At 42.7% G+C, this 67,087-nt stretch overlaps 1 protein-coding gene across 1 annotated transcript; it reads right to left on the reverse strand.

Moving 5' to 3' along the window:
* Positions 1 to 11,190: 11,190 nt before the first annotated feature.
* On the reverse strand, positions 11,191 to 60,310 carry LOC117547980 (SH3 and cysteine-rich domain-containing protein-like). Its single transcript, XM_034218894.1, has 12 exons — positions 60,264 to 60,310; positions 60,003 to 60,027; positions 59,845 to 59,877; positions 57,953 to 58,302; positions 53,555 to 53,687; positions 39,785 to 39,937; positions 38,918 to 38,999; positions 38,073 to 38,140; positions 36,640 to 36,737; positions 18,162 to 18,213; positions 17,478 to 17,615; positions 11,191 to 12,407 (listed from the first exon to the last, which is right to left on the reverse strand). Exons 1-12 carry the CDS (start codon positions 60,308 to 60,310, stop codon positions 12,309 to 12,311), a joined length of 1,278 nt encoding a protein of 425 aa, XP_034074785.1. The 3' UTR covers positions 11,191 to 12,308.
* Positions 60,311 to 67,087: the final 6,777 nt, after the last annotated feature.

Raw genomic sequence — 67,087 nt, forward strand, 5'->3', positions numbered from 1 at the left:
TTTTGGAGTTACATTTTCTAAATGAATGGCCAGTGAATGAATATATATATATATATATATATATATATGTGTTTACTTATTTATTTGGTGTAATATTATTCATTTATAGTCCAATATTATCCTTTTTATATATTACTTTTGTGTTTGGTGGAACTGCATCACAGTGTTAGCTTAGCCAACAGGAATGATTAGCCAAAATGCTAAATAGTGTTACTTGTCTTTTTGGAGTTACATTTTCTAAATGAATGGCCAGTGAATGAATATATGTGTTTACTTATTTATTTGGTGTAATATTATTCATTTATAGTCCAATATTATCCTTTTTATATATTACTTTTGTGTTTGGTGGAACTGCATCACAGTGGAGAGACAGCAAGCGCATTTTCGTGGCAAGTCTTTCCGGCATATGCCACAGAGGTCGCTACTCTGTGGTAGCTGTGGCAAGTTCTTCCGGCATATGCCACAGATGCCACAACTTGCCGAGGCATCTGCCGCTGCTCAACAGGAGTTGCCACAAGATGCCAGAGTAAGAGAAGGTTTACGGTAGCTGCCACTCGCCTTTCGTGGCAAATGCTGCTATTTAAACCCGTATTTATCGTGTAAAATGTTGCTGTTTTGGCATGACTTTATCGAACTGATCTGTACACAGGACTGATGATCTTTACACAGGACTGATGGTCCGATCTCTATTTTTTTAAACATTATAATTTCTATTCAATTTTACTTGGAGCATGGTTTGCTAAAATAAACAAACGTGCTATATTTATGATGAAATATTGGCGAGTCAGGGTTGCAACGCCCTTGGCAATTTTCGCTTCTTGAGGGGAGTTTCCACTGCTTGCTACGATAAACCAGGTGTATGACTAGTAAAGACAAATAATTAACAAATACATATCTGTATTGACACAGCAACGTGTACACTGGTGTTATTAGACTTGGCTACAGACTTAGGGCAGCTGTAACTGATTGCAGTTGCCACTGCTAGTGAGATGCTAAGGTTTACTTTATAAATTAGGCAAAGGACTTATATTTGCCCCATGCCTTCAGCAGCAGCAGGCCATTCACTTTGATTTGATCCAGTTATGAAATGTCGTCATTTCGACAATAAAGAAATGCTACATAAATGTTATCTTGCACGTTTTATCGAACCATCTCCGTTTCTAACTTTCAATATATTTAAAAAGAGATCTCTCTCTCTCATCTGCGTGCGGGGGCGGGGCCTCACAGACATGCTGCTGCGCTGTGCACACAGTTCTGCCGGTAATGAATATTAGGATACATTTTGTGAGGAAACTTTTCCACCAATAATTCCAATAAGTATTCCAAAATGTATTCACTTCAGGTTTACGAAAGTAACTATTCGGATTAGTTGTTTTTCAAATGTAACGCGAGCTGAATACAGTTAGGCTACTTGGTTTTTGTATTCTGATTACGTAACGCCGTTACATGTATTCAGTTACAACCCAACCCTGTGCACAGATCATCAGTCCTGTGTACAGATCAGTTCGATAAAGTCATGCCAAAACAGCGACATTTTACACGATAAATACGGGTTTAAATAGCTGCGAGTGGCAGCTACCGTAAACGTTCTCTTACTCTGGCATCTTGTGGCCACTCCCGTTGAGCAGCGGCAGATGCCTCGGCAAGTTGTGGCATATGCCGGAAGTACTTGCCACAGCTACCACAGAGTAGCGGCCTCTGTGGCATATGCCGGAAGTACTTGCCACTGCCTGCAGATGCCACGAAGTGAGCCAGGCCCTACTGTCACAGTCAGGGCCGCCCCTGGCCGACTTGGGGCGACATTGTGAGATGAGGCCCCCCCCCCCCCCCCCCAACCGACAGGAGTGAAAAATGTTTTTTTGAAAACAAAGTAGGCTACTTTGCAAATATAATTCCTGTTTATTATTATTATCACAGTTACTTTTTTATACAGTGAGGTAAATGGTAAATGTGCATGTATGTCGTTCAGTATGTGTTTACAGGTGAATACGTCTGCATTTCCTGCCAAATACTAGCCTCAAAAAGATTAAAATATAATTAATGCAAATAAACTACTTCTACTAATAATCATAATCAATTCAATAATATAAATACTATATTATTTTTATTATAATATAGCTGTGATATAGTCAAGACAAAACATGCTTATGACATGCTCAAAAACTGATATTTCTTAAATCTGTATTCTAGTTAGGGATGGGTATCGTTTGAAATGTATCGATTCCGATTCCGGTTCTGCTTATCGATTCCGGTTCTTATCGATTCCCCGTTTCGATTCCAAAATTGTAAAATAAAGAGGTCAAACGTTTAGATAACAAAAATATATTTATTCTTAAAAGCTTTAACTGAAATTGTTACTAAAAAATATACATGCAATACAAATGTATTGCACAATAGCTGTGCTTTATTTTAACTGAGCTATGCCTGTGGCAAGCTATTAACAGGCATTACACTTTGCCTTTTCTTTTTTAGTGTAGTGGAGCCTCACTTCAGAGTGTTTACCGCGACCTATCTTTGGTGTTATGAAGTGACTGAGCTCGTGAAATGTCTACGGGAGGGCGGGGGAGCATCGCTGCGGGGCAACTGTGGACCTCTGTCGCCTGTCAGCGCAATTTATATGATGCCGTTTAAAAAAATGAAGGGCGGTGCCGGCCGTCAGCGTACCGAGCCGGCCGTCAACGGCCCGCTGACGACCGGCCGTTCTGTGATTCTCCAGGTCCGCCCTGTATTCCACCGGGTCACCGCAGCACCGCGGTGCAGACGGACCCGCTGGAATACAGGGTCTACCGCGTTTAGGAACCGTTAAGCAGAACCGAAATTGTGTATTTTGTATGGGTACCCGGTACCCGGCATTTTCTTATCGGTTCTCATCTGGAACCGAGTTTCGGTTCCCAACCCTAATTCTAGTTCCCTCTGTCAGCAATGTATCAACAACTACACACACATTGCTATCAGTATTTCTCTGTGTTGTGGTTGACATGATGATGACTGTTAGGAGTTAAGGGGAGAGGCTGAGCATCACCATGAAATGTGCAAATTGACATAAAAAATGAATAAAAGGGGGAAAAATGCTCCATGTTTTTTAGGCTGTAAACTTTAACTAAGCCAACTAGACAGACAGTGTATTACTCTTCCTCCTGTACATTAGCAGATCAAAGGCATAACATACTTGAATGAATGGTAAATAAAGAATGCTGGAAATAACTGCATCTCCATTAGCCTGTATGCTCTGCAGAGACATGCCTTCTTCATGTCGTGAATTGCAGCTGATGTTTTAATATGGCAATTGGCAAAAGTTTAGCATTTGACTTATACAACATTCGCAAGTTGTACATTTGACTCATACAATAACCCACCTTCGAGTGATGCTCTAGTTTCTTCATGTTTTGGTTTTTCCCTCTTGCTTGTGCCGGACTGAAACTGTATTTTCACCGACATCTCTTCACCTGCACTAGTGGCCGTATCAAAGCCGTGATTGGTCAGATGTCGATTCATTGCAACGGTGTCGGGTTACAGACGTGCTCCCCTTGTCACCTCTCACTCTCGCGGGGGGTGCGCACAGCAGCTGAGGCCCTCTGGGCGGGGCCCCCTGCGCAAGGCGGGGCCCCATGCAGCCTGCGTGATTGGCCTGTAGGGAGGGGCGGCCCTGGTCACAGTGTTGGCTTAGCCAAGAAGCTACAGGAATGATTAGGCAAAATGCTAAATAGTGTTACTTGTCTTTTTAGAGTTACATTTTCTAAATGAATGGCCAGTGAATGAATATACATGTGTTTACTTATTTATTTGGTGTAATATTATTCATTTATAGTCTAATATTAACCTATAAGTATAAACCAGTGAATTAATCTAATCTCTTTGTTTTTCCACATTTGTTAGATGAGGAATGACCCCAGCAGGACAAAGCCACACACCCAGAAGACTTTCAGGGAGCAGCTTGCTGCAGAATTGTTGGAGTTTGCTGAAGGCCCTGCTGAAGGCCCTGCTGAAGGCCCTGCTGAAGGCCATGCTGAAGGCCATGCTGAAGGCCATGCTGAAGGCCATGCTGAAGGCCATGCTGAAGGCCCTGCTGAAGGCCCTGCTGAAGGCCCTGCTGAAGGCCCTGCTGAAGGCCCTGCTGAAGGCCCTGCACCTCCACCAACCCCTCCTCCACCACTCACATGCATGCCCGAGTATTATGGGGAAGATGCCACCAAGGTCAGGAAGAACTGCAGGAGGTGCCTAGATGCTGGACTCAAAAGGGTGAAGACACCTGTGTACTGCAGGAAGTGCCAGGTCCCTCTGTGCTTCACTGTCAAAAAGAACTGTTTCAGGGAGTGGCACGATCTAAATACTGGAACATTCAGGTAGGTATAAAGTTCAGGTAGGTATAACGTTTTGCGAGTATTTATTTAAAAAAAATATATACTTGTTTTTATATACCTAGTGTGATTTTATTGTATAGTGTGTTGGTAAAATATTTGTTGTTTTTACAAACCTACACAGTGTGGTTTTATTGTATAGTACGTTGGTAAAAATGTTTGTTTTTACATGCCTATAGTGTGTTGGTAAAATGTTTGAAATAAATCTGCCCCAATTGGAGTCAAATGTTACCTATGTTTCCGTTTTTTTTTATTGTGCAAGTACACCTACACACAATGACCTACAGTGTAGTTTTATTGTATAGCGCATTGGTACAGTTACATACACACACAGCTACACTTATGCTACGTTCACACCGGACGCGATGCAACATTTGGGGGCGGCGCGATTACATGTAAAGTCAATGCAGAGACACGATCAGACGCGAATTCGCTCCGACGGCGCGCATGAAGCGGTGGACGCGGCGCGAATCATGCGATTGAAGGGGGCCGCGTCAAACGCGAGAGTTCAATGTTTTCAACTCGGGCGTCAAATTCACGTGACGCGTTCTCGCGGAAGCCAATCAGCGGTGAGGATCTCAGCCTGCCGTCACTGACGTTCAACCAGAAAACATCAGCCATTAGCTGTTAGCAGTTAGCACACAGAGATCACAACTCCTCATATCTGTTCAGAAACTGTACAAAAGTTAAACAAGAACAAACCACAGACTGTCTGTGTCATGGCGAATACAGTCGCTGGTTTATTTATGTCTGTAGGCCGTTGTTATGAGTGTGGCGTGAGCATATACAACGTTAGCTTAGCCTGGTCGACCCAATCTCCATTCAGAAAACAAACATTTTAAAAGGTTTTTCGCCTGCCGTCTTGTCTGCAGACTTGTCAAGCATTAATTCATGGTTTTTACTAACCGGTATCAGTATGTTATGTCGGCATCATTTAGAAACGTGTATTACAATTTAATCACGGTAAAATATGTTCATTTTGTTGTAGTTGTAGCTCCCGAGCTAGCGCATCTTGTTTGAATGATGAGAGTAAACACAGCTGGCAGCCGCGGTGAAACTCGAGCGTTTAGAGCGAAGCGAATATTCGCATCGCGTCCGGTCTGAACGCAGCATTACACATACACACCTACACATACCAACACAGCTACACAAATGTTTATTTTTAAAAATTCTTATTTTTTTAAATATTTTATGTTTTGGGTGGAATGAATACCTATAGTGATGATTCAATGTAATACAATGATTTTTATAGTCTGGTACCTGAAAAAGGTCAAATGGCACTGATGGAACCAAATGTGCCCAAAGCTTATTCCGCCTGGACTTTATTTTCATAAACCTCTAACAAGGTCAAATGTCACTTGTTTTGCCTCAATCTTGATACAGTGTACTTATTATGTTATACTTTGGATTCCTAAAGCTTTTAGGCTACTAACCCATCATTCAAGGTTGGTGTTACGTTCCCTTCTAAATCTAGGGGGTACAAAGGGAAGTAACAACACACCAGGATGACCAAGCACGACAAAAAGGAGAGAAAACCGATCTCTGAGTAACAAACCAGTCGTTTAATGAACAAAACATGAACACGGCTCACCAGCCAACTTGCAAAACAACTCTAGCAACAAAACTATATACTGGAGACATGGACACCACGCTGCACACATCCAGCCCGGGGAGAGAGAGACAGCAACCTTCCTCCTGTCCTATATGGAGGCCCTGATTGAGGATTGGGAGCACCTGGGGAGAGGCTGCACCTGGGGACAATCAGGCTGCACCTGGGGAGTCAGAGGGAGAGAGAGAAAAACACACACACGACCACACAAACACTACGGCACGTAACAGTTGGTCTTCACTATAAGTAATGGGTTTTCTTTAGGCGGAGACAAGAATTTACATTTTTTTGCTATGTTCCATCTGAATTTACTCTGACACAGACAAATCTATATTGATTTTGACACTTCTACATCCAACTCACAGATGTAACCTTGCTTTGATAACAACAATTATTCATATAAACCTTTTAGAAGTGAAGTTATAGTCATTTGTTCTGGGAATGTCATTTTTGAGCCTGAAACCTGAAAAACAGGCTCGGGGTTTAACAGGTTAAAAGAGGACTTTTTTTATTCCAGCCCATTTTCAGGTTCATATTTGTATTTTGTGTCTCTACTGTGACATGTCTCCATGCTTTATTGTTCAAAAAGGTCTAGTTTTCTCATGCTGCCTGTGCTGCCTCTTTTCACCCTCTGTCTGAAACCAGAGCCCAGTCTGCTCTGATTGGTTAGCTGGCTCTGTTGTGAGTGGTCAACCGCTTAGAGATGTCCCGCCCCTTAGCCTATCACATACAAGGTGTTGGAGCACTAGCACTATTACTTAATGCTCTAAATGTTGTTCATTTTTGTAAAACACTATGAATTGCCTTGTGTTGAAAGGAGCTGTATAAATAAACTCTCCTTGCCTAGCCAATAGAGCAAGCGTTACATAGTGATGTCATTATGATACTGAACTATACAAAGACATCCAATTGAGGCGTTTCAGGCAGGGGTGTGGGATAGAAACTCCAGCTGGAGGGAATTTGGTGGTTTTAAACTTTGCTGACCATTTACATGCACTAAAACCTATAACACACAACAAGAAAGGAGAAACACCAAAAAGCCTAATAGGGCCTCTTTAAACGTGTGACCACCTGGTGACCACCTGGTGACCACCCAATGGACTGTAGATGGAAATTCCTTCCAAGCTAAATGCTACATTACAATAAATGGTAACATTTAAGTTTAATATGTTACATGGTCTCTTACAAATAAAATAAAAGAGAGGTGTGTTACTTATTACCAAATAAGATAGATAACAGTCAGTAAAACAATGGCATGGTAATACAGTGTTTCTAATTGTGTGTGTGTGTGTGTGTGTGTGTCAGCTTCTCACCTCCTCTGTATGGTCAGTGCTCCGCCTCAACTCTTATTTGAACTAGAATGGAAATCCTCCTCCTCAGTCTGGAGGTCCAGAAACGTACACAAGTTAAACAACCGCTGAAATGAAATGTGTCTCGTAAATATTTAAAACAAAAAGGGAAAATGTATCTGGAATTCTTACGAGCATGAGATGCACATTGCTGATTGCTGATGAGTCATTGATGTATCATCAGCTTCACCTTCTGTGGCTTTTTATAATTTGCATGCCTCTCAAACGCACATATTAGCACCGCACGTGGCATTTCCCCTGCTAAAGTCAGACACTGAATTTAAAAAGAATGTCTTACAAACACGTGAAAGTATTTCAAATGTACTTCTTAAAAGAAACAAGCGCAGATGTGTTTTATTTTACTACACAATAAATCAGTTAACCTACAGACAAACATGTATTAACTTAATGTATTTAGTTTAGTCCTAATATGTATGTAATTGCTGCAGGGGCCTGGCAGCTTTTTTAGGGATATGTAGACAACAAGTTTATAGAAAGTGACCTCTTGTCCATTTATTTATTTACCATTTAATATATCGATAAATTCATCAAGTTATATTTGTTTCAAATATATTGTTTTTATTGTTCCCCTTTTAGAGAGATTTAAAAAAGATTGAAGATACTGAAGATTTATTGCATAATGAACATGCAATGGGCTTCAACTTTAATGACTCAATATTTATTTTCCCCTTCTTGTTTTCACATATTAGTAGTTGTTTTTTCCTTGACATAAAGACTTCCCTTACTGGCAAGTGTGTCATAGTGTTAAAAGCAGCCTTATGGAAAACACTATGACACTTATTTGAGAAAAAAAACGACATTCATCAAATTCCAATGTAGCTGTGTTTGGTTATTATTGAAAAACCCAAGAAGCTGCAATATAAAGAACACAATGTTGAATGAGTGTTAATCCTTCCAATAATACGTGACCTGTTTTTACACCTTTCTTATTATGAGACTGAATCGAGCACTATCCCCTTCCTGCTTCAACTACTGAGACCATATTTAACACCCGCAGTTCATCTTCCAACTCCTTTGCACGCACAACATGAAAAATGTAAAAAAAGAAAGTAGGACCTAATTGTTTGAATAGGTAGATAGATAGTCTTTTTTACCTATGGGAATGTAACCCATGTACCTTAAAAACGTATAAACCCCCAAAGTTCCTTCATCATGTTACTTAATTTGGCATTTATTGATTTTTGATGTGCTTTAATGTAAATTGAGTTGTGCATCCAGGGCAACATTGGACTCTTGCTCTGGTCTCTCCTACTCCTGAAGGTACCAGCTAGTTGTTAACTGTGTCTTTCTGGTGTGTGGTGATGAGCAGGTATTGTAGGCTACAGGTTTTTTTTTTTTTTACTGAAATCTGTTCTTTGCTGCATCTCAAAATGACACAAGAGTTGAGAAAGTGAACCAAAGGTAGCAAAAAAACAAAACAAAGTGATGCCATAAAGCTCTGTAGAGCCGAGCGAAACTGCGTTGTGTGATAATAATCAATTTTTAACAAACAATCATAATGTTCTTACACTCAAACATATTAATTTAAACCATTGCTCAAAACATTAACATAGTACAGCTTTAAGTTGAGCATTTTCTGATTAGTTTTTTGTAAGAGAGCTTAATATGAATGGTGGACCAAGGTAAAAGTGTGCCACTCATTTGAGACACAGTGTGAATACAGCTCAGTCAGTTCAACCCAGTTGGTGGATGTTGCTGCTACTCTAACAAACCAACAGGTGGAGCTAGAGTCTCGTCGGTATCCTGCAGTGACGCTGGTTGTGTGTCATCACACAGACACACTACAGGAACATGGGCAGTCATTAAGTGTCTGTGAGTGTCTCCACTTCTATACTTAGGCTTCCAGAGACAATTTAAACATGCAGGCAGATGCTAAATGTAGCTGCTGAAGCCTCTGAGGTCTGAAGCAGTCCCTCATGGTGGACTGTGCAGATGGTCTGGTCAGATGGTCCGGCACATCAAATGGGGATGAATCATGATCAAATGAAACATCAGTTTACAGTTAAGGTTTGTTAGTAATACATATTTTACTTAATGAAGTAAAAAAACTAAGCCAAATACTCTGTTTTCACTGCATAGCCCACTGTGACACTCTTACAATGAGCTGCAACTACACAGTACATTTCTCTGAGTAAAATTGACTCAAATGTTACTCTAAAAATATTACATTTGGTCCCAACCTATATAGAGTAAAATGTACTCTTTGTTCAGAGTTGTATTTTTAGAGTTCATTTTACTCTATTATGTGCTTAGATTTGACTCTGCTTAATGGTTATTTACTCTATGTAGCGTATATTAAAAACAACTCTACTGCCATTTTACTCATAATAGAAGGTAATTTTACTCCCAATCGAACGTCATTTCACTCCAACTAGAAGGTAATTTTACTCCAAATAGAAGGTAATTTTACTCCAACTAGAAGGTAATTTTACTCCAAATAGAAGGTCATTTTACTCCAAATAGAAGGTAATTTTACTCCCAATAGAAGGTAATTTTACTCCCAATAGAAGGTAATTTTACTCCCAATAGAAGGTAATTTTACTCAGAATAGAATAAATGAACCATAATGATCTTTATAATAAAAAAGGTCAATAAACCAAAGTGCTTAAGTAACACGAGTGGGCGTGTATGAAGCTGACCATTGAGCGGCCCGACCAAGCAAGCAGGCAGAGAGTTAAAATACAACCCGGTGTGGGCATTTATTCATCGCTGTGGTTCATGATACACAGCCTCAATATGACTGTCTCACATGAACAGTTACCAGCAACAAGGACCTCACACACACTAACAGGAAAACAGAACCTACATACACACAGGACTAATCAAACCAACAAGACACAGGTGAGGAGGGAGGAGAAACACAGGGCACCAGGTGAACACAATCACCAGCAATAGACAAGACGGGAGGGGGAACACTTTTCAAACTACAACAGGAAACAGAGACAGACAAACTAAAACATAGACAGATCGTGACAAATAGATGCATAAATGACATAGATTCACATGCTTCCTGTGCAATGTTTTAGCGTGGAACAAAGTAATATACTTCGCCAAAAATTAAGCTATATAATATAAGACACCGAGATCTACGCCCCCAGAGATCACCTCCGTTACAGCGTGGTCATGGTTTGACTCCAATAGAATTGACTCTGCATTTTTGATCGCACTCTAGAAGCTATGAGTAATAAATACACTCCAAAATGATTAAATATCACTATTTCAGAGCAAAATAGTAATTACTCTGGAAAAAATACTCACCAATATTTCCTGTGTATACAGCTTAAATATAGTGGCCAAACAATCTCTAATTATCTACTTCTTTTTGTATCACTTGTAGCCTTATCACACTATTTAGCAGCGGAGGGAATTAGAATTGTTATACAATTTTTTTTCTTTGAAATGTGGACTCACAATTGAACTTAACCAATACAAATATAGAAAAATATAAATATAAAAATATAAAACATATTACTATGACTAACACGGTTGACTTTTCATCAATGTTGGCATGAAAGTTATTAGTTAGAATTAAACGATTTTTAATAATCTAGTCTACTGCTTCTCGCGCTGTGAAAATGAATTTGGTTCTTTGCACTCTGTGAATAACTGAGTCACAATCCAGTTGTTTTCACTGACAAAGATCACATCATAAAATACATATTTGCATGCTGCATAATTTCTTTGGGCCCACTTGAGCAAATTAGCCTTTTACCGATTCTTATTCATAGACAAGAGAGATATTTGAAGCATGACGGACATTTTTTAAATATTAGGCTTATGTTATTATAGGGAATTCAATGTAACAACTCTTGGGTACAGAAATAAGTCATACGTGTAAGACACCACAATATTATCAGGTTTGTTGTGATAAAGAATATTTTTTTATTTTGTATGTACAGTATTTACAGGACATTCAATAAAGCCACGTTTTAGTGCAGAACAACCTTTAAGAGATATACTATATCTACTATGATGTAAAACCTCTCAGAATCACCAAAAAGAGAAATAATTTAATTAAAGACAAACCTTAAAAGATCAGTCAAATGGATCCCAAAGCATGGAAACAATTTAAAAGGTAAACATTTGTAAATAACAAGTTTGTTTTCTAGTGGAACACAGATTTTAAATAAGGGTTCTGATTTTAACGATAAAGAAAAATGCATATTACCGTCACCATTGAGTAATTCAGGAAATGCAATGAGTCAGATTTGAAATCTGGGGAAAATGAGGGCGATATTTTGAAAAGACCACTGAGCATTTCTGAAGTCTTTGATTGTGACAAATTCCTCTGAAAATACTCCCTCAAATCTCTTTGTTGTGAATGACCTTCTACCTTAGGACTGTCACTGTAGTTTGGAAGTTATGGCAAGTTTAAAAAAATGTTTTAAGTAGAAAGTAGGTTTACTGTGATACAATTTTCCATTGCCTTCTGAGATCTGGCATTTTGTCATCCAAAATAATCACCCATTTATTACAAACTTCAAATCCTTGGATTAAAAGCTACACTTTTGCCGGCAACATGATGTCAAAGCATGAGAAACTAAACTATTTGTAAGAGGAATGGCATTGGATGTGCTTTGTGTTTGTTTCCTTTTCTTTAGTTTAAACAGCCAGACGGGAGTTTCCATTTTTAAAAACAAACAGTTTGTGGCAAAATCAAACTAAGGGGAACAGAAACACTTAGATCAGCTTTATAAATTAAATCAAATCCAGTGAAACAGAGGGCTTCTGTTTAGCAAACACACTATAATGTCTACTTTAGCATTTAGCCCTGTGTTAGAGGGAAGAAGGTACGGAGACTCGGACCCACAACAAAGCAGAGTCTTCATTCACAAAACCAGTATCACTTTAACATCAACACTTCTGAGGAGGCAAAGTCTCTCCCTGGTTTCTCTGAGCCATTTTGCAGTTTTAGTTTCCTCCTCCTCTTGGTTGTCTCAGTCTCTCTCTTTCTGTCTCTGAGTGCTTGTCTCATATGATTTCCAGAACATCGCAGGGCACGAAGCCTCTCTTCTTTCCACTCGCCACTCTGATGAAGCCGCTGTGTTCGCCCTCACTGCTCACACAGATCTGAGGCAAATAATGAAAATGTACTTTAATAGAAATTGAAAATAACCAGTGCAGTCAAACATACAATAAAACATTTGATCAATGTTAGTAACAGATGGAAGGACACAATATCTGATACTGATGTGAGGTCGATATATATACTTTAAAGTAGCCCTGTTGTCTTTTTTGGCTCCTAGGCCGTTTCTCATGTTTTAGGTTAGGCATTAGGGGGTGTAACGGTATCCGTATTCGTCCCGTACCGTCACGGTTCGGCGCATGCAGTCACACCGCGAATACGCCTTTTTTTACGAGTGGGAAAAAAGTCTGTCACTCAGGGCAGTATATATATATATATACTATATATACTATATATAATCCAGGGGGCGGTATTGCGCCTAAAAGCCAGCCGGCCGTAAATAACAAATGAAGAACAAGAACAAAACACAAAAAAACGAACACAATACATGAAGAAGAACAGTTAGTAGCTATGGCGAGTTCACACAACACACAGGAGCTAGAAGACCCACCTGCTTCTTTTAAATCAGGTGTGTGTGGGAACATTTCGGGTTCCCTGTGGACTACAACAATGATGGGGTGCGAGCGGTGGATCGGACGAGGACGGTGTGTCGGCGTTGTTCGACAGCAGTGCGGTATGCTAGTGGTAACACGTCAAACATGCTCAATCACATCCGAGTCAGTCTCAGTCCCCAGCGAGAGGGTTTTCTCGACGGCAGGTGACATAGTTACATTACATTACATTACATTGCATTTAGCTGACGCTTTTATCCAAAGCGACTTACAATAAGTACATTCGACCAGGAAGACACAACCTTGAAGAAAACAGAATCATATAAGTACATCAGGTTTCATAGAGCTAAACATTTCAAGTGCTACTCAACTGGCTTTAGGTAAGCCAGTCCTTTATTAGTATAAAAGTGCTTCGTTAATAGTTCTAACGCTCGAAGTGGAGTCGAAAGAGATGAGTTTTCAGTTTGCGCCGGAAGATGTGCAAGCTATCTGCCGTCCTGATGTCAATGGGGAGCTCATTCCACCATCTTGGAGCCAGGATAGCAAACCCACGTGTTTTCGCCGATGGGAACTTGGGTCCCCCTCGCAGCGAGGGCGCAACGAGTCGTTTGGCTGATGCAGAGCGTAGTGCACGCGCTGGGGTGTGCGGTTTAACCATGTCCTGGATGTAGGAAGGGCCAGATCCATTCGCAGCATGGCAAGCAAGTACCAGTGTCTTGAAGTGGATTCTAGCAGTTACCGGAAGCCAGTGAAGGGAGCGGAGGAGCGGAGTGGTGTGGGAGAATTTAGGAAGGTTGAAGACCAGACGAGCCGCTGCATTCTGGATGAGCTGCAGAGGTCGGATGGCACATGCAGGTAGACCAGCCAGGAGGGAGTTGCAGTAGTCTAGGCGTGAGATGACGAGAGCCTGGACCAGAACCTGAGTCGCTTTCTGAGTCAGCTGGGGACGTATCTTCCTGATGTTGTAAAGCCTGTATCTGCAGCAACGGGTTGTAGCAGCGATGTTTGCAGTGAAGGACAGGTTGTTATCTAGGGTCACACCCAGATTCCTTGCAGTCTGAGTCGGGGAAACAACTGAGGTGCCGATGTTGATTGTTAGGTCAAGAGTGGGACAATCTTTTCCCGGGAGGAAGAGCAGCTCAGTCTTGTCAAGGTTGAGCTTGAGGTGGTGAGCAGACATCCACTGAGAGATGTCAGCTAGACAAGCAGAGATGCGTGCGACGACCTGGGTCTCGGAGCGGGGAAAGGACAGAATTAATTGGGTGTCGTCAGCGTAGCAGTGGTAAGAAAAACCATGCGGGCTAGTTACCGCCAACAGATCTGCCCTCACTACTGACAACGTAGACAAACTCATCTTTTTGAAGAACAACTTGAAAATAGAGTAAAGCTTGAGTACCTTTTATGTAAGGGATAATGTGCAGCAACGCGGTCATTATGGGGAAAAGAACACCGACAGGCTGATCAGGAGCCCGACGCGAAGCGGAGGGATCTAGATCGGCATGAAGGTGTTCTTTTCCCCATAATGACCAAGTCGCTGCACATTATCCCGCTTATTACATGGCCACATTCTCAACAAAGTAATATTATGAATCCCAATATTAATTGAAATGCTTTTATGGATTTAGAAAATTATTTTATTGATTTAAAAAATAGTTGTATTGATTTAAATTGACATGCATCCGCTAAGAAAAATAGTCCGTTGTTACCGTTTGAACTAACGTAGCAACGGCAGGAAGTGCTTCGATAGCGTTTTTGATTACAGATTTGAAAACATCGCTGCTTGCTTTAAAAGTAGCACAATTCATGATGTCAAACCTTGGAAAGTATCTAGATATCCCTGCCCTAATGCCAAAGGAACTGCACACTGAATATGTGTCGCCGTTTGATGTCTATGTCTGGACCGCTGCGTAAAAAGGAGGGTTTCTGCCCGTTACTTCTCCGCTGTTTTTCTTGTCCCTCTTGTCTTTTTCTTTTCTTCACTGGGGACTCATCAGCCACTAACCATTACTCCAAATTACTGTGCTCTCCAAATATATTAAAATTAATGTTAAAATCCTCCATGTTGCTATCACACAACAGCGGAAAACTAAAGACAATCAGACAGTTTGCTTGCTTTTCAAACTGTTACATTTGAAAAACAGTTAGAGCGTCTCTTGTCAGTTTGAAAAGCCAACGGTAGGAACTGCTTGCGTTTTTGAGGAGCTTTTTGATTACAGATTTGAAAACATCGCTGCTTGCTTTAAAAGTAGCACAATTCATGATGTCAAACCTTGGAAAGTATCTAGATATCCCTGCCCTAATGCCAAAGTAACTGGCAACTGAATATGTGTCGCCGTTTGATGTCTATGTCTGGACCGCTGCGTAAAAAGGAGGGTTTCTGCCCCGTTACTTCTGCGCTGTTTTTCATGTCCCAGTTCGAAAAGCAAACTGCATGCAGTTTGCTTTTCGGCCCCAACGGTATACAGATAAATCGACCGGACTTCTTTCTGAAGATGTGAGCGTCCTTAACAACGGTCAATAAGTCCTTGACAGCGGTCTGTCTGTTCGGTATTAACAACGTGTCACGTGTTCTGAATTGACCAATCAGAATCGAGTATTCAACTAAGCCATGTAATAATTAGGCATAATGGCCTCACACACTCACAAGTTAATTACACATGTTAGACATTGCTCCTAAAGGTACAGATTTTATTTAGTTTTTTATTTATCATTGTATTCATTTTATATTTAGACATCAGGAGATGTTATACAGAACTGTATTGCCTTTTATTGATTGTGATTGAAACACTTTATTATTTATTGAAATATTTTCAAGACATTCTTTTTAGTTGTACAGCTTATTTAACCTTTTTGTTTGACATCATAAATAATATGGCCATGATCTGAGTGTGTGTGTTACTGTTTGTGGTTTGTTGTTAGCTGTGTAATACAGTTAATGATTCCAAATATTAGAGTTCCTTATTTTCATACCAAAACTTGCACTACTGTTAAAAATAAATAACAGCAAAAAAGAATTATGCATTTGGGACTTTTTTTGCTTTTCCTTGTTGTACCGAACCCGTACCAAACCCGTACCGAACCGTGACCCCCAAACCGAGGTATGAACCGAACTGTGACTTCTGTGAACCGTTACACCTCTATTAGGCATGCATCTACTTTGATAACCTGTCAGTTTTCATGTTGAACTGTTCTACAACTACATGCTTTATGGTATTTTGCAAATCTAATAGTCAATAAAGATTTGTATGTATGAACCATAAAGCGCCCACATGTCGTCTAGTCTAAACATAATCAACAAAACTTCAATTTTAATTTTATCTTTGTCTCTCTCATCTCTGTTTTTATGGTCCAGCTCAAAGGGACAATTTACAAACGCAACCTATTTTTAAAGATGATGATGATGATGATGATGTAGTTGTGCTTGTTTATAATATTGCTATGATTATTAGATTCCCTGAATGACACTCTTGATAGATTAGAACACATTGTATCTGCATACTGGCTTTTAGTACGCTCCAAAACCTTCCCCTGGGTTTTGTGTCAACGGAAAAGACAGGCAGCGGGTCACAGACTCTACTCGTTTTATCAGCGGTTTCATCTCCACTGGGGGTTCTTTACTTAAAATCCCAACATGTCCTGGAAAGCATTGTGGGAAAAAAGGGGCATGACCTAAGTAGAGCCATTATACCAAAATGGTAATCTAATGGTTACTCCGGCGAAGGATCCTTTCAGCATACTCCAGTCAATCTTTTCAGGTTATAGGTGAATGCGAGGGAAGAGTAAGGGGCAACGTGGGGGCTGCAGGAGGGTAATAAGATGGCTAAAGAGCTGCTGGATGATGTGAATCTGATGAGCTCTAATGACAAGAGTGTGATCATGAATTACACCCAGGTAGAATGTGGAAGTTTAAATATTCACTCTGAAGGTCATTGCTCCCCTAACCCATAATGACAAGGACGTTCATGTGATCAAGACTGCTGATGTTTCGTTAATTAATAATGTGTTTTGTGTTGTTGTGGCTCTAAAGGCAGGCAATTGACTTTAACAACAATCCCACTGTTAGTTTGTAAATGGGTTTTTCCCCCAAAAAAATACACATAAACTGAGCTATCTAGCCTGTTATACGTTTGATTGATTGATTGATCTGGCAGTTTTAAGAATGTACCTCTACATAATAAAACATTTGTGTTTGGCTTATAATCAATGCTATTCATTTATTATCTTATTCCTTTTGCAAGATGTTTATTTATAATTATCATATTTTTACTATCATACTTGCATTTTGTTGTATTTTGCTGTCGTGAAGCACTATCTACTACTATGTCAAAACCCAGAACAGGAAAATAGAAGAAATATAACACGGAGAGTTGCAGATGCAGAAGATAAAGCAGGCCATAATTACAGGGCAGGATAATGAAGGATATAAATAAACACTATTTTAGAAAGGACATCCTACAGCCTGTATTTATGTTAAGACTTTACACTTGACATGTCGATAATCAGCCTATCATCAGCCTATACTCATCATCATCATAAGGTTTATACAGTAGGTGTGTACAGTACCTGTCCCTCCTTTAAGGTGATCTGTCCTTGTTCCTTACAGCCGATGAATGTCCTGTTACACCTGAACACTTGGTCCTCAATCCCAGCCTGATGAACATAGGCCGCCGGGAAGTAACCGATCCTGTCCTCAATAACCCCCTGAAGAAATATATGGAAAATAAACCACTGGTTAGATAAAATCCTTAAAACACAGTACAGTACATTACTTTCTACCTATACACCTGGTTCATAGATATAAAGAGGATACGCTACGCTCACCTTCAGTACCTAAACATTGTACTGTGCATGTGTAACAACAGTATCCATATCAAACTGACCAGATGTCTCTGTTAATCTACAGCCGGTAGAAAACAGCAGCAGAGTTAAAATGCGTGATGAGTTTCTTCATGGTCTGGTGGTAGCAGGCTGCCTCTGGACAGTCACGTTTTCACCCTTTTGTCTACCCAAAGTATCTGTCGTGCAGTTGTGTCAGCCTGTTGCCTCGCTCATATAATTTAGAGCTCCACTTCTTATTTGGGCATTTTGGTGCTTTGTGGAAAATCCACATTTCATGTAAACCGTTCAAAACTGCTTCCGTTATCTTGTAACTTTTAATCTTTGAAGGTTAATTATAATATAAACAGAAAATGTTTAAGATGACTTGTCACTATTCATAATGGTGTTATGAGTTGGTTTTGAACCTACCTTCCACCAGTCATCATTCGAGTCGTCAGCCACTAAGATTCTGTCTCCTGCGCTGCAATATAGAGCACAAAAGACAAAGATACTGAAAAAGGGAACGTTTTCCTCCTCTTATCTTCATGGTTTGATGAATCTATGTATAGTGACAGAAATCCCCTTTACAAAGTAAGTAATAATAACCACATCAGTAGTCATTTAGCTAACAGTATAAAAGTTCATTGGCTAGAAACGAGAATCCTGTTCTATGTTATTTCTATGAGAAATTGTTGACTCTTTGTATAATAAGTTTTGTGATTGTTTAGAAGTGAATCTTCCACTGTTGTCATGGCACACTTCATATCTGCTGTACAGTGCAACAGGGTGAATCAGATAGCACCTACAAGTTATTGTATCTGTCAACAATAAGAGAAGCTGCACCTCTTCACTTGATCTCTCTGACAGGCCCTCTTGTATAGCCAAGCAGATGAAGGTGTTTGTGGGTTTTTTCCGGATGCACCTTAGATCCTGTTTGCTTTAAGTAATTGTTCTTTGTCCAGTAAACACATTAATCATTTTACCGCATGTGCCATAATTACAAACATCTGTTCCAAGCCGTTGGCTAAATTTGATCAATAAAAATCAAAAGGGCCAGCGCAGTTGAGCCAAATGTTGGCTTACGTAATTTCCCCATTTTCTTCTCCTTGTGGTTCGGTTACAATACTGGCTGTGCTCTGTAATGCTCGCCATGAATCAGAAAAACACAGTTTATTGCAGGTGAGAAACAGCATAGCACCCGGTGTTCTATATCGTATAAGGCTTCGCCCTCTAAGGCTATCGCTATTGGGTAATCCCCACTGCACGTGTGCAGCACTGACAGACTTATTCCACGCCCACCTATGACGTGGGCCCCACCTCCAGGCTCACTTCCGTATAAATAGGAAGTAGGCCCTACAATCCACTCCTACTTTTCTTCAGCACTCCGTTGCAGAAGCATTGACAGGCAAAACAAGTTCTTTTAAGAGCTACTTACTGAAAAGCAAACATTCCTCCTAAAAAGCTTTGTTTTTCTGGTAAGATGGAGACTGGGCAGGAAAGTCAAGGTTGCGTCAGGGATTGCCTCGTATGCGGGTCGGGCTACATTATGAGCTTTGACAGGCACTCACAGTGTGAGTCCTGCCTGGGAATAGAGCATGCGAACGCTGCTCTCACTCCCGGGGTATCATGCTCGCATTGTGCCCGTCTCCCGCAGGCCCTCAGACAGCAGAGAGTGGACGCTCTCGCTGCTGCAGCTGCCGAGGACGATTGGCCCGTCCAGGAGGAGTACTCCGGGGACAAAGCCCTTGACTTCCTGGATCCAAATGGCGGGCACGAGTCGGACGACTACGTCCCCTCCATTCAGGGATCACCGGGTGATTCCCCCCATTATCTCTCCCCTCCACACGGAGGGAGACAGGTAGGGGACCCAGTGTAGGTCCGATGTATGATCCCGTGAGCCCTATCTCTGCCACCACGGCGTTGCCGTCGATTGGCGGGATTCTCCTGGAACTTCCGGAGATTATATCTAAAGCGGCCGCCTGGAGAAATCTCCCCGTTCCCCTAGCTCAGGAGAGCTCGCCTCCGGATGATATGTCCGGGGTGTTCTCCCGGGTACACAGGGTCAGGAGTGACCCGGTCTGGCCACGCTTCCCGGCCATAAGGAAGTACCAGGAGGGGGCGGCGGCAGACCCTGGAGCAATGAGGGCTCTGATAGGGACATACGTGCCCCTCACGAGAGTGGTGGGATTCACGGATGTAGGTTTCCCGACCGTGCCTCCTCTAGAGCCGAACCTCACGGCGTTCTTTGGGGCTAGGCAGGCCAGCACGGTTACCGGACGGCAACCCATGCTGGCTGCCACCAAAGATCGGTTTGTCGCCCGACAGACGGACCGAATGCACCAGTGTGCGTTTTTGGCATCAGCGGCGGCGAACAATATAGCGTTGCTGTCAAACTCCATGGTGGAAATGTCCGAGCAGTCAAAAACCATGTCCTCAGTGGAGGCTGAGGAGATAGGTAAGGCGGCCAGTACTGCACTTACACTGTGCGCAGCAGTCGCAGTCTCGCAGGCGCGGATTGCGTGGGCGACACAGGTCCACCGGTATCTCTGGCTACAGCATGGGAATATACTGGAGGGTGCAGGAAAGGATCTGCTGGAGGCTCCAATCAGTCCGGACGGACTATTTGGACCACAGTTCCACACCATGGTGGAGACTATGAAGTCTGCGGCAGAGCAGGCAGACGACATAAGGCGTCACGCTAGCTGGCTTCAGGACAAACGTCCTCAGCAACAGCAGCGGCAGCAACGACAGCGCCCGCAGCCCCCGCAACAGTCTCAACGGGGGCAGCGGCGAGAGCAGCAAAGGGCGTCAGAATCGCCCTTCGGCAGCTGCAAGGGCTCCGTCCCAGGTCTCCGCTCCTCCGCCGCAGAGACAGGATCTGCAGGCGACGAGTCGGAGGAGAAGGAAGAAACCCCGCTCCTGGTCTGCTCCTCCGAGAGAACCTCTGAGGAAGCAGAACCGAAGATGACTCTTTGGGGGGGGTTATGTGGGAAGAGAGAATTGTTAATAAAAATGATTCAAATCTCAACAGTGTGTCTGTAGCAACTGTGTCTCACATGTCCCTCACACTAGTCAGGCCGGCTGCCATTAATCTATTGATTAAAAGGCAGCAGGACTTGTTGCATAATCCATCTGTTTTTAACCTGTCGGTTAATAGACAGAGGGACTCGCCGTTTGAGCCAGCTGTTTCTAATCTGTCGGTTAGCAAACAGCTAGGCTCGCTGTATAAGCCTGCGGTATTTAACCAGTCGGTTATAAGACAGCAGGGCTTGACATTTAAATCGGCCGCTTCTATCCTTTCGGGTAACAAGCAGCGCGATGTTTCCTCTGTCTCAGTTGTGCCTACACACAGTCGTATTAAGCCTAGCGCGGCTATTACGCACAAGGTGAAAAGCACTGCCCACACTTCCGCGAGTTGGAGCGTAAACCCGGCTCAGGGTCCTGTTTATGAGCTTTCTCCTAAACAGAGACAGGATGAGAGTCGGTGTGTGATGCAGCGTGTGGAGACCCCTGCACAGCCCTTTAGGGCGGGCCCCCCCTTGGGTTGCTTCACAAGCAACGGCGGCAAGGGCTCTGGCATGGCTTGTCACCATGACTACCACAGCACAACAAAAACAGGTACGCCCGCTCTCAGAGCGGTGCTCAGAGTGGAGGCGGCTATGTTTAATGGACGGATGGATGAGCAGGCTGATCAGCAGAGGGTACTCTCTGCAATTTGCCTTACCCCCCCGCAGTTCGAGGGGATTCAGTAAACACTTCTGTCATCCCAAGAACAGTGTCTTGCGCTCCAGTCAGAGCTGCAGAAACTCCTGTTAAAGAGAGCAATTTCCAGGGTTCCTCAAGGGGAAGAAAATCAGGGGTTTTACTCCCGTTATTTTCTTATCCCGAAAAAGACCGGGGGGATGAGACCCATCCTAGATCTGTCAGCATTCAAGTACGGAAAAGACCGTTTCACATGCTGACAATCAAACAGGTAATGGAGTGTGTTCACCAGGGAGATTGGTGCACCTCCATAGACCTGAAGGATGCTTACTTCCACATAACCATCATCCCAAAACACAGGAAATTCCTGCGTTTTTCATTCCAGGGAATAGCGTACCAGTTCAATCGACTGCCGTTCGGATATTCCCTGGCTCCACGCACTTTTTCAAAGTGTGTGGAGACGGCGCTGGAGCCGCTACGCAGAGGAGGGATGAGAGTGTTATTTTATCTGGACGACCTGCTGTTGCTGGCTCGCTCCAGAGAGGAAGCTGCTTTACAGACGGTACAACTCGTATCTCACCTGTCAAGCCTGGGTTTCATAATCAATTGGGAGAAGAGCTGTCCTCTTCCCTCCCAGATCATCATGTATCTGGGAATGGAATTCAACTCAGCCCGCATGAGAGCACGACTCTCACAGCGGAGAGTGGAGAATTTGACAGCTCTCCTCAGGCGCGTCACACCCGGCAGGGTGGTGACAGCCCTTTCCGTGATGCAGCTGTTGGGTATGATGTCAGCTGGTCACGTGGTGATTCCCCTGGGTCTCCTTTACATGAGGAGACTTCAGAGGTGGTTTATTCGCCTGCGCATCGACCCCGTGCCGACCCCGTGCGTCAGAGGAGACGCAGGGTGTGCATTCCTCTATCCGTAGGTTTAGATCTGACCTACTGGAAAAATCCCCACGTCCTGTCAGTGTGGGTTCCCCTCGGCAGAGCGACGTTACACACCTCGGTGTTTACAGACGCATCGCTCTCAGGGTGGGGGGGAACATGCATGTCGCAGGCAGTGGGGGGACAGTGGCCGCCTCACATGTCCCTTTATATAAACACGCTGGAATTACTCGCCATATGGAGAGTAATCCAGCACTTCGCCCCGTTGCTGTGGATTCGAACAGACAACAAGACGGCGGCAGCCTACATAAATCGGCAGGGAGGTGTACGATCAGCGCAGCTGCTGGACACAGCCAGACGGCTGTTGTGCTGGGCGCGCACACACATACTCTCGATCAGAGCAGTATATATTCCCGGCGAGCTGAACAGAGGGGCAGACCTCATGTCCAGAGGAGGTCCTCGACAAGGGGACTGGAGCCTCCACCCCGAGCTGGTCTCCCAAGTGTGGAGCAGGTTCGGGAGAGCGGAGGTAGATCTGTTCGCTGCACGCGGGAACGCGCAATGTGCTCTCTGGTTCTCCCTGAGAAGGCAGGATCACCCCCCTCTGGGGGTGGACGCGTTCGCACACAGACCTTGGCCCAGGGTGTTACTGTACGCTTTCCCACCAGTCCCTCTGATCCCTCGGTTCCTGGACCGAGTGCAGGACGAGCGACTGATAGCGGTCTTAATAGCCCCGGAACGCACGGGAGCGTCCTGGTTTCCCTGCATACAGCGGATGCTGTCAGGGAGCCCGTGGGAAATTCCGTGGCGGGGGGGTGCTCTCTCCCAGGTGGAGGGAGCAATCAGCGGTCACCCCGTGTTAGGCCAACGTTTGTGGGCATGGGCCCTGAACGGGAACACTTAGAGGGGCTCGGCCTCTCTCAAGATGTTGTGAGTACTATTCAGGGATCTAGAGCCGCGTTGGTGTGTAGGGAAAGGCTTGGACCCTGTTGCGTGTCACCTGCCTCACGTGCTGTCATTCCTCCAGCTGTTGCTGGACAGGAATTTGGCCTATAGCACGATAAAAACATATGCGGCTGCCATTTCTTCATGCCATGAAGGTTTTGGGATCAGCACGGTGTTTAGTCACCCTCTGACAAAACCTTTCCTACGAGGAGTACAGAGACTCAGACCGGTATCACGCGCTTTAGCGCCTCAATGGGATTTGGCTGTAGTGCTGCGCGCACTAAGTAAAGCTCCATTCGAACCTTTGGATCAGGTTCCCCTAAAGTTTTTGTCAGCCAAAGTAGCTCTGCTCTTGGCTCTGACATCAGCTAAAAGGGTGAGTGATTTGTCTGCTCTCTCTGTGGCTCCGTCATGTCTCCAGATCCAAGGAGATGGCAGCTCAGCTGTGTTGCGCCCGAACCCAGATTTTATGCCAAAGGTGATCACAAGCTCGTTTAGCTCGAGAGTGATAACCTTGGATGGCTTCTTTCCTCCTCCTCACACATCAGAGGAGGAAGCCACATCTAATCTCCTCTGTCCCGTGCATGCGCTGGCATGCTATGTTGCACGCACGGCTGCTTTACGCAAATCCCAGCGTCTGTTTGTGCATTATAGAGAGCGCTCATTAGGGCAGCCTCTATCTGCACAGCGCCTGTCACACTGGCTGGGTGAGGCTGTGTCACAGGCATATGTTTCCTCGGGGTTGGATCCCCCGGAAAACATTAAAGCGCACAGCACCAGGAGAATATCAACTTCTACGGCGTTGCACGGAGGAATGACAGTGGAAGACATTTGCATTGCTGCATCTTGGTGTTCACCCTGTTCTTTTATTCGTTTTTATTTGAGGGATTTCTCCCATTCCTCTCTGACACATTCAGTACTGAATAGCCTGCCAGAGTGAGTAATGTCGGGGTTTTTTCAATTGCATGCCCTCTCTCCTGCCTGTCGGCACTTAGAGAGCAGCCTTTTGTTCCCCTCTCTTGATCGTTTTTAACAAGTGAGACTCGATCTCTACTTTTTATAAACGACAGGTAGCCCGAGTAAGCCTACCTTCGTTCCCTGATGGAGAAATATTCATTTTCTAAATGCTATATTCCCTGGGAATGTGATGCTCCATTTTACGCACAGCGAAATGGACATGGGTTATTAACTGAGTAGGTGTGTTTTGTGCTTCTGGTAACGGACGGAACCAGTGGGGCGTAGACTACATCCTGCTTCGCCCTTAACCCAATAGCGATAGCCTTAGAGGGCGAAGCCTTATACGATATAGAACTGGGGTTACGTACTGTAACCCAGCTTCTATGAGTATAGGCGCAGCCCTCTAAGGTTCGGGCCCCACTGGTTCCGCGAATAGCTGAAGAAAAGCTGTTGGAGTGGATTGTAGGGCCTACTTCCTATTTATACGGAAGTGAGCCTGGAGGTGGGGCCCACGTCATAGGTGGGCGTGGAATAAGTCTGTCAGTGCTGCACACGTACAGTGGGGATTACCCAATAGCGATAGCCTTAGAGGGCTGCGCCTATACTCATAGAAGCTGGGTTACAGTACGTAACCCCAGTTATTAAACCTTCTAGGGTGAAAACAAAGTACACCTGTTGTTTCTTAAAGAATAACAGGAAATACCTTGTGAGCATCTCTTTTGAGTGCTGTGCTTCAAAACCACTTAAAATAAAGGTTTGCTGAGATCATTGTCCTTTAAATAATATAAAGACTGAGGAGTGGGTTATCTAATTCTGTATTCTAGCAATGTATAAATGTTCATGATTACAATCACCACACAGTGGAAGGTAATCATGTAATCAGAGTATGTGGGGCCAACTGAAAATAGTCACAAACCTGATTTTCTCACTTAAAATATTCCACTTTTTCCTCCATTTTAACTTTTATGTATTGATTACTGTCTGCAGCAAAACCCAGAGGAGAAATAGGCTCTCATAAGAGAATACATTCAAAGCAAAGCTTGCCAATGGGGGACAGGGAGTGCAAGATCATTTTATTTCCAATGAATTTTTTGAATTGAAGTATTGATTGAAGTATTTTCTCAACGTGTGTGAGAGAGAACAAGTGCACCTCTTGAATCCTAACAGAATACCTGTGGGGATCAAGAGCAAATGGATACTTAGGCTGAAGGACTGCTCATGATAAATGCTCTCTTCCTGAGGGTCTTTACAAAGTATGTCACTGACGAGGCCCTATCAATCATGGTTAAGAAATGAGATACAATCTGGAGCCTGCGTTTCAGATTGTATTCGAGATAATTAGACAGACGCCACATACCGGTATTCAGCTGTTTCTACTTTAAACCTGCATCAACAGTTCCTTAGCCACTCGTGGGCAATGAAAACAAGTTACGACTAAATTGTTAGCAAGGTTTTTAATTTACACATCCCGCAGTTTCAGAGCAACATTTTAATTTATTTTGGAGTCATGTTTATGTTCACATAATGATTGTGAGTTTGTGGACAAAAAGTTAAGTTGAGGAGCGGAGAGTTAAACAATAAGTTAAAAAGTCACTATAAAGCTCTGTAAAGCCAAGAGCAGCTGCAGATCCAGCTTATAATTCTGTGTAGGTTTGTCACTATGAGCGACTCCTTTCACATTTATGATTTGATGTTATTGTCATTCAGAGTAATTCGACTGAATCACGGAGGATGGAGAACTGCAGCTGCACAGCTTTCAACAGCTTAAAACACTTCACTGACAATGATCAGGTGTTTTCAATTAACTGCCAACCAAAACACCCAATGTGACTTTTAAATAGGCCAGCAGACATTTTGACTTGTCACAGTAGAATAATTCACAACTGTGAATAATGCAATTGAAGGCTAAACTTAGCTGCTTTGACTCAACTTTCACTGCGACGTGAACAAAGCAGGGGCATTGTCAGTATTGTTCCTAACACCTGTGCTTTTCCTACTGTCACAAGTTATAATGTCTGCTGTTATAAACGCTCCTAATGGTGTGTTCAGCAGTTAAATGTGGTTAAATGTTGGAACACACATCAACTTTTTGACAGTTTCCCAAGTTCATGCTACAAACAAAGTGTATGCAATATTTCTCTGGACACCAGACTACTAAATAGTCGAAATTAGCGTGTATATAGCTCATGATATTTTATTTTTTTTAAATGTAACTGCCAGTGATGTGCCAGAGAGGTTTGCAGCCATTTTGCCAGCTGTATTTTTTTGATTAGCTGTCTACTTGTAAAGTGGACACAAACTGTGATCATGAAGCAAACCTGATATGAATGATCTGCTCATTATCAAACACCTTGACAAGCTGCAGCTGCTTGATAACGAGCAGGTCATTCCAATCAGGTGTGTTATAGTCGGGAGATATTACATGCAGGTCAGTGGCTCTCAGGAGCCTGGTTGATGAAATTCAACATTTTTATTTTAAAGGTCTATCCTTTTCATTGGTTTGTCTGAAAAGCAATTTGTGTTGTTTTCTCTCCAATATATGTGTTAAATTAGTGTGCATCTGGACCCGGTGACAACATTACCTATTGACGCAGCAACCACTGTAAGTTATATTCTTGTTTAATTAGACTTCTCGGTTTCATTTATTCGACTCTGTATAATTGTTACTGTAGCTAAAACGGCTAAATCGCTTTTGAGAGATTTTAAATCTCAGATCTGCTCAGGCGAAACCTGCTTTACAGCTCTCAGCACTCAAGCCTGCATTATTAACATAGGCAGGGCCAGTCTATTGATTGCGTGAAGTAGAACTGCGTGACTCAGTCATCCTTTAGCTCAAAAAGCATTTAAATACCGCATTTAGAAACTGATGAACTCAGTGTGCATCTGGACCCGGTGACAACATTACCTATTGACGCAGCAACCACTGTAAGTTATATTCTTGTTTAATTAGACTTCTCGGTTTCATTTATTCGACTCTGTATAATTGTTACTGTAGCTAAAACGGCTAAATCGCTTTTGAGAGATTTTAAATCTCAGATCTGCTCAGGCGAAACCTGCTTTACAGCTCTCAGCACTCAAGCCTGCATTATTAACATAGGCAGGGCCAGTCTATTGTCGCCCATCAGCTGTAGATAGTTAACTAATTAACTTCAGCTGTGAGAACTGAGCAATCAGGCGTCCATTTCGGGTAGCTCTTTCCTGGAGCGGCAGCTTCAGCGGCAGACAGGCTAAGACTGACAAAGACATTAGAGTCCTACAGGAGTAAGACTGACAAAGACATTAGAGTCCTACGGGAGTCACGAGGGAGGCAAAGAGGAGGCAAATCCTACTTTGATTGAGCTAAGTATCGTTGGCGTTTTTAATTTTTACTTTTGTTGTTTAGCCCCTCATGCTATAATCATGTGTATTTTCTCCATTCCTGTTCATGTGTCTTCTCGCAATTATCACTGGCCCCGTGTATCTCCTAATCGATATAACCGGCCTGCTCTCGTCTATCCCACGTGCTCCACTGAGATCCAACATCTAGTTTCAGGTGGCCTGTGGAACTGCCAGTCAGCTGTTCCTAAGGCTGACTTCATCTCTGGCTACACCTCCCTGCAGTCTCTGGATTTCCTTGCTCTCACTGAGACCTGGATTACTCCATCCAACACATCCACCCCAGCAGCTCTCTCCACTGCATATTCCTTCTCCCATACACCCAGACCCACTGGCAGAGGAGGTGGCACTGGTCTCCTGCTCTCTCCCAAATGGAGCTTTTCCCTCTTCAAGCTACCTAACTTTACTCCTTCCACCTTTGAGTTCCATGCCGTCACAGTAACCCATCCTATACAGTTAACCATTGTTGTTCTCTACCGTCCACCAGGCGCCTTGGGGGACTTCTTGGAGGAATTAGATCATCTCCTCTCGCACATCCCTGAAACTGGCCCTCCCGCTGTACTTCTCGGAGACTTCAACCTCCAGATGGGGAAGATAGACGAACTAACATCTCTGTTAACCGCCTTTGCTTTCTCACTCTCTCCGTCCCCACCGACTCATAAAGCTGGCAATGTCCTTGATCTCATATTCTCAAGGAACTGCGCTACTTCTAACCTCTCTGTAAACCCGCTCCACACATCCGATCACTTCTTCATTTCATTCTCTCTATCCCTTTCCAAACATAACAAACTAATCTCTTCCCATCCTACACTTGTCCGCCGTAACCTTCGCTCCCTCTCTCCCTCTACCTTTGCCTCGTCGGTGCTCTCAGCCCTCCCTTCCTCTGATTCGTTCCAACTACTGCCTCCAAACTCTGCTGCAGAAACTCTCCTCTCTACTCTCTCATCCACTCTGGACTCGCTCTGTCCTCTGACATCTCGGCAGGCTCGTCAGTCCCCTCCGGCTCCCTGGCTAAATGATGCACTGCGTGCTAATAGAACCGTCCTTAGGGCAGCAGAGCGGAAATGGTGGAAATCCAAACACCGTGACGACCTCCTAACCTATCAAGCTCTCCTCTCCTCTTTCTCTGCTTCGATCTCTCAGGCAAAAAGCACTTTCTTTCAAGATAAGATCCAATCTTCCTATTCCAATCCTAAAAAACTATTTTCCATCTTCTCCACCCTCTTGGACCCTCCAAAAGCTCCTCCCCCCTCCTCACTTCTGTCAAGCGACTTTGTTACCCACTTTGAAAAAAAGGTTAATGATATTCGCTCTTCTTTTTCTGACTCACCTTTACTCACCGCTGGGTCACCAGACCTTCCTTCCACCAACACACTAACCTCCTTTTCCCCTCTCTCTCCAAGTGAGGTTCTTACCCTCATTACCTCTGCCCGCCCTACCACCTGTCCTCTGGACCCTATCCCTTCAAACCTCCTTCAGACTATCGCTCCTGATATTCTACCGTTTCTCACCCATTTCATCAACACTTCTCTAACTTCTGGTCACTTTCCAAACAGTCTCAAGGAGGCAAGAGTAAACCCTCTCCTAAAGAAACCCACTCTCAACCCGTCTGATGTTATAAACTACAGGCCTGTCTCTCTCCTCCCGTTCCTGTCTAAATCACTTGAACGCGCTGTCTTTAAACAACTCTCCTGTTATCTCAATCAGAACAACCTCCTGGATCCGCACCAGTCTGGTTTCAAGGCAGGTCACTCCACAGAAACTGCTCTCATTGCTGTCACGGAGGAACTGCACACTGCCAAAACTGCATCCCTCTCCTCTGTCATCATCCTGTTGGACCTGTCTGCTGCATTCGACACGGTGAATCATCAGATCCTCCTTCGCACTCTCCAAAAACTTGGAGTTTCTGGCTCTGCACTTTCCCTCCTCACCTCATACCTGAAAGACCGTACCTACAGGGTGACTTGGAGAGGGTCTGAGTCCGACCCTTGTCAATTAACTACGGGGGTCCCTCAGGGCTCTGTTCTTGGTCCCCTCCTCTTCTCCTTGTACACAAACTCGCTCGGATCAGTCATTAACCCGCATGGTTTTTCTTACCACTGCTACGCTGACGACACCCAATTAATTCTGTCCTTTCCCCGCTCAGAGACCCAGGTCGTCGCACGCATCTCTGCTTGTCTAGCTGACATCTCTCAGTGGATGTCTGCTCACCACCTCAAGCTCAACCTTGACAAGACTGAGCTGCTCTTCCTCCCGGGAAAAGATTGTCCAACTCTTGACCTGACAATCAACATCGGCACCTCAGTTGTTTCCCCGACTCAGACTGCAAGGAATCTGGGTGTGACCCTAGATAACAACCTGTCCTTCACTGCAAACATCGCTGCTACAACCCGCTGCTGCAGATACACGCTTTACAAACATCAGGAAGATACGTCCCCAGCTGACTCAGAAAGCGACTCAGGTTCTGGTCCAGGCTCTCGTCATCTCACGCCTAGACTACTGCAACTCCCTCCTGGCTGGTCTACCTGCATGTGCCATCCGACCTCTGCAGCTCATCCAGAATGCAGCGGCTCGTCTGGTTTTCAACCTTCCTAAATTCTCCCACACCACTCCGCTCCTCCGCTCCCTTCACTGGCTTCCGGTAACTGCTAGAATCCACTTCAAGACACTGGTACTTGCTTACCGTGCTGCGAATGGATCTGGCCCTTCCTACATCCAGGACATGGTTAAACCGTACACCCCAGCGCGTGCACTACGCTCTGCATCAGCCAAACGACTCGTTGCGCCCTCGCTGCGAGGGGGACCCAAGTTCCCATCGGCGAAAACACGTGGGTTTGCTATCCTGGCTCCAAGATGGTGGAATGAGCTCCCCATTGACATCAGGACAGCAGATAGCTTGCACATCTTCCGGCGCAAACTGAAAACTCATCTCTTTCGACTCCACTTCGAGCGTTAGAACGATTAACGAAGCACTTTTTATACCAATAAAGGACTGGATTACCTAAAGCCAGTTGAGTAGCACTTGAAATGTTTGGCTCTATGAAACCTGATATACTTATATGATTCTGTTTTCTTCAAGGTTGTGTCTTCCTGGTCGAATGTACTTATTGTAAGTCGCTTTGGACAAAAGCGTCAGCTAAATGCAATGTAATGTAAAAATTATACATTTTGGCCATTACAAATGTCATCATTTTTGAAGAAAACTGAAAGCCTTTATTGTCATTGCACACACATGGGTTCTTCTGTGTGAATATTAGTGAAATTAATGAATAAATGTAATTGTGCTTACTTGAGTACTTACTTGCATTAATATGAATGTAAATATTGCAATAGTATGAATTGAAATACGCACTAGTGTATAAGTACTATAATGGAATAAATTAAGTCCTTGTACAAGATCAAATATTGTTCGTGCGGTGTAACGATTTTCTAAATTCTCGGTTCATTATCTTGCGTTTGTTTTGTTGTGACGAGAGAGAGATGTAAGGCTGATCTGTAACATTAGACAGTGGACGTGCATCGCAGGTTGTGAAACTTTCCTTAACATATGCTTTTTCATTTTGATAAGGTTTCTTTCATGGCATACCATAATATGACGAACCATACAGTATATCAGTATGTCATAAAAAATGTCAGAGCATATGGCAAACTTCATACTAAAGTACAAAGGCATAAAAGGGCATAGTTTGTTATAAAAAACCTCATAGTATAATATTTTATTAAAAAAAACACCACAGCATAGTATCTTATATAAAAAGCCATATAGTGTAACAAGTAATATGATGTCATACAAATTGTCATTGTATGTCACAATAACAATTTCATAGTAAAGAATGTCATAGGCATATATCATGAAATTCAGTATAGTTTGTCATAACTAGGGATGGGTATCGTTTGAAATTTATCGATTCCGATTCCGGTTCTGCTTATCGATTCCGGTTCTTATCGATACCCCGTTTCGATTCCAAAATTGTAAAAGAAAGAGGTCAAAAGTTTAGATAACAAAAATATCTTTACTCTTTTAAGCTTTAACTGACATTTTTACAAATAAAAAAATATACATGCAATACAAATGTATTGCACAATAGCTGTGCTTTATTTTAACTGAGCTATGCCTTTGGCAAGCTATTAACAGGCATTACACTGTGCCTTGTCTTTTTATTTTTTAGTGTAGTGGAGCCTCACTTCAGAGCGTTTACCGCGACCCATCTTTGGTGTTATGAAGTGACTGAGCTCGTGAACTGTATACGGGAGGGCGGGGGAGCCTCGCTGCGGGGCAACTGTGGACCTCTGTCGCCTGTCAGCGCAACATGATGCCATTAAGGGCGGTGCCGGCCGTCAGCGTACCGAGCCGGCCGTCAACGGCCCGCTGACGACCGGCCGTTCTGTGATTCTCCAGAACACACAGATGGCCAGTCCGCTATGTATTCCACCGGGTCACCGCGGTGCAGACTGACCCGGTGGAATACAGGGTCTACCGCGTTTAGGAACCGTTAAGCAGAACCGAAATTGTGTATTTTGTATGTACCCGGCATTTTCTTATCGGTTCTCCTCTGGAACCGAGTTTCGGTTCCCAACCCTAGTCATAACGTTATAGTATGGACTGTCATGAAGCTAATTGGTTAATAAGTTGCTAGCGCCATAGGAAGTCGAACAAGCAGATATCAGAATTAGTCATTGATAACATCACAGTGAAAGAGATGAATGGAAAAAAACAAAAGCTTGGAGCAAAAACAAGTGAACGATTTAGAATTTAGAATTTAGAATGATGACATCAGCAAAGCATGATGACACCATCAACTTGTGACTCGATTATGGAACTGTATGTCGTCATCATTCGCTTTGAAGATGACATCATCAAACCTTAGTAAGAACTCAGGGATTCAGACACTTTCATATCGTTATAACCTCAGGAAGAAGACAGTCCAACTTTAAATCTGCTCTGCTGGGACATCTTACAGGAAAAATGAGTTGCTCAAAATCAGATAAGGATGGGCCTGATCCCACAATACTTTACAGCAGTTCCACACGCTTCATTTTATTGGACTTTGTAGGAGAAGGGTCTTTTGGAAAAGTTGCCAAGTGTGTTAATTTGAAAACATCTGAAACAACGGCAATCAAGATCCTCGAAGACGGAAGAGATGCAAATAATGAATTGAGAATGCTTCTACAAATCAAGGGACTTGACCCAGATAAGAATAACTTAGTGAGATACATGGATAATTTCATGTTCCAAGACAAGTATTGCCTAGCCTTTGAAATGCTGGACATGAGCATTTGGGACCTTTATAAGCAGAAGCAGGAACCATTTTCCCTGAACGAAATCCGCCCTATCACACAACAGCTACTTGTAGCTTTTGAAGCCCTGAAGGGAATTGGCATTATTCATACAGACCTGAAACCGGACAATGTCATGCTTGTAAACCACAAGTCTCAGCCCTTCAGGATTAAATTAATTGACTTCGGTTTGGCCCTCCCAGCTTCCGAAGCAGAGGTTGGTATGGAAATGCAACCTATTTCTTATAGAGCTCCAGAGGTGACCTTGGGTCTCCCTATAACTGAAGCCATCGACATGTGGTCATTGGGATGTCTCCTGGGTTCATTGTATTTTAATACCAACTTTTTCCCTGGAGCATCTACATACGACCAGATGAGAGCTATTTGCCAGCTCCTTGGTCAGCCAAAAAAACACCTGCTAGATGCTGGGATAAACACTTCGCAGTATTTTATCAAGGGAAGGGGCTTGACTCCAGGATGGGAGCTAATGACGCCATCTCAGTACAAGATGGTGTCTGGTGTCCAGCCAGAATTTCCAAGTTGGTATTTTGATGATGTTAAAAATTTGACAGGTGCAGTAATGGAGAAGCCAGAGGAACATGACTATGATACGTCTGAAGACAAGATTACATTGTCAGAGGTTATGCGTGAAGACAGGATGGCATTCTCAGACCTCTTAAATGCGTTGTTCAATCTGGATGGTCAGACTAGGATTACGCCCGGACAAGCCCTAGAACACAGTTTTGTAACAATGGTTCACCTAGAAGATAACATGTATTCTAACCCTCATGCATCAGAGGCCTTTGAGATGATGGACATCTGCACCCTGGATCTTTCAGATGCAATGTGTGATCCTCTCAGCGACCCTGAAACTGACATGAAGGCAACTGACGGTGACTCACCCCCTGAGAGTTCTCGATGTGCTGCCAATTCAAACACTGAGAGACCTACCAATGACACAACCTCTCAGGCAGACCCCTGCAATCCTGAACCCCACAACAACGAGTCAGCACCCGCACCACTTCAGGCACAAAATCCCACAATACTTTACAGCAGTTCCACACGCTTCATTTTATTGGACTTTGTAGGAGAAGGGTGTTTTGGAAAAGTTGCCAAGTGTGTTAATTTGAAAACATCTGAAACTACGGCAATCAAGATCCTCGAAGACGGAAGAGATGCAAATAATGAAGTGAGAATGCTTCTACAAATCAAGGGACTTGACCCAGATAAGAATAACTTAGTGAGATACATGGATAATTTCATGTTCCAAGACAAGTATTGCCTAGCCTTTGAAATGCTGGACATGAGCATTTGGGACCTTTATTCGCAAAAGCAGGAACCATTTTCCCTGAACGAAATCCGCCCTATCACACAACAGCTACTTGTAGCTTTTGAAGCCCTGAAGGGAATTGGCATTATTCATACAGACCTGAAACCGGACAATGTCATGCTTGTAAACCACAAGTCTCAGCCCTTCAGGATTAAATTAATTGACTTCGGTTTGGCCCTCCCAGCTTCCGAAGCAGAGGTTGGTATGGAAATGCAACCTATTTCTTATAGAGCTCCAGAGGTGACCTTGGGTCTCCCTATAACTGAAGCCATCGACATGTGGTCATTGGGATGTCTCCTGGGTTCATTGTATTTTGGAATCTGGTTTTTCCCTGGAGCATCTACATACGACCAGATGAGAGCTATTTGCCAGCTCCTTGGTCAGCCAAAAAAAACACCTGCTAGATGCTGGGATAAACACTTCGCAGTATTTTATCAAGGGAAGGGGCTTGACTCCAGGATGGGAGCTAATGACGCCATCTCAGTACAAGATGGTGTCTGGTGTCCAGCCAGAATTTCCAAGTTGGTATTTTGATGATGTTAAAAATTTGACAGGTGCAGTAATGGAGAAGCCAGAGGAACATGACTATGATACGTCTGAAGACAAGATTACATTGTCAGAGGTTATGCGTGAAGACAAGATGGCATTCTCAGACCTCTTAAATGCGTTGTTCAATCTGGATGGTCAGACTAGGATTACGCCCGGACAAGCCCTAGAACACAGTTTTGTAACAATGGTTCACCTAGAAGATAACATGTATTCTAACCCTCATGCATCAGAGGCCTTTGAGATGATGGACATCTGCACCCTGGATCTTTCAGATGCAATGTGTGATCCTCTCAGCGACCCATCTGAGAATGGTGAGACTGATATTGGGGTCACATAAAATCAGTAGTCTTCAGAAACAACCACCAAGTGTGCAGGATGACCACAGGACCTTCAAATACTTTAGCCTGTGCAACCAGGGTTTTCTCCGGGAACTCCGGTTTACTCCCGCTATATAATGATTATGCAAAAAAAAACAATTGGTGATGTGAAATTGTCCTTGTCCTTGTGAATGTTTTAGTATGCGTCAGCCCTGTAACATTGATATGGGTTTGATTTGACCCTAGTGTTTTTATTTAACGTGTTACTGCAATCAATAAAAATGCAAACATTTAAAATGTAAATATATGATTCAATATTTGTCTTGAGAATTGAGGAACAAATTATGATGTAACAACAAGTGATGACTTGTATGTCATGAACAAGTCATGGTAAAGTAGATCATACTGAAAATAAAGATGTTTAAAATATATGTTTTCACAGCAATGTAAAACAGCTTATAATACAAAAATGAAATGACCAAAGCATTTCTTTCAAATCATATATTTGTTTTTCTGTGTTTTACCTTGGTATGGAATAGGACTGATTTCAACTAATAGTATTGGTTTTGACTACTACAGTTCTGGGGAAAATCTGGGTGAACTTCTTGGTGTATAATATAATAAAAATGACATTTCAAAAGACTCTCAGGATAAATCCATGAAGACATGAGATTGACTGATATTAATAGACCCTCATGGCAAAAACACATGTTTTATTAATGAGGCCACTCCAGAGAAAGACATCTTTGAGGATCCTTACCTTCAAAAAGGAAGATAATCAGTTTATTTTCTAAATCTATTCTTGTGTTTTTTCACTCATATTGTTCTCAATGGAGTGATTATATAAGATACAGGGAAGAAACACAGACACACTAATAGACAGAACATTGAATGTCCTGGCATGAAAAGACTGATGAATATTGACATGCAGACAACAGTGTACTTTGTGTTTGTGATCGTGTGCCAAGTCCTTGCACTGTACGACTGCCCTCAGGCATACCGTACGCTACGATTGCATGTCACTGTTTTTTGTTTGTTTTGCAGACTCACATGGCAGTATGTGTGCCACAATTATGTTTCTCAACATACAAAAGGCAACAGTAGTCAATAAATCAATCTGAAAGATATCTCTTTCATTGATGAAGTGTGTATACAGTATGGCATACATACACATAATACAATATGGTTATACTGTTGTAAAATCGAAAAAGATATATACAAGATTACATTATATCTATATTTTGTAATTTGCACAGATGTGTTTGCTTAAAGGTGAAATGAGGAGCTTAATCTTGTAGTGTTGTACATCCTAATGAATCATCAGGATATACGCGTGTGTATGAATGAAACGGAGGTAGATTTAATCTTTCTCCTTCAGAAGGTTTCATCAAATGTATGATTTGATAACACAGGAAATGTCTCAGCCTTTCTGTATACTTTGTTTTCTCCTTAGTTAAGGACATTTTGAAGAGCAAAACATGTTTTAAAAAATATCACTGTGAGCATGTCAGAGTACAGTAAGTCAGCTATATTTCATCTACTGACAGCGAGTGATTTAGTAAACTAACCTCATCTCCAGGTCATGGCTGTCTTGGGGAGTAAAGCTGAACAAGGCCACATAGGTGTTGAGCTTAAGGACATCTTGTTGTAGGTGGATCTGCTCCAACTAAATAACACAGACACACACACAGAAAAACACATGAACACAAACAGATTTGGTTGTCAAGAAGTCTGAAGAAAAAGGAAAACATAGCTGACAAGTTAAACAAAGCTCATAGTCACAAAAATACAATGCAACACCATATTTTCTATTGTCACTTTTCTCGCTTCTTAAAATAGTATGTTGGCATTCACATAGGCAGGAGAAGCCCTTGTTTACTGAACACTGATAGACTGGGCTTATGTTGTTCTGCAATCTGTTCCTTTAATCCACCGTCAACACGAGTGGGAGAAGCAGGATCACGTTTCCATGAACACTCAGGAAGTTAAAACAGGAGAGGGTTGTGGGTGGAGAGGAAGTTGTCAGAGAAGTGTTAGCACAATTAGCGAGGAGACGCGGCGCCACACTGGTGCCCTTCACACCTGCTCCTGGTGGGCGTCTTCTTGATTCATCACCAATAAAAAAAATATAGGGCACAATGTACTTCAAGTCTCTTCCCCGAAAATGGACGGCTGGCATATTGTATTGCAGAGAGGATAGGTGTCTGCATGTGTACCGTTTTATTTCCCATGTATGGTTATTTGTTCATTTTTGTGTTTGTCCAAATATCTGTGTGGCTTTTTCCATTGTTGACAACAGAGATAAACATGTTAAACTATAAAAGTAAACATGATAGATTGCTGCACATAGAAAAAGTGCACAAAGAACATTGATACTGAAAGCACCTCTCCAAAACACTTTGAAAGATAGACAGGAAAAGAGCCGCTTAGAAATCTGCCCATGAAATATTCATGGTTACCCTGCAGGAGGTGCCAAGATATTCAGAGAGGTTTAACCTTTTTCTCCCACCACCAGCATGAATTGTGCAACATTATCACTGCATCTACGGTGTAGAAAATAATACCAGAAACACAGAGCTGCAGATTGAGACGTTACATGACTTCAAAGCTTCTCTCTATCAGTTCAGGCCAGTGCTCTTGTCAGCTCCGGTTTGATTTGTTACAGCAGGAAGAGAAGTTTTCCCTCAGAATCCTGGGAAATCGAGCAGTGACGATTGAGGCGAGGGGCAAAGAGCAGCGAGCTTATTGGAGGCAGAACCGACTGGCTGGGTATTAGTTCTCAGAGTGACCATGAAGAGTTCAGGCACTGGTCAGTAACAAAGTCTGTTCTCAGAGGTTGTCAGACTGCACCAATAATACTCATTACTGTACTGACTGTGAGTCCCAGAATAGCAATCACTGTGATGACCAGACTGCTTCGCTTGCAATTCCTCTAAACACGTATTGTGCATTAAATCTGTAATACAGTATGTACAAAGATTAAAATGGATGTGTTTCTTACCGGCAAGTCGTCAGGACTTCTCTCTGGCTGGAGGTAATGCTCATTTCCGTTCTCGATTACTGTGAAAACTGTATAAAAAAATAAAGACTAAATTAAATCAAATGAATCCAAGAAGTTAGATTGAATTCTACAATAGTAGCTAGTAAAGGCTGCAATGTCTAAAAGATGATATGTTGGACACCAAAAAGACACACTAGGAATAGTTTAAAACCTTACCAGAAACATGGAAGATATTATACATTAAGTTTAATTATGAGAAATTGTGACTGTGTCTGCCTTGTGTTTTCTTCTGTGGTTCACACATTTTCAAACTATCTATTTAAAGATAGTTTATAGTTTTATTTTTTAATGAACTAAAGCACGTTCAAGAAAGCAGAGCAGTGTCATGGCCCAAAGGTGACCCTGGCTCAGAACATAATGTATTCTTTAGTAGGGTCAGGTGGTAATCTCTAAAGGAAAGGGCCAGGTAGGTACTACCTTGGTTGGCTTGAGCATTTACCTTGTCGTCCTTTCCTTCCCTGCCTAGTGAACGCTCCAGATTGTAACGGGTCAGTGCCTTGACCTTCACTGCATAGACTATTGTGCAGCTTTTAAATAAAGAGCTACACACAATGCAGACCACGAAAAAGAGAGGTCCTAATGTTTTTCTACAGGATACTCTATAGCCGGGTCAGAGTTAGGAAACACAACAAAAGGAGCAAAGAAAAGCTTATTTAATGGTTCAACGGAGGACAATTTGATGTCGCAACCTTCTCAGACTCTCTTGGTGGGTGAGCGTGTGTTTACCCTGTGTCACTGCATGGCTGTAATTCAGATGTAATCAATGTACCGCAACAGATACTCACCATCATCGCTGTGTTTTCTCGACAGCTCCTGCCTGCTGCTGTGAGCCACCACTTCCTCTGGAACATTATCCAAGTCATTGGTCTGCAGAAAGAAAAGATAAAACAGATTAGAGATAGGGAGATATATTAACAGAAGACTCTGAGGAGAAAACTAGCTAAAAATGAATCCACTTTCACTGTGTAACCCGCTAACTGCGAGAAAACTGTTTCCTAGTCCGCATTTGGAAAGTATTATCATAACCCCTGTGGAGATCACATTGTCTCTGAGAGCCTACACACACACACACACACACACACACACACACACACACACACACACACACACCACACACACACACACACACACACACACACACACACACACACACACACACACACACACACACACAAACAGCTGCAGTGGACAGGACAGGATGGCCAACAGCTTTCAGATGTCATCTTACGGAGGCACGTATCCAGACATGTTAGCTTACACTAAAAAGTGATAAGCAATGAAAAACAGAGTTCCTTGTGTATTACAGAGATGAGAGGAGGCTGGAGAGTGTAGCCGTACACTACAATCATCCCGGCCATCTTCAGAGCTGTAACATGAGCCTTTGCACCCACATCTCCCTTCATCAGTGCCTGGACCAGAATGCCTTTATTGGTAGTGTTTACAGCCCTGCAGGGGCAGTATCTATTCAGACAATCAGTAACAGTATGTCTGTCGCAGTGAGAAGAAAATATATAGAAAGATACATTACCTTAACTGAACTGTATGTACATTGGGTTTTAACTTAAATAAAAATGGAAGTGTTAGTGATCTGTATTGTTTGTTTGACACCGTTAAGAAAATACACTAACATGATGAATGATCCTTTTTCTTACCGAGTTTCTTTGAGGAGACTCAGAGCCACTGGGCCTCTTGGCTTTTTGTGCCAGCGACGTGCCAAACCTCAAGGCCTCGTACACAGGGTCCACTTTGTTTCCACAGGCTTTAGAAAATAATAAGACAACATTTGAGCTAATGGCAAACATATGTTAAGCTTTCTGATTAGCTATGAGGTGCACTAAAAAACTGAAACGTTGTGTATAATGTCAACAAATGTTACATTACTGTATTGGGTTAGTTGAAACCAAACATATTAAGTTAAGATTAGTTTATTTATATAGCACATTTCAGACACAAGACGAGCCTAATATTTTATATATTATTTCAACTCACTTTCAACTACCCTAATACAGTTATGTGAAATGTGTTACATAATATATTGAATTGATTGTTGTGATTTACAATTCTATCAAAACAAGTTAGAAAATCTTTAAAACAGCAAGTGCAAAAATGGCACCAAAAGAGTTGAGAAAAGTATTTGGTAACACTTTATATTAAGGTACACAAATTAACCATCAACTAGTTGTTAATTAGCATGCATATTAGCAGTATAATGGCTCTCTATTAGTCATTATACAACACTTATTAATGCCGTATTCTACATGACCATATTCTACAAGTAATAAGCCATTAGTTGAGAGTTTTTCCTCAATAACACTCTAATTAGTGCTTATTTATTGCAAGTAAGGAAGTTGTTGTACATGAGTTTTGGTCTTAATATGCGCTGCTTAATATGGGCGTAATAAGGCAGTAGTAGCACAAGAATAGTAATTCTCCCATAATAACACTTAACAAATATGATCTATTCTTATGGAACAAGACATGAAACTATAAGTGTTAATTGTGTCTAAATCAGTGGCGTAGCTGTGGGTGGGCCCGGGTCCACCCACATGCACGTCTGGCCCACCCACAGCCAATCAGCGCTTCATAGAGCAGAGCCGGGAAGCCCAGAAGGAAGTGCCACAAACTGCAGTTCATCTAGTGGCCGACAGGGGATGGATGCAAAAAGGAGCAATTCCCATAGACCCCCATGTTAAAATGCCCAACTTTACAGCAGAAATAAACATGTTTTTAGCCTGGATCCAATACAACTTATTCTGGATATAGTTAGATTCCACCTTCATGACAATGGAATAGGGAGTGCATTTTTTTACCGTGAGTTTTTATAGTAAGTAAAGTAACTTTTGCCGTGAGTGAATGAGCGAGGGGGCGGGGCAGTTTACACACACGCAGCTGCTACATGCAGCAACACACACACGGAGGAGATGGCGGAGAGAACGCGCTCCGAGGTGTGGTTAAACTATAGCCGTGTCGATGTGGACAATACTCGTTACCAAAAGTGCAATAAGAGTTTAGCATGTAAGGGCGGTAACACGAGCAATTTGTCTAAACATTTAGCAAAAGTGCTCCACATTCAGACGGAGAAATGCACCGGGTTCGACTGTCTTTCTAGTAGCTCTGTAGCCCCGTCCACGAGTAACGTTTCCACGTCAGGTGTTATGTATGCTAGCAGCAACACACGGAGCTAACTACATTATACAAACATGGGTTAATGATTAGAGGTAACTGAGTTATTTATTTTGTTAAAGTTTCAGCTATTCTGTTTACAGTTCTGTCATCACATTATTTAATACGATTTGTTAAAACATTGTTGTTTCTTTCGATGTGAAATATTGTTTATTTAATTGAAATAAAAAGCAATGTTAGTTTTGTTCACAATTTGTTTAGTTAGTTTGCCTTAATTTTTTCTCCAAAAGAACCGATAAAAGTAGGTGTTGAAGGACCGGATCGATAAGACAGACATACTTTATTGTCATTTCAACAAGACACAGAGTGTACTATTAAAACGAAATTTCGTTGTACTGGCTTACAGGAACAGGACAATATAAAAACTTGCTAAAATTGTACATAAATAATAGTGACGTGGTGCTGATAAAATTAAAGATAAAGTGTGCGTTTAAAATATAAAGACTTATACATATAAATAAGATAGACATAGGCCTACTATATAACAAATATGTGCTCTTTACACAGCGTAATGTAATCTTTATGTTACTGGTCTACTTGCTGTTCAGCAGTCTGATGGCATGGGGGAAAAAGCTATTGCAGAATCTGGCTGTTCTGCTCTTAATGCTGCAGAACCTCTTGCCGGAGTGCAGCAGGGAGAACAGAGCATGGTGAGGATGAGTGGGGTCTTTCAAAATGTTCTGGGCTTTTGTCAGGGAGCATTTCTGAGCGGTGTCTCTGATGGGAGGGAGAGACACTCCGATGATCTTCTCTGCTGTCCTAACCACTCTCTGCAAAGACTTCCAGTCTTTGGCGTTGCAATCTCTTGACCAGATGGAGATGCCGCTGGTCAGCACGCTCTCTATGGTTCCTCTGTAGAACGTGGTGAGGATGGGAGGGGGAAGCTGTGCTCTTCTCAACCTGTGCAGGAAGTGTAGGCGCTGCTGTGCCTTCTTAAATAGTGATGTCGTGTGAGTGGACCAGGTCAGACTGCTTGTGATATGCACCCCCAGGAACTTGGTGCTGTCTGTAGTCTTCACTGCTGTGCCGTTGATGTGGAGTGGTGGGTGACAGTGCTTTTTGTTCCTGAAGTCGACAATGATGTCTTTAGTTTTATCGACATTCAGGATCAGGTTGTTGGTGTTACACCAGTCTGTCAGATGTTTCACCTCCTCCCTGTAGGCCTGTTCGTTGTTGTCCCTGATGAGTCCCACCACTGTTGTATCGTCCGCGTACTTTATGATGTGGTTGGTACTGAACCTGGAGCATAAGCGCTATCGATAAAAGTAGTAGTACCGTTGTGTACCCATATGTGGATGTCAGTTTTACACACATTCTGAGGCCGCAGTGCCTATGTTTTTGTTTTCACTGCTAATTGATGCTTATGTTCTATTAGTGCATTAAAAAATCATTAAAATCATTAATGAAGTTTCAGCTCAGACCCCACGCTTAATATGTCTCCCCCTGGCCCACCTACATTTCTCCAGGCCCACCCACACAATAATTCCTGGCTACGCCACTAAATAACTCAAAATTAGGTATTTATATCTTATAATATGTTTTGGGGTATTGACAGTTCAGCTACCAATAGCAAGGTGATATTGACCAGTATGTTTCATATTTGCACATTTATATTTTTGTAAAATGTGTACTGAAGGTTAGACCCGGGTACAGGAAGTAGGAGAACGTGAACGGAATATAATGGCAGTAGACATCCATGAGTACACTGCCACTAATTTTCCCTATGCAACCTGAAGAGTAAAAGGGTCAAGTCCGTCAGAAAGCAATGACTGTAAGTGTGAGCCTTACACTTACACTGTAAGGATTAGTAACATGTATTGTGTTTATGTGATGACATGTGGAGATGTTTAAACTCAATGAGAAAATGCGTTAGCATTCGCGCTAGCGTTAGCATACACGGTAGCGTTAGCATACATGCTAGCGTTAGCCATACTAGCCTGTATACATGCTTATTGTACAGCTAGCATTATCTATGTTTACCTTGTTTACACTAAGCGGTCCTAATGTGTTCATCTGTGTATGTTACACTTGCATGTATGAGATCATTAAGTGCCTTGTAACTTCTTTTTTTATAGTTTCACTCCATTTGAATGTCACTGGACTGCAAATAAGTCAATAAAGGAGCATGGCTGCTCATTCCCTGGCTCTCAAAAGAGTTTGGCTGGCTGTTTAATCTATGTTCACACTGAGACAACACAGAGAGAGAACAGTACAACTATTGTGTAAGAACATACAAGCAGGTCACACAGTATGATCACAAATACATAAACTCTGTTAAAAATCAGTTTTTATTAAAAAGTACAGGCTGCATATATGTTCTCAGCCTTGGAGAAACTTGACATGTTTTGGTACATGTATGTGTCTGAACCTCTCTTTAGTGGTTTAGTGGGTTGTTTGTTTTTTTAAGGCTATTTTTTTTAAGGCTATTCATACTGCTATGTAGAGTGAAGAGCCCCTACTATTTTAACAAATACGCCTGATGTCAGGGGCCTCTTACTGTCTACTTCTGCATGTATTCACATTATATGGACCATGTTTACACCTGTTGAAACTAGGGCTGCACGGAACTCAGGCTACAATACAACCATTTTGTTCTGCTCTAACGATTCAATTTATAAATTCTACATCAAAATAGTTCGGTTTATTGTTTCCAATGATAACGTCACCTTAAGTGGAGGAATGCAAACCTGTTTTAAAATGTAAGGTTTTGAATTTCTTTGACATTTCTCAGTAATGACACCCTCAGACGCCCACTATCATTTATGCCAGTGGTTCCCAAACTTTGTTGTGCCCAAGGCACACCAAAGGACAAGTAAAAAATCTCAAGGCACACCTATTGTGAAAAGATAGCCCTTATAACACGTGTTATCACTCATATTATGTAAAGTATCTGTAAATGTGCATAATTATTTACTAATGCCAAATAAAATGTGACAAAGACAACTATATTACGAAATATTTCCGAAATTAATTTGAAACTTTATCAAATTAGGCTTCATCAAAGCAGCAACACACTCATTTACACCAGACAGGTCACAAAATAGAAAATGAGGCAAAGGAAACTCAGCAGAAATTCAGCACAGACAACTGTCAATGCAAGGAAGCTGCATTGTCCATGGTCCGGAACTACAAATTATAAATGTATTACTTTAAAAAATGTAATATATTACACTACTTCGTTACTATCTACATAAAGTAACTCGGTACTTTACTCGTTACTTTCCTCGCCGAGCACGTACAAACTGCGCATGCGTGAGTGGCAATAACTTTCCTTACCAGCAGGCGGCGGTAGTCAAGCCCCCAGGTAGTGCGCCGGACTCAGATGAAAATATTCGTGCTGGCCAAACGGCGGTACTACACTTCCGGTTTGGTTGCCAGGCCCGGAAACACTTTTCCCATTGACTTACATGGGGAAAGAGTGGTCTGTAACTCGTTGGATAATTTTTTAACTAAATAAACTACCCAGTATGAACACTTGTATAGCCCTTATTAAAAAAACATTCGTTCCTCAAGTTGTAAAACATTTGCTAATAACGTTATTCTGAGAGTTATTTCCCTCTGCATTATGAACGCGCATCTAATCCACGGGACCGCGCAGCCCGGCACGTTCACAGGGAGGGTGCTGGAGCCAGGCTCTGGCTGGAGCTTTTGGAGCTACAACGAGCGTTAAAGGCAGAGAGTGAAATTCAGTGAATACACGTAGTTTACAGAGATGCTGTATGAGGAACCAATGTGAGTTGCGTTTATCTTTACCCATGGATGCACAATGGGAACGGATCCATATCGTCTTACTGCCATCCCACGGAGCTGTAATAATGGATATATTGCACATGTTTGCTGTAATTCATTGTCATACTACATGGGCTGTATGATTGAATCTTGTACCGTAAATGTTGTATTAAATGGAGTTAATATTACCGATATCACTAGATCATTACTAGCTAGCCGCTAGCTGCTAAACTGCCGCCTCGTTCATATCAAATCCATGGCGGTAGTGTGTATTTGTCATTTAATACAGGCAACAACCGGAAGACAGAGAAGAAGAATAGACTGCGTGATATAAAAATAATGGGCATACCTCCACCCCTCGATAGTTATCGCTGACTCAGCCATGTTTATGCAGCACTGCACGTGGAGATGTGGACGCGCAAGTCGCGCAGATTACGTACATAAACCTACAAAGTACTGATATAGTAAATTAAAAAATAAATGATTATTTTTGTGTAGTTGTATATTGAAAAAATAATGTATGGTTGTCACAAAATCCCACGGCACACCCGGACTTGCCTCACGCACACCAGTGTGCCGCGGCACACCGTTTGGTAACGGTGGTAACTCAGATGCTTACATGGACTTGTATGTTTTTTTCCTTCATATCTAACAGAAATAAGAGAGAAAGAGATGGGAAAGTGAGTAAAGAGGGATGGGAAGGAGGAGAGATATTTGTGAGTTGCATACTGACTCTGAGTTTTCTCGATTAATAGCTTATATAGACAATACCATGCTTAAATAGACTCCTAAGTTATTATTTCATATGTGACAATATGTAAGAAAAGGGAGGGAAGAGTCAAATTATATTGATAAATTGAGCAATTGATTTCATATTGGAACATTCATTTCTCAAACCTATGTTTTATGGAAGAGGAAATGTACTTCTGATAAACGAATCCTTGATCAAACGGTAAATGGTGAATTAATATAACATCTAGAATCATTGAGAAAGGGTTATTCCACAGGGACTAGCTCACATTTAACTTAAAATAACATTTATCTGCTTTGGACTGATGAGTATATGATTCTTGCATGTTAAATGACTAACACAAACCTTACATTTATAATGTGCATGTCTCAGGAAGGCTCCCAAATCATTCTGAGGGGGCCTATCCTATTTTTGTAATTGAATGATAATGTGCTAATCCATTACCTTGAGTTGTCTGCACTCAGGAAAACATCCCTATCAAGTGTTAACCCAATAACTAGGACAGCTCTGAAGGCCAAGGGTCAGAGAGAGAGGATCACACTCTGCGGCTGCAGAGAGCAACTTATCCACGGGCAAGGAGGTCGTTCGAGATGAGAGGATTCGAATCTTCAACTTTCTGATGAGATGGGATGCTTCTTCATTTTCGCTCGCAGGACGAGCGATGGCTTCAGAGGCTTCATACAAGGTTTCCATGTTTCATTGGAGGAGCAGATGTTTTCATAACCTCTCCCATCACGGGGGGGGGCATCTGGATGTGCCACTTGGAATAGGCAGGTGCACTGCTCTCAAGCAGATAGCAGAAGGAATGCAGGCAGATGAGCCTCTGTTTCACTGGGAGATCATAAAGTGCTCACTGAATTGAGCCACAAAAGCAGAGCAATTGGGGGGGGATTGAGATATGGCGCTCTGATGAAGAAGAGTTTTGAGCCAATCAGCACCTCAGTGCTAATCTACAGATAATTGAGTTATGGCGCTCTGATGAAGAAGAGTTTTGAGCCAATCAGCACCTCAGTGCTAATCTACAGTATCAGGATGCCTTTACACACCAGACATTCTGTGTCATAAAGAGAGGAGGAAAACATGTCTTCTAGCTCTCGTACAAAGATAACATTTGAATTGAATGACCAGATGATTACAGATGTACAATTAATGATTGTTTTTGTATTCCCAATGAACAGATATGTGTTAAATAGTGGTGATAAATATATTTTATCAGATTACACTTTCACACTAAACTAATTAATTAATTGATATTTTCAGATTTATAAGGTATTGGACAATAAGATATTTCTAATATTATAACAGACAATGTTACTATCCTTAATCATTACCAGGTAAGAACAGATGTTTTGATATTGATTACAGTTGATGCTCTGAATAAAGAACAGATGTTTTGATTTTTTCCTTTTCAGGTCGTTATACAATAAAATGTTTGATTCTTCAGATTGTTAAACATTTTGAGAATTGTTTAGTTTTCCCTTCAGATTTTGAGATGACATAATGATTGATAGTTGAAGTCTGATTTATACCTCAATTGGATTTATTATAAATCCTAAATTCTAATTGTGTTTTAATAAGTAATTGCCTTGAAGTAAATCTTTGAGATGTAAGCTGATTTAGAATTTGTGTTTGATGAATGAGATTAACTGAGGGATAAATGATAAAATATCTTATTTTTGAAACATATATTTTGCTGTAATATTGTTGTATTTCACGTGTTTATTATTGTGCTTTTTGACAAATGATGCCAAACACTGAAGAGAGATGATTTTATTATGATTGATTGTATTGATTGATTGATTGTCATGGTGATTGAAGTGTTTTCAATCTTGTTCTACTTTTGATGTAATTAATGTGAGTGAGCCCACACAACTCTGAAGACGCTTATTGACTTAAGTATTGACTGAAATATTCTTTAGACTAATGTTAATTGATTATCATAAATTGATAAAAGGGTGGATCTGTAAAGGAATATTTTGGTCTTGTTAAAGTATATAGAGTTTAGTGATTTGTCCTCGGGAATCTGTTTAATGGTTAAAGTGTATTCCTGCCTGTAATGTGATCCATAGCTTCTCAGGAAGACACAGGTCAAGAGGTCATCTGATGTCTTGTGGGGGAGAAGCTTGGCTCATGTGGGTTTACAATGCAACGAGTCTATGTCTCGACATCTGGCATGCATTAAAGGAAAACCCGCGTGTTTTAGGGCCCTCCTCTTCTCTTTGTATAGATGGGTGCTTGGCGCTTTTGGGGCAGAGTTTGCTGGGATCTTACAGGAGAACTGTGATATGCTGTGAACTCTCCGGGCGCTCAGGCTCTCAATACATATCAGTGTATTGACAGGCGAATCCAGTTTCACTCATTTCATGATTGGCTCAACATTGCTGCAAAGAAGTTTTAACTTCACAATGTTTTGTGGAGTTCTTACCTGACTGGATTTTGGACTTCCTTGAAACATGTGATTCCCGGCCTGCTAGCCCCAGGCATGCTAACTCCATGTCTCCCAATTCCCAACCTGGCACCATACGCCTTGGTGGGTTCCGCCTGAAGTCAACCCGTGCTTCTGCCCCAGTTCCTGCTCCTGTCCAGGAGTTGTATTCCGGAACTTGTCTGGCTTATGGATGTCCACGGAGTATTCAGGCGGCTGCTAAGAGGAGTTGTCGCAAGGCCAGGCTAGCAGCCCGAGCAGCCATGGTTCCAGCTCCAGAACCGGACCTTACAGCCATGTTTGCGGCTCCAGAACCGGACCTTACAGCCATGTTTCCGGCTCCAGAACCGGACCACACAGCCATGATTCTGGCTTCAATTGCGGCCCCCGCAGCCATGGTTCCAGACCCAGCTCTGGCCCCAGCTGCCACAGCCCCATCTCAAGTTTCCTCTCGAGTCCCCTCTCCAGTTCCCTCCTCTAGTCCCTCCTTTAGTCCCTCCTCTAGTCCATCCTCTAGTCCCTCCTTTAGTCCCTGCTCTAGTCCCTCCTTTAGTCCCTCCTCGAGTCCCCTCTCTAGTCCCTCCTCGAGTCCCCTCTCTAGTTCCCCTCGCGAGTCCCCTCTCGAGTTCCCTTCTCTAGTCCCTCCTCTAGTCTCTCCTCGAGTCCCCTCTCTAGTTCCCCTCTCGAGTCTCCTCTCGAGTTCCCCCTTGGTTCCCCTCTCGAGTCTCCTCTCGAGTCACGTCTCAAGTCCCTACCCTATGTCCTGGTCCATTGGAGGTTCCGCTGGGGGTCCTGCCAACTCCATGTCCTGTCCCGTTGGAGGCCCCGTCGACTATTCCTCTGCCGGGGGTCCTACCAATCGTATGTCTGTCCCGTTGGAGGTTCCGCCGTCTACTCTCCTGCCGGGGGTCCTGCCAGCTCCTCGTCCTGTCTCGTTGGAGGTCCCGCCGACTACTCTCCTGCCGGGGGTCCTGCCAACCCTTTGTCCTGTCCCGTTGGAGGTCCCGCCGTCTACTCTCCTGCCGGGGGTCCTGCCAACCCTTTGTCCTGTCCCGTTGGAGGTCCCGCCATCTACTCTCCTGCCGGGGGTCCTGCCAACCCTTTGTCCTGTCTCGGTGGAGGTCCCGCCGACTGCCCTCCTGCCGGGGGTCCTGCCAATCCCGTGTCCTGGTCCTCTTCCGTGGGGGATCCTGCCGAGGTCTGTCCCACCAGCTCCGGTTCCTGTCCGGCCGACACCGGGTCCTGCCCGGCCTCCGGCGCTGTCCCGTCAGCGCCTTCCTGCCCGGCCTCCGGAGCTGTCTAGTCTTCGCCCTCGAGCCCGGCCCCCTGACTTTCCCGGCCGCGGTGGCCTTCGCCCCTCCATAACCCCCACCTTGGACTCTGTCTTGCCCCCGGGCCATCCGCCCGAGTCCCCCTTCTCGCCTTCTGCCTTGCCCCCGGGCCGTCCGCCCGAGATCCCTTCCGGATCCTCCGCGGTGCTCCTGGGTTGTCAGCCCAAACCCGTCTTCCTGACCCCCTCCACCCACCCTGGTGGCCCTAGTTTTATGTCCGTCCTCCGGTCCCTCTCCACCCACCCTGCTGGACATTGTTTTTTTGGACGTTTATGGGACTGTTTTGGTGTTTTAGGGACGTCTGGAATCCGTCCCTTGAGGGGGGGGGTTCTGTTACTATTATTGTGTTATGTCACGATTTCTATGTCTTGGTTTGGGTGTTTTGCTGTTCTCCCGGTCATGTTTTCCTCTAGGTATATTGTCTGGTCCTTTTCCCTGTGTTTTTCCTCCCGTCGTTAGTTTCCCTGGTGTGTCTAGTTGTCTGATTGTTTTCACCTGTGGCCCTTGTGTTTCTCCTCCCCGGCTGTTTCTCGTCTTGTGATTACCCCTCCCTGTATTTAGTCTTGTCTCTTCCTGTGGTCAGTGTCGGTTCGTCTTGTGTCATGACTAGTTCGTCGGTGAGTGTTCTGTTTTGTCTTTGTTTATCACCTAGCCTTGAAATAAAGGAATTTTCACTTTAATCTGCATTTGGGTCCTGCCTGCTTCACACACCGTAACAGTTTTAGTTAGACAACCAGAGTTGAAAATGCAAGAGAAGACCCTGGCCCTTTCTCATCTCCTCGACTCCTCGGTCCTCCGGTAGTGACCCGGAAATGAATTTCAGTGCGCCATGTTGAAGGACATCTCATTTCTCTAAATGCACTTCGAAGACCGAGCGTCGAGGAGGCTCTCTGGAGGAGCTATAACCGAGGATACACTGATGGGTCCTCCACGGCTCCTTCGTGGATGCATTTCCGGGAACAGATGTTTCGATAGAGGTTTCTCACTACTCAAATGTCACCTCCTCGACTCCTATCCTCGAGACTTAGTCCCGCCCACAGGAGATGCGAGCGGAGGACTGAGGAGGGGAACCGAGGAGAGAGGAGGGGAAGCAGCAGGCGGTTAGAGAAATGAGAATTCCTCTCTGAGCGGTCATTTAAAGAGCCCTCTGTCTGATGGACAGATGTGTTCATGACGACTTATATATTTACTTTTAATTAATTGACAGTGCGGTATAATGAGACAATAACAGGCTACAGATGCGGACATATACACACACATATATTTATATAAATATATCCAATTTCAGAATCAAACAAGTATGAGAGCACAGAGGGCTGCTGTGCCTCCTGTCATCATTAATGGACGTCTCTTTAAAATGACCGCTCAGAGGAGAGGAGTTCTCATTTCTCTAACCGCCTGCTGCTTCCCCCCCTCTCTCCTCGGCTCCTCCGCTCGCATCTCCTGTGGGCGGGACTAAGTCTCGAGGATAGGAGTCGAGGAGGGGAGTTAGAGAAATGATAAAGGGCCTATGTGTCATATGTCAAGTTGTCCACCGAAATTAACCTGACTAGAAAAACATTTCAGAAATTCATGGTCAGCATTTATCTGCCTGTCACGTCCTCATCCAATCTCCAAAGGCACTCAAACATTTATCATTTATATATCCATTATCCATCCAATAAATACTACCCAACAGTTTTAAATCCTTGGTAGATAAAGAAGAAAGACAATGGAAATCTTCTCGTTCCATAAGATCTGAGCACACTGGGTAATGATTCATTTATATATGTTCAGGTTTTTTTTCTCTTTGTGATTTCATTTTCATCCATTTATTCTTGAGTGGATGTGAGCATTAGTGTTGGACACCTACATCTCACAGGACTGCCTTTTTTCAGTTTGTTTACATTTTATGTATTCAAGTGGCAGGCGGTAAAATATTCATTGCTAATCATCAGTTGTCATGAATTATTCTTTTGACACTTCTGATGTGAAACACAGAAAAAAGCCAGCCTTGAGCATTAAAGCCCATCTCGAAAACTGATTCTAGGGAGATCTTGAAAAAAGTCATAGACGCCTGTCTTATTAGAAAAGAATCTGTATACACAACAATAAAAACAGGGGGAGATTATGAGTTTGACGAAGCTGAAGGTGAAGTTCAGGAAGGTTGCGTTACCAAATTGTTGACAAACAAGTGCTGTTGAATACTACATTTATTTTAAAACTACATTTGATATGAATGAATTGTGACTGTATCAGTAAGGAAATCCATGAAAGAAAAGCGACACACTGGTTTCATGGTTAATAAAGATTCAGAGCATGAGGTAACTTGACTTCTTTGCTAAACTATTCTCAAGCCAAGAGAAACAAGCATGGCTGCTGAAGTGTCCAAGTTTAGAATAAGTCGAAATTAGAGCCGTGCTCCACTGGGAAAACTTCCTTTTTTATGCTTGATCTCTCGACCTCATTTTCCACTCCTGAGAGTCGATCATATCTAAATGCCTCATCCCTTAAGCATCTAGTGGAAACAACAGGAAGGGAAAAAGACTGCCTGTACTGCGACTATTTCCTCTATATAATTTCCATATGACGTACTTTATTCTTGCTGATTGACATTTGCTTATTCCAAATCGCCTCAAATGATTCCAGTTCAATTGTAGGGAAGGGATTAGCCAAATACTGTGGGGAACAGAGTATGAAAGGTATGAAATCACACTTAATTTGATCTGACAGTGTTACACTCCCTTTCTTCTCAGTGTGCAGATGACTAAAGAGTCCCAGTCCACTCCTCACTGCCAGTTTGCTCCACGGCAATGGAAGTGAAAGCAATGATTTTTTTTTTGGTGCTTTGGCTTATGCTGGTGTAACTGAGTACTCTCCAGTCAAAAAAAATCTCACAGACCAACGCCTGGTTTGCCTTTTAATGCAGGTTCACAGATGAGTGATCACATTAGAGCTTTAAATCACTCATATAATTACATATCACTTAATTATAATAAATTATAACTATGCTGGTACGAGTGTGTGGTTTTACAGCTGTGAGGTTATTACAGTACAGGGTCAATGCCTCTGACTTGTGATGTAACAGCACTGAAAAGCTGAAAAGACGTATTGACTGTACCAACTATTAAATAAAATATTTCATGAGGCAGTTTTGCTCTAGTTCTTTATGTCAACAAGTAGGCACATTTAAATTCAACCTATAAGCTCTATCCAAACAGTTTGCCTCTGTTTTTGCTCACGTTTATTGCTCATTAACAGAGTAATTAATATCAAACAACTCAGGGAAGTAAATTGCTGGAATTATATCAGCGTAGAAGCATTTTATTAGATAACATTGCAGGAAAGGTGAATGATGTTAACCTTTTCTCTTATCAGCTTTTCAGGGACAAATCAAAGGCAGCTTTCAGTATGTTTGAAACCAATCACTGATCACTGATAAATACCGCCAACTTCCACATTGTTGTGATATTGAACTAGAATCTCATTGTGTCTTATAGAAAATGTAAAGGCTAAAGTTGAATAAATGATGGGATAAATATTCCAAATATTATTTTACAACCCCTAATTTGACGACCAAGGCTTGACTTACATATTAAAAAAGACATCAAGGCAAAGGTGAGATTGTGAAATGCCAAACATATCATAAAACTGTTACGTGTGAACTCTTCAATAGCTGTTATAAAACTGCTTTTGGGTGATTGATCCTGTTTTAATGCTCTAATGCTGGCAGCAGAACTTAACGGACGTCAGCAGTTATTTTGCTTCGTTGATATTATCTAAGACTCAGAGTGATGATATAACGATGATCAGCGAAGAGGATGGACAGATGTACCAGCAAGCTCACACAAAGTGTGATTTCTGAATAAGCACATTCTTGTGGGAAAGACACATGGCCAATTATAATATGTCTGTTTTGGTTTCAGTAACTAAAAGCTCAATCTCCCAAACTGTTGACAGTAAAGTGGCAAAAGTGGTACATTGTGACCTGGTGTCTTTTACTTTTCTGTGTCATGCATCTCACCAGTTTGCCCATGCAGCGCTGCTGTCCCACTCCGTTTTCACACTTCTGGTGGAGGCTCATCTTGCAGGCTTTGCAGCGGAGGCCGTGCTTTGCTGTGTTTCCCGCCAGGAACACCACATGCTTGGCTGTTGTACTTGATGCACACACAAAAGGTTTAAGAGGTTAAGACAGGATCTGTCAGGAGCTGGACTCGAATGGGGCTCCTAAGTGAACAGTAAATCCCACACAGAAAGGCAGAGGCATGGAAAATGTTGTTCAGAAGTCCTTCACATTCATTTATTCCTCGTCACACTTGTTGCAAGCTTAGAATTTTTCCCGGAGTGCACTAGGGGGAAACTGGGAAGAGACATGTGGAATATTTTAACAGTGATACTTTTAGCAAACGTGATGTGCAATTTTAGCAAAACCATTTTAACAAAACAGACTGTGACTGAGCCAGTGGTATCTGCCCCATGAGAACACTTTTTAAATTGCTGCCTGTGTGCAGTTTACCCTCTCTTATTAATACCTGACTCACAGTCGCTACAATAAATGAAGATTAATCTGACTTTACTGCAAAAATATTTGTGTGTGTGCATTTGTGCAGAGGTGTGTGAATGAGTAACAAATGAATATGCAGAGAGAGAAAAATAAAGTAATACTAATGATACTCCTTGTTTGGAATGTGTTACGACTTTATAACCTAAAATCTATAAATATATTTGTTAAGCCTTCGCAGTAAATTATGTTGACGCTCCATCAGGCACAAGTAACTATCCCGTTCCCGTTAGACATTGATTTAATAAGCATTTTTCTGCAAAGATCCGCAATCAATATCTCAGCATAAGGCTGTACTCGATCAGAGCAGTTTTATATACCAGTGGACCTAACTCATTGTGAGCCTAAAAACAAAACGCTAGCTTAGACAAAAGGCTGCACACTGAACATAGCATTTAACCCGTGTAATGATTAGGAAAACTACATTGGATGAGACACAAAAATAGCGAGGTCACCTTGGAATAAATACAGGAAGAAGTGGTAGAGCATGCAAACCAAAGACACTTCTTTGTTACTGAAACTGCATTTTTTAAAACAAATCTTCTCTGAGCTTGCCTAAAAACAAATCTAAAGACACAAACTATTTACCTGTGAGTTTATCTTACCATACTATATTTAGCCTTTCGACACAAGTAATCCAATATGCACTAAGTCTACATTAAGTATGATATGCTTTATTTAAAATATTTAAAATCTTTGTTGGTATTTATGAACTCAACATCATAGATGTGCAGATCAGTGCAGTGCAACAAATATCTAAAATAGTGGATATTTAGCACAATTTAACAACATTTTTGTGTTTTTCTGATTCTACAAACATGATATAAGTCTATATTTCATGTGATGGCAAAATGTAAAAGTTGTACAGTAACATACTTCTCCATATCAGATTTCTGAACAATCTTTTCAACAATTTTCTCCTAATTATATCACATTAAGGGCACATCTGGGTTTAAGTGGGCCCACCCACAAAGGTGTTTTCCATAAACCTGGCTGATTAGACTAGAAATTAAGCTAATTATAAAGATAACAGCGTGGATGTTCCGCCCCTTACAGATGTAACACATCTAACAGTAGGAAGAGAGGGAGATGTCAATCAAGCACGAGATCTATTCAAACTGAAAACACCTGTGTGATGGACTGTGGGTGTATACTGGCTGTACCTCTCTTCTTTATACTGGTTTTGAGTACATTTCTAGATACACAAAAGGGGACTCCTCTTGTGACAAAGCAGAGTCACTGACAGTGATTCTCTTCTTAATCATAACATTAAGATTATCCCTATAAATTCTTTATTTTCCTAATGTTGAATAGCAATTGTTCAACTGAACACCATGTATGAGCTAGTCTCTCTACAAAGGGGTTTCAAAACAAAGATGAACGCCTACCAGAAAAATGGTAATATGTTTTTGCTCTATTAAAGATTTACTAATCTAGCTTGGCTCTATTTCATCTAGTAAACCTTATAAATGAGTCAGTGAGCACTATAATATGATTCAGCCATTTCTATTATGGATGACGTGTTTAATTTGCACAGGCTTTCATAATAAGGGATCCTCCTTCAGGAAACAAAAGGTGGGTGTTTAATGTACCAGGCTATCTTTTGCATATTACCATTATGCTATCAATCTACATATGTAGCTGTATATAGGGTGTATTATAAATATTGAAACAGTAACATTGATGAAGATTAAACCTTGAGTTAAAATAAGTGTTAATCCATTTAAGGATCAACATGTCCTTTCCATTTCCAATGATATATCAATCAATCAATCAATGTTTATTTATATAGCCCAATATCACAAATGTTACATTTGTCTCAGTGGACTTTACAGTTTGTACAAAATATCAGTATGACAATACGACACCCTCTGTCCTTAGACCCTCACATCGTACAAGGAAAAACTTCCGAAGAAAACCCACAGTTTAAAGGGAAAAATGGGAGAAACCTCAGGGAGAGCAACAGAGGAGGGATCCCTCTCCCAGGACGGACAAACGTGCAATAGATGCCGTGTGTAAATTGAAAAGATAATACATTTGCAACATAGGTAGTCCAAATGTTTGGAAATGCATGTGTGTATAATAGGAAGATGAATCCACGAGGATATCCATCCAGGACCTATGATCCAGGACCACAGCCACGACTCAAGATCCAGGACAGAGGAGCGCAGGATCATCCATGACTCCGGATCCCTGCGTATACAGACACCAAAAAGAAAGACATATATACTATATTATTTAAGTTTAAGGTGGTGAATATGTAAGTTATTTTGGATTTTTATCATTAAACTGACAAATTAACACATTTATATGTATTCCTATATTTATATTTAGTCTACTGTACACTTATATCCATTGAATTACAAGAAGCATTTCACTTCTGAGAACCTTATCCACATCTATGAATCATCGATAATTATAATACACTTGTACTTCTTCAACTCCATAAGCTTTCTAATGAATTGCCATTAGGATGAATTAATCACAGTTTGCTTGTACTTGTACAGTTTAAGTATCTTTTAACACAACTATGTGTCTCTCTGTCTCCTGTGAGCCACCCTTGATTCTGGATGTCAAGAGTCGGACTATGACAGCACCATGAAAACACACATGCAAGATAGTATGTTAAAATGAAAACAGGACAAATTAAGAAGAAGGCCTCATCTTCCTTCATGATTGGACCAGAGGGATCAGCACCTTTCACAGGACCTTACATCATCCTTTCACTATCATTATCCATTCAAGGCCTCAGCCACTGGAAACCCCACACAGGCAACACTCCATTAGTCTGACAAAAAAGCAAAGACTGTTGGCACACTGATATATATTCATTTATTTGTTCAACCTGCCCACATTGTCACTGGTCTGTTGTCCTTTATCTGCTGTGGTATCAGGGGCTAGTTGGGCAGATGGTTCGGGGAGCAGCTATCATTATCAATCAGCAGATGCCCTGAGACACAAAGTCCTAGTGGTCCCTCTGAACCGATAGTTAACAAGGAGGGGGGGCAGCCAGAGAAAACAGAACATCTGGCAGGGGGAGAACAGCTAGAGCAGCTGGCTATCTGACACCTCGGCCGACAGATGGAGGAACCTGGCTCAGCGTGCCAAAAAGAAAAGGATGGAGATACTATGGTCCCAAGTCTGTTGGTCGAGATGGATGCTCTGTATCAGGTGCCTTAATTAGTGTTTTTATGAATATGGCTTCTGTGTTCAAAATGTTTTAAGGATGATAAAAAAAAACAAGGTTGGCGTCCAAACCGTATGTGCATATTATTGCATATTTATAACTCTCTAATTGTTATTCTGATGTTGGAGCCTTTTTATGTATAACTTCCTCAGGTTATCTGATGAAGGCCTCATTAAGAAAAGGTTATTCTCAATGCTTTGATTGCAAAGTTCATCTGATGATGTGCAGGATTTTATTTTCTCCTACGATCTTAGTTAGATACTCTGCTTCCACTAATGAAGGAGGGAGGCGGTGTAAGGGTTTAGTGTTTTGTCTATCTGTCTGTTGATGTTAATTGCTCTGCTCTCTCTCTCTCCAGGTGTCGGCACTTCCTGTCCGTGTGGCACCTGCTAGGCTGATTGTTATTCCCGCCCCTAATTGTGTCCACCTGTGTCCCATTACCTAAAGTGTATATTTAGTCCGCCTCTCCCTTTGTCTGGTGTTGGTTCGTCTTGTCTTTTCGTCATGTCCATGCCTGTATTCCATAGACCTGTTCTTGCACTACCGAGTAGAACCTAGAGATTCTTGGAGAGTCCTAGTAGATCCTAGAAGTTGATTGGAAAGCTTTGTATTCTTGGAAATAAAGAATATTACAAAGCAACAGAATCGAGCATCTGAGTTCTTACGAGCCCAACGTGTCAGGCGATGTAACCATACCTACGATCATGTGGTTGCAGACGTCACAGAACATGGGCTTCTTGAAGATGTGCTCCATGAAGCAGTGTCCTGCCGAGTCTACCTGCAGCGGGTTGCGTATCTGGGACCGTGAGTTGGGGGGAGGAGCGGAGGGGATGACTGGAGGGACGGGGGGGATGGGCAGGTGGGTGGTGTGCGGCGGGGCCATGTTGCAGAGATGTCCCGTGCTGCTGCTCACGTCTGAGAGCAGCTCCGTCTTGTTGTCGTTGCTGTTTCGGAATAAGTTGTCCGCGCTCTTGCTGCGCATGGTCTTGGTCTTGAAGGACAAGGAGCGTTTTAGTCTCTGCAGCTGAAAAAAAGAGCAAACATGTCAATGCAAATGGAGCGAGGAAGAGAAAAACACAGAGTATAAATGAGGAGAGAGAAGAATTCAGCAGAACTGAGTGAAGCAAATCAATTTCTATAACAACCCTAATAGATTACAAGCTGAGTCTGTAAAACCTCCAGGCACATTTCTCAGAGTCTGATGGCTGATAAAAGACTATTGCGACGGGCAACTTATCACTTCTGAGTGGAAAACCTTCAATGTTTCCTACCTGGAAGGTAATGTGATATTCTGGTTAGAGCAATGCATCATATCAACACTTTTCCTCTCACACTGTGCTTTCATATCTGGCAGCAGCCTTCATTAATCTCCTAGGGCCCTTTATGACAGTAACGCAATTCATAACACTCCACACTGACAACTCCTCATTTAACCTCCCAGTGTGATCTTCCTCCTCTGTGAAACCCATTTAATTCTGGGCTTAAAAACGCAATAAAGAATCTTTGAGCTCCTCTAATGAGATGTTATGGTTATGATTTCTGGATGGTGCGGCTGCAAGTCTCTCATTGCGGAAACATGTTATTTAAGCACATCATACCCTAGCACACAGAACAGGCCTGAATGTATAACTAAACAGATAAACAGGTGAGGTTTCTCTGCGGTGTGCAGAAGGATTAAACCGTTTGTTTTAAAGTATTAGCTTTGCAAACAGACAGTTTACATCAACTGATTCTGAGCCGAGATGACTCATATTCCATCACAGACTTTAACTGCAATACAATTAATTGACAACTGCCATTGTTATTGCATTATTGTTGACTTACAAGCCTGAACACATTGTTTAGAGAGCTTCCCATTGCAGCGTTGGTGTGGTGAAGATCAATAATTCAACGGGTCAGGAAACAATCAATGTAGAGCCTTTCTCTACCATTACCGCCCACACAGGAATGCACATCAGACATGAACATAGAGCACACACACTGTAACCTCTCTCACATGGCTTTCACACGCCCTGAAAAGGAAAACTGTGGTCAGGCATAAATTAAATTGTTCATCACCTTTCCTGAGGTTGGAATTCTGCGTACATTGTAGTTTTTTAGAAAAGATGTGATGGAAAAGATCGTTCCTTACATGAAGATGTAAAAAATAAAAGATCTCTAAATCAGAAAAGTGAACATGCATCAAGGAGCTCATGCTGTGATTGATGTCCTCAAATCTATAAGAGCTGTGATTTATCAAAAAGCAGGAATGGTTAATAAGGGCTGGAATGGGTTATGAAAAATAATATAGATAGAAATGTTTTAAATAATAAATAATAATAAAAACAATAACATTCCAGTTATGGCTTAAGATAATTTAAAAATAAACTCATTAACTGATGCAGCCTATAAACAAACATTGCCCTCTATGGTGAACTAATTTGTATGTGGCATTAACGTCACTAAGTGATCCTTCTTATAAAGCAGGAAAAGTTGTAATGCAAAACAACTTTTATCTTTATGTACATGCAGATATGATTGACTAAATCAGCAGATCGCTACAGTTTACACAAGAGTGGAGGCTCACCTTGCGCTTATGATGTTCAGGCCTCACAGTATTCTTTAAGGAAGAATAAAAACACAAACAAAGCTTCACTTAAAAAGGTAGAAAACGTTGTCAGCTTATAGTGGAACTCGTTCTACTTGTACTGCATGTAAGGAAGACTCAACATTTTCCTCTCTCACTTTTGTTTGTCTTTCCGATGTTCTACTACCGTTGGATGTTAGAAGAAGTGTTATGGTTAGGCAGAGGCTTTATGTGCAATGTCAGCCAGGAAGAAGAACTCTTTTAAAATGTGACCAGCTGTGCCAAAAAAAGAGCTCTCATGCACACGCTTCAAGAGAGACAATAGTCAAAGAGGAAAGCATGTCTATGATTCCGGAAAAACACCACCAAAAAACAGTTTCCGTTCACAAACTGATGGAAAATAATGAAGAGACTTATACATCTCATCTGTCCTGTGCAGGGACAGCAGAGGGGAGCTGATAGCCATCCACTAACATGATGACTAGTCCAATATTGTAATGCTAATTGTAGTAGTCTGGGCATCATGTGACCCAAATAGATGGCAAAACGCCTGAGGCAGCTGTGGATATCTATCACACAGCCTACTTTCCTAAATCAGCCACAAGTAGAAGGAACAAACCCAAATGGCCCTTACTGTACAGCAGTGACCACCAACTGGCGGCCCGCGGGCCACATCCGGCCCGCCAGACATTCTCATCCGGTGTCAGTACCAGATATGTTCGGGCTACCAGATATGTTCGGGTGTATTTCCGTCGCATCCGTCATCCGTCATATGACGGATTGTACGGCAAATCAAGAGGGCCAACATACACGGTCAAATTCCGAACATTTAAACATAGCCGACACTTCATTCTTTACTTTGTCCGTTATTATATGTAGAAGATTATACTTTTTCTCCGTCATGTTGTTTCCATAGCAACAACTTCAAACAGGCATAGCCTACACTTCATTCTTTACTTTGTCCGTTATTATATGTAGAAGATAAAAAAAAATTCTCCGTCATGTTGTTTCCATAGCAACAACTTCAAACAATAACAACTAACCGCTAGCCGCAAAGCTAGCATCACAGCCACTGCTCCGTTTTCGGAGACTTTGCACACGTTTTTCACAAACATTTTTCACACGCTAGGAGTACTTCCACTAGCTTCGTCTTGATCTGTAGATGTGATTTGATGTGTCGTGTGTCCCCCAACTCCTCTCCAAAGTTCAGATATTTAATAAAATACTCAGGGGAGTTTCCTGAATTTTCATGCCCAAAGCCAAGCACTAGGCCCTGGGTAAATTAAGAGGCTGATCTCGGGCACTTTTGTCCACTTTCCCTGGTGGTCGAAACTCAAGCCAGACATCCCTGGAATCGTCTCAGAGAGTAGATGATCAGTGGGGCCTTGTTTTTACTGAATGATGTGTTTTTTTATGGGGAATTCAAATATGAGCTTATTTTTAGGATTTTCGGAGACTTTGCACACGTTTTCACAAACATTTTCACGCTAGGAGTATGGGAGTACTTCCATTCGCTTCGCCTTGATCTGTAGATGTGATTTGATGTGTCGTGTGTCTCCCAACTCCTCTCCAAAGTTCAGATACTATATACAAATACTAAAAGGTAAATAAAACATTAAACAAAATAACAACCTGAAATATATGTATTCTATCTACACATTTCGTAATTGTCTAATCTAGTGGCCTTATAAAAGTGTTGGCTAAAGTAACGCAGAATATATATATTTTTTAATTGTAAATAATTAGAAACATTATTTATGTGCACAATGGGACCCCACCATAGCACCCCACACATAACAAGCTGTCCCGAGTTCCTCCGGCTGCAGTTCCGCAGACGGCCGGTGTGTGGCAGCAGAGCGCTGGGAGCCGAGGGAGGTGAGTATATGACGGATATGACGGATGCGACGGAAATACACCCGAACATATCTGGTAGCCCGAACATATCTGGTACTGACACCGGCCCGCACGACGGGGGTGACTGCGGCGTGGTTACTGCGTTCGCAGTAACCACTGTGTGCAGTACCGGAGTCCAACAGAGAGGCAGCAGCTGTGGGACAGTAGACTGCTTACTGCAAAACCTTCCCTGTCTTGAAGAAGAAGTGATCCTTCGTTGTGAAGAGTCTGGTTTGTGCGCTCCGCACCACAGCAGCAGCCCCGCTGCGACAGAGTCCAACAGAGAGGCAGGAGCTGCGGGACAGTAGCCTAGAAGCAGGGTTGGGTTGTAACGGAATACATGTAACGGCGTTACGTAATCAGAATACAAAAATCAAGTAGGCTAACTGAATTCAGCTGGCGTTACATTTGAAAAACGAGTAATCTGATTACAGTTACTTTCGTAAACCTGAAGTGAATACATTTTGGATTACTTATTTGAATTATTGGTGGAAAAGTTTCCTCACAAAATGTAATATTCATTACCGGCAGAGCTGTGTGCACACTGCACAGCGCTGCAGCATGTCTGTGAGCGAGAGAGATGCAGTGTGTCTGTGAGGCCCCGCCCCCGCACGCAGATGAGAGAGAGGGATCTCTTTTAAAATATATTGAAAGTTAGAAACGGAGATGGTTAGATCGAATGTGCAAGATAACGTTTATGTAGCATTTCTTTATTGTCGAAATGATGACATTTCATAACGGGGTCAAATCAAAGTGAATGGCCTGCTGCTGCTGAATGCATGGGGCAAGTGACTGGAAAAAGTTTTAAAAGTTATAACATCGTTTCAGATAATAAATAATAATGATAATTCATTCTATTTAGGGGCGCCTTTCAAAGCACCCAGGGACACCTTACAATTCATAACATATTCTAAGGAAAGGTTTTAAAGCAGTACAAAGAATGCAGTCTGGGTGATGTTTGTATACGGGGTGCAGTCCACTGCAAAACGTTAACTAACCTCTGTACAACGTTAACTAACCTCTGCAGAACGTTAGCTAAACTCTGCTAATATCCCCTTAATGACATGCTCCTTTGAACATTTTGCTAAGTTACTGTTAGAAATGTGACGAATCACTCATGTGCAACCTTATGAAAAGCCATTTTAAATCGGTTGTGTTACCATATGATCAGCCGTTAAGTAACTTTAGCTAAACCACGTGCAGCTTTAGCGCTAAGCTAACTTGTTGTGAGCAGGTCTTTTAGCGAATACATTTTTGACAGAAAGATATCTACAGATAGATATAGATGTTTTCAAACTCACCATTCCACGTAAAGTTATTTTCAAAATTCGGTCGGACCACCAGACGCAGCAGCAATAATTAGCGGGCTCCTCGGTCTTCACCTCTGACTGTGTGCAGTGCAGCTGCAGCACTAATGCTCAATGTGTGTGTGGAAGCCCCTCCCCTCTCTTGCAGAAACGTAACACACTGAGTTATCTCTGCTTAATAGGATTATTGCAATGCACATTTCAGCTAAATAGTGCAAACAACTAATTTGCTTTAGTAATGACACTGTTTTTACAAAGTCTTTTTAGATGCGACTTTAGAGTAGAGGGGAATTATTGAAACGGGATTTGTACAGTGTTCCGCGGCATCCGCAGCTGCGAAAATGTGGGGCAGGGCCGTAAAGTGGGGGGGGGCAATGGCCCCCTGGCCCCCCCGCTTCCGGCGCCCTTGCTCATGGCGTCAGCCATCCTGGTCGTACGACTGGGACGCTTACACATGAGGGAGTTTCAGCGCTGGGTGGCCGCCCTAAAACTAAACCCCGAGAGTGATGGTTACTGTGAAATGCATAATGGCACTGCGCCACTGGCTGCACCCGACTTTTCTAAGTACGAGGTGTGCCTATGGGTGCTGTCCTTTCACGGAAAGTGGTCACCACGGACGCATGTCTGACAGGTTGGGGAGGTATTTATGAAGGTCGCCCGGTGAGGGGTCTCTGGAGCAGAGACCTCCAGCGGGCACACATAAATTACCTGGAGCTTTTAGCGGTGTTTCTCACGCTAAAACGCTTTCTGCCTTTCCTCAGGGGACATCACGTCCTCGTGAGGACAGACAATACGACCACAATATCGTATATTAACCGCCAAGGGGGTTTGCGTTCTCTCCAGTTACACACACTGGCGCGCAAACTTATCCTATGGAGCGGTAGGCGTCTCCTCTCTCTGAGAGCGACGCACGTACCGGGAGCGAGGAACCTCGGGGCAGATCTACTGTCCAGAGGTATACCACTTTATGCAGACTGGACTCTACATCCAAGGATTGTGAGCCAACTGTGGGTGCGTTACGGCAGAGCCGCGGTGGATCTGTTCGCATCGAAAGACAACGCTCAGTGTCAGATGTTCTTTTCGATGCGCGATCTAAATGCACCGTTAGGCATGGATGCACTCGTGCACAATTGGCCCCCGGGCCTTCTGTACGCGTTCCCACCCCTGGCTCTGATATACCCAACTCTGGCCAGAGTGAGAGAGCAACGCCACACACTTATCCTGATAGCTCCGAACTGGCCAGCTATGTACTGGCTAGCGGAGATATATCAGCTGCTGTGCGGGCAGCCATGGCAGCTCCCACTACGCAGGGACATACTGTCCCAAGCGGGGGGGGCGATCTTTCACCCACACCCAGAGCGCTTGGCTCTATGGGCCTGGCCCGTGAGTGGTACAATCTAAATACAGTGTGACATGACGCTGACCCTGGCAGCTTCCAAGCGAGCCAGTGGCACTCATGCACTATCTGTACGGTTTTCATGCACTCAGTTTTGCCCCAGGGCAAACAGAGTGTGGTTGAAGCCTAACCCTGCCTTTATCTTAAGGCGGTCGGTTCGGGTACCACATTTGACATTAAGGCATCCTCCCCGCCACTGTATCCCTCCGGGGAACAGCGGCCGGATTTGCCGAGTCCAGCCCGTGCTTCACGCACGTACAGGGACAGATCAAGGGTGCTTCGTCATAATGACCAACCCCTTGTGTCCGGGGCTAACCCTTATAAGGGCAAGCCTGTTACTAAGCAACGGCTCTCCCACTGGTCTGTGGAAGCAATTGCTTTGGGGCCCATACGAGTCAGAGTTCGCAGGCACCCTCGGGTCCGCGAGCTCTTTCGACTCAGGGTCGGGCTGCATCCTGGACTCTGTCCAGGATGTCTCCCATCAAAGACATTGGTGCAGCGGCGAGCTGGTCCTCGCCGCTCACTTTTGTCTGCCTCCTAACAGGCTGGACGTTCTGCTCCCAGTGTGACTCAAGCAGTGCTGGGCACCTGGTTGAGTCAGAGCTCTACCTGTTAAGTTCTGGTTGGTTTGGTGATTTTCGAGATAAGCTCGTCTGGCAATACGGGAGCTACAATTTCCCATAGTGAGACATCGAACGGAGTGTTATGAATGAGAACTATAGGTTACTTACGTAACCCCAGTTCTCAGAGTAACATGAAGTGAGATGTCTCACCAGACGGCCCTCCTTGCTATGGTGAAGCGAGAAGAGGTGCTTATTTTGAATGGCGCATGCGTTGTGGCGCAAGCTACTTATAGGGGGTGATTTCCCCGACACTGACGTCAAAGATCACCAGCCAATCAGGATTGGCGTAATGAGATTGATGCTTCTGTTTGCTCCGCGATGAGGCGCATCCCATAGTGAGACATCTCACTTCATGTTACTCTGAGAACTGGGGTTACGTAAGTAACCTATAGTTTTTAAGTTGATTACTCCAAAAGTTCCAACTTGTTTTACCATAGGATTTAAATGTAATCTTAAGTTGTGTATACTTAATTACCAAATGTTGAACATGGACAGATGTTTTTAAGTTGACAGCCATTTGTAAATTAAGTTGCTCCAAATAATATTGTATTCAATAGGGTTTTTCTCTTAGCTTATTCATATTTTTGCCTTTAAAGAAAGAAATTAATTGATTCCACAACAAAAATATTAGGCAATTCACTTTTTATTTTTGAACTGCAGTTGTTTATTTCAACACATGATGTTTCAATCGGGAGAGTTTGAATTTCAAGTTGAATTTGAATGACAAAAGATGACACTCACCTTAAAATGTCCTTTGTATATTTCTATTTGTCTTAACTGTGGGAACTTGTCCAGGCATCTTAAGTGGGAGTGGACTTGAAATCCTTAACTCAAGGGGTAGAACAATTAAGTTATCAAGCCAATTGCATTACAATACCTCAACTTGAATTTAGGTTGAAGTCAATTAACGCAGAAATCAGAGTTCAAATGAGACAATATTAAGTTGATGTAATTACCAACATTATTGCGTCAACACAACTTATAAATTAATGTTGCAACTTAAACTGTTTATCTAAATCAATTAACTCACATTTTTTATCTTGCAACCAGTGCATTTAATTAAGTGGAGGTGAAAGGTCGCTTGAATTGGGTTTTGAGATGTACAGATCACTCATTTTGAAATATTAAACTTAGTTTTCTTTTCTTCAATTTTTCATCCTCGTGTAAAATGCTATCACGAAACACACATTTGGTTGTGTATAGCATAAAGAACATCTGAGTTAATGTGAGGTAGGGAAATAATCATTTGAGTATGTGCATATAAATATGTAATTTACAACAGCTGTAAGATGCTTGAAAAGTGCTTGAATTTGATTTTGGAAAAGGTGTAAGAACCCTCGTATGCCTTTGCCTGAAGACGGTGACGAACTTCTCATGGTGTGCACACCTAGACCGGACTTAAAAGACGTTCCTCTGACCAACGCTGACCTCATTTTGTATGTTGATGGGTCTGCCTCTCGCGACCAAGGGGGCACTAATCGGGTGGGGTTTTTCCTGTTGTTTCAGATTCTGCTGTACTCCGTTCCGGACCAATCCCATGTCACCTCTCAGCACAAGCAGCAGAGCTCATCGCACTAACTGAAGCCTGCACGTTTGCAGAAGGCAAAACCGTGACTATTTACACTGACTCACGCTATGTTTTTGGGGTAGTACACGATTTTGTGGCTATTTGGAAGTGTAGACAATTTCTGCAAGCAGTACAGACCCAGTTTTCCTAAGAAATTGGGTCCGCTAATTTATCTGCTGACTCAGCAGCAAAGGCAGCTGCTCTGATTCCTCTCGCACCTCACGCACAATCATTTGTTAAAAATCCCTGTCTCCTCCTTCACTGACAAAATGTCGTCACTGACTTCCATGCAGCAGCTAGCTACACCAGTTGAGAAAGCTCAGTGGAAGGCTGTTGGGGCTGCTTTTGACCCAACCTCCAGCATCTGGGTTGGTCCAAACTCCAATCCATGTCTCCCAAGACATTTCTTCCCTCATTTTGCTAAGTTGACACATGGGTTAGACCATGTGTCAAAAGG

Source organism: Gymnodraco acuticeps, unplaced genomic scaffold, assembly GCF_902827175.1.
Source record: "Gymnodraco acuticeps unplaced genomic scaffold, fGymAcu1.1, whole genome shotgun sequence".
Lineage (NCBI taxonomy): Eukaryota > Metazoa > Chordata > Actinopteri > Perciformes > Bathydraconidae > Gymnodraco > Gymnodraco acuticeps.

Bases quoted from the DNA above. Each gene is read 5' to 3' on its own strand.
- LOC117547980 (XM_034218894.1), bottom strand. From the start codon at position 60,310: ATGGCTATCAGCTCCCCTCTGCTGTCCCTGCACAGGACAGATGAGAT. The intron at 58,303-59,844 runs GTGAGCCTCCAC...TCTTTTTTTCAG, and splicing joins CTGAACATCATAAGCGCAAG to CTGCAGAGACTAAAACGCTC. The intron at 39,000-39,784 runs GTAAGAAAAAGG...TTCTTTCTGCAG, and splicing joins AGTCTCCTCAAAGAAACTCG to ACCAATGACTTGGATAATGT.